Source organism: Mercenaria mercenaria, chromosome 7 (genome assembly GCF_021730395.1).
Source record: "Mercenaria mercenaria strain notata chromosome 7, MADL_Memer_1, whole genome shotgun sequence".
NCBI classification, from domain to species: Eukaryota; Metazoa; Mollusca; class Bivalvia; order Venerida; family Veneridae; genus Mercenaria; species Mercenaria mercenaria.
The window spans coordinates 55,355,220-55,427,308 of NC_069367.1; the positions used below are offsets into that span (position 1 = coordinate 55,355,220).

Sequence of the window (72,089 nt, forward strand, 5' to 3'; positions counted from 1 at the left end):
GGAAGTTCACTGGAAAAATGACCATCAACAGCGACTTTCTGGGAGCTTTTGAACTAAAAGAAACAAACTTGACTACACAGGCTGGTAACATTGCCCGATCGGGCTTATGACACAAAAAGTAATATTTCTTGACAAATAATGAAGATATTTCTTTCAAACTTGGTCCATTTATTAAGCATTACATATAATGCTTATCAAGATAGAAATAACTTTGTTGCCTTCAGTTTTGTTAGAATTACTTCCCTTTTTCAGATTTTTATGATGCATAATTTTTGAAGTCCAAAAATATTATGTTTTAATGCAATGTTTAAAACAGAAAAGGGTTCAATGGCTTTCTAGTGCTCCAAACTTGTGCGCCAATACCTTTATTCTATATATTTAGGGTAAATACTTTGTTTCTAGTGCTGATGTATGAGCAATTTTTTTTAGGACTAACATTTTTCTATAATGTTGTAAGTGAAAGCAGAGTAAAATGTTTACATTCATGTACTAGCGCAATAATTTAGAGCATAAGAAAGCCATTTAACCCTTTTTTGTTTTAAACTTAGCATTAGAACATTGTTTTTTTGGACTTCAAAGATTATGCGTCATAAAAATCTGAAAAGGGGAAGTAATTCTACCAAAACTGAAGGCAACCAAGTTATTTTTATTCTAATTTGTATCATTTGTTATGCTTAACAAATGGACTAAGTTTGAAAGAAATATCTTCATTATTTTTCAAGAAATATTACTTTTTGTGTCATAAGCCCGATCGGGCAATGTTACCAGCCTGCTACAGTAATTAAGCCAATTGTAATTTTCAGTTGACATTTACAGCACTGTACATAGCCTGTACTGTAGGTTCATTTATGCAGCATAGCATAAGTAAATGAATCAATTTCAGTCCAAGTATTATTTCAACAGTTTCAAACATTCAATCTGTAAATTTATATTTATAGGCTCTAATTATGGAAAAATATATAAATTTACATAAATTAAATATGTATAGATTATCGATATGTGCAGAAATTATGGAAAAATATATTTACTTAAATTAAAAATGTATAGTTATCGATATGTGTAGACAAGCTAATTGATACTATCGTATAGTCCAGTCTGAGTAAGGCTGTCTCCCTTGAGGCAGCCATACTGTAAATGTCGAAAAAAATGATTCGGAACTTTCTTTGGTCAGTTTTGTTCTCAATGAAACACTAGTTTGCTTTATATATTTGCAGAATCCTGTCTCTATATATTATCATGTAATGCTTCTTATGAAAAATTTTACATATTATGATGTTTGTGCACATCCGTATGTCCATCCATCCATCATTTGTGTCCAGAGCATAACTTCATCAGGTCGGAGATATCCCCTGGATTGAGAGACATTCTCGTTTTACATGATCTATAACCTTTAGCCTGCTAAATTTCTAAAATGGACAGGTGTATTATTCAATGCGGGCAGTACCATTTATTATTTGAAGGGGTGTTCAAGACTGAATGACAACAGTGCAGATCAACCTGCACGGATGATGATCTGCAGTGGTCGCAAAGGCTGAATCACTTGCCGACAGCAGGGTAAAGGTTAAAGTTCAAGGTTTCATCAAGAAAAGCACCAAGATACCTAATTGTGCTTTCATGTTGATATCATCACCAGCAATGTTAATCGAATTTGTATAACATTTGTTCAGTTTAGGGCTGCTACCATACCTAATAAATTCAGTTTTTAATTGTGCTTTCATGTTGATATCATCACCAGCAATGTTAACCAAATTTGTATAACATTTGTTCAGTTTAGGTCTGCTACCAAACCTAATAAATTCAGTTTTTGAAGTGTTCATTTTAACTTTTCTGTGATACAATATGGATGATTCGTAAATTTTTGAGGTGTATTTTGACCTATATCTGGTAAAGATTGCTTCCCTCAAATAACTTAGTTTGGGTCAAGATAATTGAAATTTTATGAAACATGTTTTAACTGGCTGAAATGTTAAGAGTCATTCAGGCTGTGTGTCAGCAAATAATGGGTTGGACATTGTTTCCCTTGGGCTTCAACATTCTAGTTGTTTGTATGACAACAGTATCTGTCTGTGCATCTGTCTGTTATATGTTGTCCTCGAGTATATATATATATATATGATAGACTGTCCACAAACAGATGATTTGTAATTTTTATAAAGAAACCTTCTTAGATCATGTTAACTTGTTATTCATTCTTCGGGAGATAATGTAATTTTTATAAAGAAACCTTCTTAGATCATGTTAACTTGTTATTCATTCTTCGGGAGATAATGTTTACGTGTATAAAAAAAGGGTTAAATGAACTCATTAGACTGCCTAAAATGAAAGTTTCAAACCAGTCTGTAATTATTAAAATTAACAAGTTTCTGTGAAAAAATACTATAGTACTTTATTATATTTGTATATTTCTAGTGCTGCAGCCTTATCCAGCCTTCCGCCTAAAAGTCAGTCTCATGCTCTGCCTCCAAAACCAAAACCTGTCAATCAGCCACCACAACAGAGGGCACAAAACAGCTTGGCGAGCGACCTTAGTGAAAGTCGAGACAGGTAAACATTTGAAAATAAATACAAGGATTTTTAATGCATCAGTGCTAATGAAGAAATAGGTTGGTTGTAAATGCTTCACATGAAATTTACCTGCAAGTTAATCTGTTCAGGATTCTTGAGTTTGTTCTCTCATTTAGGCAAATATTTTTTTTAATGCGAGATGGAGCAAGTTGTTACATTCAAATCCAGTGTTTTTTTTTCAAGCCAATTTTGGGCCCCGATCCCAAAGGCAAAAGTTTTTTTCCCTCACCCAATTTCAAAGTTGAAATTCTCAGTTAAAAAGAATTTTTTTTTAGCTCACCTGTCACAAAGTGACAAGGTGAGCTATTGTGACCGCTTGATGTCTGTCGTCAGTCGTCCATTGTGCGTAGTGCATCAACAATTTCTAAAAAAATCTTCTTCTTGAAAACCACTGGGCAGAATTACACCAAACTTCATAGGAATGATCCTTGGATGGCCCCTTTCAAAACTGTTCAAAAATTGAATTCCATGCAGAACTCTGGTTGCCATGGCAACCGAAAGGAAAAACTTAAAAAAAATTCTTGTCCAAAACCACAGGGTCTAGGGCATTGATATCTGGTGTGTAGTATCATCTAGTGGTCCTCTACCAAAATTTTTCAAATTATCCGCCTAGAGTCAAATATGGCCCCGCCCCAGGGGTCACATGGTTTATATAGACTTATATAGGGAAAACTTTGAAAATCTTCCTGTACAAAATCACATGGCCTAGGGCTTTGATATTTGGAATGAAGCATCATCTAGTGGTCCTCTCTCAAGATTGTTCAAATTACTCCCCTAGGGTCAAATATGGCCCCGCCCCAGGGGTCATATGGTTTATATAGACTTGCATATATATAGGGAAAACTTTGAAAATCTCCTTGTACAAAACCACATGGTCTAGGGCTTTGATATTTGGTATGTAGCATCATCTAGTGGTCCTCTACCAAGATTTTTCAAATTATCACCCTAGGGTCAAATCTGGCCCCGCCCCGGGGGTCCCAAGTTTTACATAGACTTATATGGGAAAAAAAGGTTAAAAATCTTCTTGTCTGAAACCACAACACTTAGACCTTTGATATTTTGTTTATAGCATTGTCTTATGGTCCTCAACCAAAATTGTTCAAATTGTACCCCTTGGGTGAAAAGAGGCCCTGCCCTGGGGGTCCCAAGTTTTACATAGACTTATATAGGAAAAAAGTTTAAAAATCTTCTTGCCTGAAACCACAACACTTAGACCTTTGATATATGGTTTGTAGCATTGTCTTATGGTCCTCTACCAAAACTGTTTAAATTGTACCCCTTGGGTGAAAAGAGGCCCTGCCCTGGGGGTCCCAAGTTTTATATAGACTTGTATAGGAAAAAGCTTTAAAATCTTCTTGTCTGAAACCATACGACCTAGGCTTTTGATATTTGGTATGATGCATTTTCTAGTAGTCCTCTACCAAAATTGTTCAAATTATGCCCCTGGGGTTAAAAAAGGGAGCCCTGGGGTCACTTAGTAGTTATTATGTGAGTTATATAGGAAAAATACTTAAAAAATCATCTGATCCTATTTCCAAGAATGTCTAATTATAATTACCTGATGACCCCAAGTAACATGATGTCACTTGACTGTTACCTTGACCTACTGACCTACTTTCTTGTTTTTTAAGATACAGCCTTGAAATTTTGATGACATACACAGTTTTGCACACAAATCGTAAAACTGAATTTCATTGACCATGAATGTGACCTACTGACTTTCTTAATATTTTATCATCAGTTTGACATTTGAAACATGTAACTCATAGTACTCAGGTGAGCGATCCAGAGTCATCATGACCCTCTTGTTACATAGAATTTCAGGTTTTGATGTACTTTCACTCTATCTTAATTATTATCCCCCTACAAAAGTTGGAGGGATATAGTTTTGGCGTTGTCCGTCTGTCTGTCCGGAGCCATATCTAGGAAGTGGTTGGGAATATTTATTAAAACATACATGTTCACCACTATGAGTTTATGCAGCCCGTCAAGTTTCAGTCAGATTGCCGAAGCAGGGTTTTTTTTCGGCTGTTTTTATAGCAGTTTTTCGGCTATATTCCCAATGACAAAAAGTATGTATTTTTCCCAAAATTAGTGCAAAAATTCCCAGTCTACATTCTGAAAAAAAAGTCCATCAAAATTGCACAAACATTGACCAAATTATAGACAATTTTGTAATGGAAGTATGTTAAAGAGGTTGCACAATGTGAAACAAGTGTATGAGGTAGTGCTTGAACAGTGAACACATCCTTACTATATCCTGTGGGACTAAATATTTCCCAATTTGGAACATTTATGCGTCAAAATTCCCAATTTTGGGGGTATAGGCTATGTTCCCAAATTAGCTAGAAAAAACCCTGCCAAGTAACACCAGAGTTTTGGCCCATAGAAGTTTCTAGTGTAAACTATATAGGGTACTACGAGGGCTCTTCAAAAATAATGTAGACTTTTTCTCTAGCTTTTATGTACTTTAATGAAGCAAAACAAGAAATATACCATCATGATTTGCAGTCTTTCTACTAACTGCACTGCAAATTTGACGTGATTATGATCATGCATTCAGGAGTTACCCTTCCTCAAACAGTCACTCATACGGACCCGGCGCACGGCGATCATATTTCAACGATGTTAACGACGTCGTGCCATCATTGTGATGCTTTCATTAAGTTTGCATTAATTCATATTTATAAAGTTATTTTATAAATTTTCATGAGCAATACTTAGGTCAACTTAAGTCAAAACAAGTTGTTTGGTTAAAATACTAAATATGTATGAACACTTATGACACGCATCTCAGACTGGGTACTCAACGTGAGTACTTGGTCTTTATCTACGGCGTCATACATTGGCGTTAACGTCCATTCGCAGTTTTTCCGTTTTCTCCCTCGATCTCCGCTGTTTTTAAGCAATTCTGGACCATTTGAGAATCGTTTATACCACAAAAGACACAGATGACTGAACATTGTTGTTGCGTGTTGCGTCTGCTTCATTGAATTATGATTTGCAGTTGCTGTTCGCCATAAATAAGCAACTGTCTTATCATCCATGTTAGTCGATGATGACATTACATGCATTATAAACAGTAATACTCACTTAGTTCAAACGCCATACTCGAAGTACATGTCGCCCTGACGTGTTGCTGCACTTTGGCGTATTTTTGGGCAAAAAGTATACTTTTCGCTGCGAACATTAGCGATCAAATTCAAATCGCGACAGATCAAAAAGCGACTGCGCCGGTTATGCGTAGCTATGTAAATAAAAACGTTTGACGCGCTTAGCCTATCAACAAAAATGTTACAAAAAATATATGACCAAATTACAGAGAGATTCCGAATTACAATGATATATTGCACATAATTATTTACACAATAAGCAACATTTGACAGCAAAAGTCTACGTTATTTTTGAACAGTCCTTGTATAAATATGGCAATTTCTGCATCATAACTTTTGATATATTTGACCTAGAAGCTGAACTGTGAAACTTAAACAGAATTTAGATCACCATAATGTGGTTGTGTACAGGTAATTTCGTTTGGATTTATTTTTAACTTCAGAGTTATTGCCCTATAATTGTATAAAAATCCACATATTTGTATATAACAAACTTACCGTATGGTAGAATTTCATTAAATTTCTTTCATTCTTTTCCATGAACATTTATTGTAAACATATGAAGTTGTGTAACCCACACCTGGTCATCCCCTTACCTTGGTCACACCCCCTCCCCCAAAAGAAAAAAAAAATCATTATTTTAGATTTTTCTAGTGTTAACTATTATAGGGTACTATAAATATGGCAATTTCTGCATCATAACTTTTGATATATTTGACCTTGAACTATGAAATTTAAACAGAATTTAGAGGATTTATTTTGTAACTTCAGAGTTATTGCCCTTTAATTGTGTAAAAATCCACATATTTGTACATAACAAACTTACCATTTGGTAGAATTTCATTAAATTTCTTTCATTCTTTTCCATGAACATTTATTAGAAACATGTGAAGTTGTGTACCCACACCTGGTCACCCACTTGCCTTGGTCACACACCCTCTCCCTCCCCCTCCCCCCACCCCACCCCCCTAAAAAAAAAAGATAATTTTTTTTTCATTCCTTATTTTAGATTTTTTTAACTTTCCATGCAAGTTGTACCATTCTCCCACCTCGCTCCTCCAACCAGTCATGCCCATCACCGATCATGCATCCTTTCTTTTTTTTCATTTAAAAATTTTCCATCAATATTTATAATCAACATGTGAAGTTTTGTTTCCTCACCCATTCAACCCCCCCCCCCCCCCCCTCCACCCCCCCACACACACCATTCCATTCCCTTTTTTTAAGCTCAGGGTGAGCTATTGTGATCACTCACCGTCCGGCGTCCGTAAACTTTTACTTTAAACGACATCTCCTCATAAACTGCTAGGCCGATTTCATCCAAACTTCACAGGAATGTTCCTTGGGTGAAGCTCTACGAAAATTGTTCAAAGAATTGAATTCCATGCAGAACTCTGGTTGCCATGGAAAAACCAAAAGGAAAAAACTTTAAAAATCTTTTTCTCAAAAACCAGAAGCCCTAGAACTTAGATATTTGGTGTGAAGCATTGCCACTTAATCAAGTTTTTTCAAATCATGACCCCGAGGTCAAAATTGACCCAGCCTGAGGGGTCATTTGATTTTACATAGGAAAATCTTAAAAATCTCCTTCTCAAAAACCAGAAGCCCTAGAGCTTAGATATTTGACATGTAGCATTGCCTCATGGACCTCTACTAAAATTGTTCAAATCATGACCCCGGGGTCAAAATTGACTCCGCCCCAGGGGTCACTTGATTTTACATAGATTTCTATAGGAAAATCTTCAAAATTTTTTAAAAAATATTAAACCAGAAGGCCTAGAGCTTAGATATTTGACATGTAGCATTGCCTAAGTGGACCTCTACAAAATTTTCCACTTTTGGCAATATAGTGAGTGGGGTTGACTTTGGGCTCTTGTATCATTTTAACAATCTGAAACTGTAATGTTCAGGAGTCTTTATTGATAAGAGATCTTTAAGAAACCCCACAGAATTATCTGTATTCTTTTGTTTCCATGATGGTGACCATACATAATTTGCATGGAAAAATTTGAGAAATATGGGTGTCTATAGTTACAAACTAACAGTGACATATATTAGGCCAATGTAACCTGTTTATAGTGTCTGAACATTTTATTGAATTTATCTGGCACAGCATTTGATGTATTAAGTTGAACTGAGACCACACTTTGTTTCTATATAGTAAGATAGTTATCTATGTTTTTAATGAAGTTGTAAAACGTATATAATTTAGGCCATCTTAAAAAATTGTTTGCAGTTACTGACCCAGGATTTTAACCTTGGGTAGATAGGTAGGTTATTAAAAAAAAGAATTCCTCAAAGGAAGTGATCCTTACCTATTAAGTGACATTTTCTTATTAGTTAGAATACACTATATACACCCTGGGGTGTAAGGTTGATTTTTCTAGCACTGGTAAAAACACTAGAAATCCACATCTGGTATGCATTGAAGAAACAAATATATTAATACATTACTGTTGCAGTATAAAATATAAATGTTTATTTTCGTCTTCCACTTGTAGTGGGACAGACATGGAGACATATCCATTCCTTAGGCCACACCAAATTGATGTCTTGTTCTTTGGAATTTTTTCAAAAATATTTGGGGTGAGCAAGCGAAAAAAAAAAAAAAAATTTTTTTTTTTCAAATCATCATTTATTGATGCGAGCGAAGAGCGATGAAATAAAAAAAAAAGTAATCATAGCTTGTGTCATGTTTAACACCAAATAAAGTGTATTTCCATCTATATTGTATGACAAGCCGAAACAATCTTAATTTTGGTTCAGCAAAAATGTGTACAAAATAACCTTATCGGCTGATGTTCAAACAACAGTTTCGGAGAAAAGACACTACACTGAAATGGGACTTGGACGTAGTAAGTTAGGATTCCGAAAATACATTTACTACTGGATATTTTATTGTGTTCCTTAGTGTAAAAGGCACATGTGGCAATTAGTGGCTGAATGTTTGTCCCATACATACTTTTAATGGGTCTTCTTTATTAGTATACTTAAGTGGACATGAGAATATTGCCAGGAGTTTCATGTTTGATAATTATCTTTTGAGTTAGGGTACCTGGTTAGAACTTTATTCAAAATAATTTGACTTGATCCTCGGAATATTGGTGTCGGTTAGGTTGCCGGACAGAAGTATAAAACAATCATTAATGTGACCGTCAAGGTATTTGGACTAGTTTGAATTTTTATCACATGTTTGCATTTGCAGGGGACATCAATCATTATGCATTGAAAATGCAGTTTGTTTTAAACATAATTACTAACAATTGTGATATTACTTATTTTTTTATTCTATGACCCCCTGGAATACTTCAAAGGAAAAGACTCAATACTTCAAAGAAAAAAATGTTTTTACAAGCTGATACTCACTTTTGCTCTTCCATTTCGCCATTTCTTTGGTGTCTTTCCTTTTTATTAATTGTGGTTTTTTTTTGCAGTCCCACATGAATTTGATCGTTGTCCAACTATAATATACAGACAACAAATCTCGTACATGTGATACGCCAGATTTTTCAACATCTGGACAGCGTTGTTAGTGAACATCATTTTTCGTAGTTTTACGTGATTATTCCCAATGTTGAGCTTTAGCTACTGTAATTTCTACTCAGCTCCAATTCATCTACAATACTTGTTATCACTACCAACTTATTCCAAAGATTATTGTCTGTTAACTAGTATATTTTTATGCCCCCGAAGGGAGGCATATAGTTTTTGAACTGTCTGTCGGTCTGTCCGCAATTTTCGTGTCCGGTCCATATCTTTGTCATCGATGGATGGATTTTCAAATAACTTGGCATGAATGTGTACCACAGTAAGACGACGTGCAGTGCGCAAGACCTAGGTCCGTAGCTCAAAGGTCAAGGTCACACTTAGACGTTAAAGGATAGTGCATTGATGGGCGTGTCCGGTCCATATCTTTGTCATCGATGGATGGATTTTCAAATAACTTGGCATTAATGTGTACCACAGTAAGACGACGTGTCCTGCGCAAGACCCAGGTTCGTAGCTCAAAGGTCAAGGTCACACTTAGATGTTAAAGGATAGTGCATTGATGGGCGTGTCCGGTCCATATCTTTGTCATCGATGGATGGATTTTCAAATAACTTGGCATGAATGTGTACCACAGTAAGACGACGTGTCACACACAAGACCCAGGTCCGTAGCTCAAAGGTCAAGGTCACACTTAGACGTTACAGATCATTTTTCATGATAGTGCATTGATGGGCATGTCCGGTCCATATCTTTGTCATTCATGCATGGATTTTAAAATAACTATGCATGAATGTGTGACACAGTAAGACGATGTGTCGCTCGCAAGACCCAGCTCCGTAGGTCAAAGGTCCTAAACTCTAACATCAGCCATAACTATTCATTCAAAGTGCCATCGGGGGCATGTGTCATCCTACAGAGACAGCTCTTGTTTCTAATTTGATTTTACACAATTTCCTGCAGGCTGCCATTTTTCATGCGTCTGCTCACTTTGATGAAACAAAACCACTACCATACAGTTAAACTTGTATTGACAGTAGCAAATATGGACGATCGGCGGGTAAAATGAAAATAAATGTACTGAAAAAGACTTATTTTTATTTCGTTTTGTCAAAAAATAGCGTCTGCGCTCCCGTAAACTAGAAAATTAAAAAATGCTGGCTTAAATTACAAGCAAGGTGCGTTTAAACTCCGGAATTTCCACCTTTTTTTTTTCGTTCCTACTGATTTCGACCCAGCGCAAAAATACGCCAGGTGTGGGCGGTCAAAAAAAAAAATTAAAATATTTTTTTTTCATTTCCCGTCAAATTGGTGCGGGAAATCTGACGAACAGGTAATCAATTTGGTGTGGCCTTATAGCATATTTTTCCAGTGTATCAGATACATAATCTCAGAAATTCGCTTTTACATGCTAAGAAAATTTTACATATATCTGAAGAAGGCAGAGCTTAAGGTTTACGAATACATTTTTATATCATCAAAACACAGAAATATTTGATAAACGGACAAAATCTTTACCAACAATCTACCTAACCATTACATGTTCTGCCATACTGTCCCGTATGATGGATATACTTAAAATATTAACAAAAAAAAGTTGTTCCGCTTTAAAATGAATGCCTTTTGTAATGAAATAAAAGTAAAGAATTGCTGGAAACTATGTTCCACCTAGTTACTGAAATTTCAACACTGGGACATTATTGCAAATGCATCGAAACAAACACGTAACAGTTATTTGAAAATGGTGAGTTTTTAAAGGTGTTTAACTGGCTGGAAGTGTACTCCTTTTGTGCAGTCTTTTTCTAAAGGGAATTCAGTATATATATTAAAATAAATAAATAACATTTGAAATTTGATTATTGTCTTTAGTTAGACTGAGGTAATCAGGGTAGATAGCTATGGACTGATTTTATGTCAAATTACCTCCCTTTGTTTCAAATTAAAATGGGTGTATCTCAGTAAAAAATGAAGATACTGATTTGAAATGTCATTTCATTCATTTGTGCCATCAGATGGACTCTGACAATCTGGGTAGATTACTTTTAACTGAATTTATGACAAAATACCTCCCTTTATTTTCTTTACTTAAACGAATATATCTCAGCAGCATCTAATAAGATTGGTTTTAAATGTTATTTAAGTCTTCCAGGGTAAGGAATAGTCATGTTAGTACAAAAATGCAGCATTTGAGCCTAGGACCCTCAAACTTGGTATGGAAATTGGTCCTGACTAGGTCAAAAGGGACTGTCACAAGAAAATATTTATCCTGATGATATTTAATGTGTATGCCTATGTGCTCTATGTCAAAACTTGATCATACCATTTTGAGCAACGGTACTCAGGTGAGCGATACAGGGCCATCATAGCCCTCTTGTTAGCTGATTTTGCAGTTTGTGTGTTTGACTAAAAATATTTTTCTTGCATTAAACATAACTCCTACTTTCTTTTGATTTTTATTCAGCACTGACAATATTTTTCAAGAAAATTTTAATTACTGACATATAACATGTATAAATGGACTGGCCTCCAGTTGAATTGACAACATATTTTTTTTTTTTTGATATCTCGAAATAAATGCTATATTAAGAAGCTTTGAAACTTAATTACTGACAAACTATATGTTACAGAAACACAACAATTTGCTGTTTTTACAACTTTTTACGATGAAAATTGAAAGTGTTTGTAATGCTCTGGATTATGAATATCCATATTTTGAAGTCATAATTCACTAATTCCGCTATAGCTCTATTGGTTACAACGACGAGAAAATGTCTTAATTGTTGCGGCGGTCCGGGATTCAATTCACGACGAGAGTATCTTTTTTTGGAATTTTTATAATATTTTAGAAACACTAACTCATATTCTAATGTTCATAATATGACCAAACTTAAATTTGAAAGAAAGATAATTTTTAGCCAAATCTGGAGGTCAGTGCCTTAAAAATGGGTCATAATGTGTGCTGCAGTCATTGGAAATATGTCACTTTTATATAGAATAAAGAAGAACAGCTATTTAGTGTGTTGTAACCTATAATTTTTGTGCATTCAGGTGTAATGACCCAAGGTCAGATATTTCCCTCTCATTTGCTTTAATTTCATTGGATTAGGCATTGCAGATTATCTGATCATTGCCTTTAGCCTTGTGTAACTGCAAACTTGTGATTTGTGCATTGATTATATTAAATTGATTTGAAAATTATTGGATTATAATACAGGTTAGATAATTTTACTATATGTTCCTTGGACTCATAAACTATCCAGTTTATTTTTTGTTAAACTTTTGGCGCATTGTATCTTGACAGTTTGATAATATTTTGAGCAAGTGTATGTTTTATAAATTCATAAATGTCTTTCCTTTACCACAGTCTCATGCATAATTTACACTGTAAGCCATTTAATCATTGGCAGACCGTCAACTGGATCAAAGAGATTGTGGTGTGTGTGCTGTGCTGAGATACCATTGTTGAGGAAGAGTTGCATTCCAAGTTGCACAACTTGGTAAGCATTATTATGTTTGTAATGTATATTTTTACCTATTATGCATTTCTTTTAGCAGTAATAATAATAATAATAATAATAATAAAGACTTTATTTAACGAGGCTACATATTCGCCAAAACGATCTTCCATATGTGCCTCAACATTTTTACAACATTTACATCAAATAACAGTAGCAATAATATTAAATACAGAATTAAACAATTACAAAATGAAATAAACACAAAATGTTAATCAGTAGTAAGAAAAATCACAGAAACAAAATTACAAACATAAAATTATATATAAGCATGGAATAATAATTTTGACTGAAGGAAAGTTAGCCAGAGTACTTCCACTTTAAATAAGCTTTTTTGAAATTTTCAGTATTTTCAGATTGGCGTACAAAGAGAGGTATATTATTCCAGATTTTAGTTCCAGAATAAGAAAGTGATTTTCGATAAAACTCAAGATTAGGCTTAGGAATATATAGATTAAGATTATTTGTTGATCTGAGATTTCGGTTATGTAGAGTTGAAGCAAATTGAAATTTTTCTTTCATGTAGCATGGCGAGTTTTCGTCATTTAATGATTTGTAAATTAAAACAGCTTTTTTGTACTCAACTCTGTCGTTAAATTTTATCCATTTTAATTCTTTGAAAAGAGGGTCAGATGGTGCATCTGCCTCTTTATCAAGAATAATGCGAGCTGCACGTTTCTGAAATTTTATCATTCTCTCAAGAAGTTCATTTGAGCAGTTTCCCCATATTGAACAGCAATAGTCTATATGGGGTAAGATGTAAGCATTGTAGAAAAGTTTCCTGGCATGTATATTAAGGAATTGTTTTATCCGTAAAAGAAGATAGAGATTACTGTTGCATTTCTTTATTGTTTGTACCACTTGTAATGTGCCACTGAACACACATATTTTAACCTACAATGTCATTACTTGGGGAATAAAAAGCTGATGTTACTTCAGTTTTTTTTTTTGAAAACAGCATGGTCTGAAACTCTGATTATTAATAATATAATATCATAGAAGAAAAACCTGGGCGATGAACTTTTGTGTTATTTAAATGAATCAGTATTCTAGGCTTAGGTTTTATAGAATAAATAAAATCAACATCAAAACTTCAGTTATTGATCATAAAATTGACATTTGTGATGTCATTTTTGGCTATTTGAAGAACTTAGAAATTATTCAGTGTTTCACCAGGCCATTTCAGCTGGAGCATCAACCAGCTAAAATATCTTAGTGCCTTGCAATAAATTTTAAATGCATATTGTCACGTACAATAAAATCGGTAAAAAGATCCTTTGGAAGCAAAGAATGCAACCATAAAGAATAATAGCAGACTTGGCTTGATCAAGTCTGTTCATGAAAAATCTTACCACCTGAAAACGTAAACTGCCATTCTTGCATAAAAACTTTTGCTGATTTCAGGCATGCACAAATGGGAGAAGATGTGTACAAAGTTCTTGTGAGCATCCGCTGTTGTTGAACATGTTGGATATGCCATTCCTGGTCCAACACGGACAAAAAATGGACACAGAATTGGTTAAAGGCAAAGCTGAAAGGTTTTAGACTTTAACAATCGTTTCATCTGCCTTAAATGTCATTAAATATCTATTTTTCAGCCTTATATTACTTTACTTTCAACTTGAAATAAGTGCTTCCTTTCTTGATAGACAACAGCATTGACGCTCAGTATTATTATATTACAGTCAAACCTCAATTATTCGAAGTACAAGGGACCAAAACCTTATTTCGAATAATGCATAGGTTCGAATAATCCAACTGCTAGCTCCGGCCGGTCTTTGTTTCATTCCAAATGTTGCAACTTACTCCAGACTTAGACAGATCTCCCCGATCTGACTATAACTTTACTTGATAAACCCTTTTTATTACTATATTCACGAGAACATTGAGACAAATAAGAAAAATATATTTTTATCAGTTTTATTTACAAACAAATCTTCATAAATCCACATAATAAACACATTATTTTAAAATACATGTACAGATAATTACACAGGAAGTACACAATGATATAAAACATTTACGAACATGTCGGTAACTCTGTTATCGTTGTCATCTCTCTCGTTTATTGTATTTCGCAGTCACTGTTTAAAAAATGAAGTTATTACTGTCTGTTTTGAGCACTTTTTACGAAGATCGTCTTTCACAATTTTGTCGGACATTGAGCAGAGAGATTTTAAAAAGTCACTACAATTGTCTTTCACACGGAAGTGGTTAGATAATGTCCTCACAGCATCTAATAAGTCCTGGGTAGAAGGAATCGGGATCTGTACATTTTCTTCTTCTTCTTCCTCGTCATTTTCGTCTATTTCGCCCGATGTTGTCTGGTTTCGTCTGGCCTGCACCTCTTCTATTATACACTCGTCGGACACATCTGCACTTCTCTGAATGTTATCGTCAACACTAATGAATTCAGACATTGTCTTTTCCGTCAGACCCAATGTTGCTAACTGTGCAAGTGGGATATCGTCCGGATCATCCTCAGTGAGGTCTTGATCAGTTTGTGTCTCGCTCACAATAAATCCGGCATGTCTGTAACAGTTTTGTATTGTGACCGCAGTCACACTTGACCATGCCTGCTCTAACATTTCAAGTGCTTGGAACACGTTTATTTTCAACTCTGTGTTTGCCTCAATATGGCGGAGAAGGGTATAAATTACTCGTTTCCTATAATGACATTTTAAAGACTGAATAACACCCTGATCCATGGGTTGTGTTTTTGATGTTGTATTTGGTGGAAGAAATATTAGTTCGATTGCCTGCAGACCTTTTACATTTGGATGTGCAGGGCAGTTGTCAATTATCATAGCAATTTTTCTGCCCTTTCGTGTCATTTTTCTATCAAGTTTTCTAAGCCATGACTCAAACATGTCTCCTGTCATCCATGCTTTCTTGTTTGCCTTGTATTCAGTTGGCAAGGATTTGACATTTTTAAAGCAACGTGGTTTCTGAGATTTGCCCAAGACTAAAAGAGGTAATTTTTCTCCACCGGACATATTGCTGCAGACAAGCACCGTGAGTCTTTCCTTACTTCTTTTACCACCATGGCACTGAACGTCTTTAAATTCTAGCGTTTTGTCTGGGGTAAGCTGGTAAAAGAGACCAGTTTCATCTGCATTGAAGATATCATCGGGTTTGTAATTTTCCAAAATAATTTTGAGCTTACTCTGCCATGCGGTCATGTCATCAGACGTAGAGTTTACAGAATTTGATTCACCACAGACTTTTTTAAAGGAAATGCCATGCCTATCCTTAAATCTGTCTAACCAGCCATTTGAAGCCTGAAATCCTTCAATAGACATTTTTTGTGCCAATTCATTTGCTTTAGCTTGAAGCATCGGTCCTGAAATAGGGATGTTGTTTGAGCGAGTGGCTTTGAACCAGGTCGTTAGAACTTCCTCCAATTCATCATAAGCCCCAACTTTCATAGATTTTCGTTTCGGACCAAATTTTTGATAGCCATCTTTAATTGAGTCTTTATTTTTAATCCACGTTGAAAGAGTGCTTGCTGGAATATTAAACTGTCGCGCTATCTCCGTTTTTGATCGAGTACCCTTCTCACATTCTAATATCGCTGCGTATTTTTCTTCAATAGATGTTCTCTCCTTTTTTCTTTTCAAACCCTTTCCGCCCGTCACTGATCTGGCTATCCCCCCGACGTTGCCGGGTCCTTCACCAGATTGCTCAGCTCGGACAGAAAGAAAAACATTGGCCGATCTGGGTATCCCCCCGTTACCGGGTCCTTCGCCAGATTGCTCTGCCAGAATTTGTTGTGCTAACGTTGTAGAAGTCATTTTTGATATGACAACTTCTAAAACACTCCTTCTTTATATAGAAGTGGCCAAGTTTATTGTTTGCAGGTTTGCAAATGTTTAACTTAAAAGTCACAATTTAATCCCTGAGGATGATAAAAAACATTTAGAAAAATACAGTTTCGTTTTTAGCTCATGTGATTTTTTGAAGAAAAAAAATTAGTTATTGTCATCACTTGATCTACGTTGGCATTGCCTGGTTAAGTTTTGTGTTTAGGTAAACTTTTCTCCTAAATCATCAATGCTATTGCTTTCAAACATGCAACACTTGTTCACCATCAAAAGCTGACTCTGTACAGCAAGAAACATAACTCCATCCTGCTTTTTGCGAGAATTATGGCCCCTTTAGAAAATATCACATTTCTCGGTTTTGTGTTTAGGTCAACTTTTCTCCTTTATAGTCAAAGCTGTTGCTTTAAAACTTGGAGCATTTAGTAGCTATTAAAAGCTGACACTGTGCATCAGATACTGTAACACTGCATTGCTTTTTGCAAGAATTATGGCCCCTTTTGGACCTAAAAATATCAGATTATTTGGTTAAGTTTGGCGTTTAGGTTTAAGTTTTCTCATTTACGGTCAAAGCCATTGCTTTAAATATTGGAGCATTAGTTGCCATTAAAAGCTGACACTACACAGCAAGAACCGTGACTCTGTTTTGCATCTGGCAAAAATAATTGCCCCTTTTGGACTTAGAAAATCATAGGTAGATAAATATTTCTATTATACAAAGACAAAAAAATCAGATGAGCGTCTGCACCCACAAGGCGGTGCTCTTGTTTAAATTAATTTGAATTGAGAACAACATTCTTACTTTAAATCTCACACTAAAACTTGTAAAAATGGCTTTTTCTACTTTAGGCCTACACTGGATCAAAAAGAGATTGTGGAGTGTGATGTGAGCTGTGTTGAGATACAATTGTTGAGGAAGAGTTGCAGTTAGTTCAACAACTTGGTAAGCATAATTATTTTTGCAGTGTATATTTTTATGCCCTGTTGTTTTTTCATCGCGTATTTCTATATTTATCATTAAGTAAGTATCTTGAAAACTATAATCTTGTTGTTTTATCTTGTTGTTTTTCCGATATTTTCGTTATGTATGTATCATCTTTAAAACTAATGCAGTTTTCTGTTGTTTTCGTGATTGCATATTTCTGTATTTTTATACCCCCACCAAACATGTTTGAGGGGGGTATATAGGAGTCAGTTTTGTCGCGTCCCGTCCAGTCCCATCCTGTCGCGTCCCGAAATCTATTATCTCAGTTATTACCAAATGGATTTGATTCAAACTTAAAATACATGTTCCACCTTATCACCCACATCATGTGACACAAGGTGCATAACTCTTGACACCAAGTTTTTGTGAATTATGTCCCCTTTTACTTAGAATTTAAGGTTAATTTTGTTGTATTTTCACTATATCTCAGTTAATACTAAATGGATTTGATTCAAACTTAAAATAGTTGTTCCACCTCATCACCCAGATGATGTGACATAAGGTGCTTAACTCTGACATAAATTTTTTATGAATTATGTCCCCTTTTACTTTAAATTTAAGGTTGATTTTGATGTATTTTCACTATATCTCAATTATTACAAAATGGATTTGATTCAAACTTAAAATAGATGTTCCACCTCATCACCCACATCATGTGACACAAGGTGCATAACTCTGACACCAATTTTTCATGAATTATGCCCCTTTTTACTTAGAATTTAAGGTTAATTTTGATGTATTTTCACTATATCTCAATTACTACTGAATGGATTTGATTCAGACTTAAAATAGATGTTCCACCTCATCACCCACATCATGTGACACAAGGTGCATAACTCTGACACTATTTTTCTTGAATTGTGTCCCCTTTTACCTAGAATTTAAGGTTAATTTTGATGTATTTTCACTATATCTCATTCTGATTGGCTTAGAGCCAAAGGGAAGTAACCTTTTTTAGCTCATCTGATTTTTTGAAAAAAAAATGATGAGTTATTGTCATCACTTGAGCGGTTGTCGGCGTCGGTGTCGGCTTTGCCTGGTTAAGTTTTATGTTTATGTTTAAGCTATTGCTTTGAAACTTGGAATACTTGTTCACCATCATAAGCTGACCCTGTATAGCAAGAAACATAACTCCATCTTGCTTTTTGCAAGATTTATGGCCCCTTTTGTACTTAGAAAATATCAGATTTCTTGGTTAAGTTTTATGTTTAGGTCAACTTTTCTCCTAAACTATCAAAGCTATTGCTTTGAAACTTGGAATACTTGTTCACCATCATAAGCAGACCCTGTACATCAAGAAACATAACTCCATCTTGCTTTTTGCAAGATTTATGGCCCCTTTTGGACTTAGAAAATCAGTTTTCTTGGTTAAGTTTTATGTTTAGGTCAGCTTTTATCCTAAACTATCAAAGCTATTGCTTTAAAACTTGCAACACTTGTTCACCATCATAAGTTGACCCTGTACAGCAAGAAACATAACTCCATCCTGCTTTTTGCAAGATTTATGGCCCCTTTTGGACTTAGAAAATATCAGATTTCTTGGTTAAGTTTTATGTTTAGGTCAACTTTTTCTCTTAAACTATCAAAGCTATTGCTTTGAAACTTGCAACACTTGTTGACCATCATAAGCTGACCCTGTACAGCAAGCAACATAACTCCATCCTGCTTTTTGCAATAATTATTGCCCTTTTTGGACTTAGAAAATAATTTTCTTGGTTGAGTATTATGTTTAAGTCAACTTTTCTCATAAACTATCAAAGCTATTGCTTTAAAACTTGCAACAGTTTTTCACCATCTTAAGTGGACACTGAACATCAAGAAACATAACTCTAACCTGCTTTTTGCAAGAATGATGGCCCTTTTTAGACTTAGAAAATCATGGGTAGGACAATATTTCTATTACACAAAAAAATCAGATGAGCGTCAGCACCCGCAAGGCGGTGCTCTTGTTTAACCTTTGTACTGAGTTTCTTCCCCTTAAATTCCAGGAATATGTCTATTTTTAGAAATCCTATTTTTAGATTTTCAATATTTTAGGTATTTTTCTAACTTTTTTATTATAAGTCCTATGTAAAAAGTAAAAACATTTTTCCGTGGTAACATGGGTCGGTAAGACACTTTCTTGTATTCACTTTTAGTGTATCTCTAATATTAGAGATTTAATATATTTACTAGTATTACTATACTAGTATTATACTAGTATTACTTATATGTGGAAGCCCAGGATGAAGTACTTAAAAGTATTTTTAAGATTCCTTATGGTTGCCATTCTTCTGTGACAAGACCGTATGGTGGGGGTATGAGTCACTCCTGTGACAGTTCTAGTTCATTTAGTAGCTATCATATTTAGAAGTAATGCTGTTGTTTTATCTTGTTGTTTTTCCGATATTTTCATTATGTATGCATGATCTTTAAAACTAATGCTGTTTTCTGTTGTTTTTTTGATCGCATATTTCTGTATTTTTCATTTAGTAACTATCATATTTAAAAGTAATGCTGTTGTTTTATCTTGTTGTTTTTCCGATATTTTCATTATGTATGCATGATCTTTAAAACTAATGTTGTTTTCTGTCGTTTTCCAGATCACATGTTGTTTTCTGTTGTTTTATTAGATCGCGCTTTTCAGTATTTTTTCATTAGATGCATACGTATTCGTATGTTCATCGTACTTATGACTTGTTTCCAAGGCTAAAGCAGTTTCTTCAAATTTGGCAAGTGAAACAATGATTATGTTGAGTTTGAATTTCAAAGTACTTAATATATCAACATTTTATATTGCAAGTTTTATTTCTCAAAAAAGGAGAAAAAAAATCCAGAAGAAACTGAAAGGGATTTGCGCCCCTTGCCTCTTGAGCTTTTTTATTATCCGGCAAGAAATAATTTTTTCAGATTGTTCATTTTTAAAACCAATGCTGTTGTTTTCTGATGTTTTTTAGATTTCGGTGTTCAATATTTTTCACTCTAAGTATCATCTTTAAAACTAATGCTGTTGTTTTTTAGATGGAGTTTGTTTTCTGTTTTTTTCAATGGTGTTGTTTTTGTTGTTTTTTTAGTCCTTTTTTTTTAATTTTCATTAGAAAGTTTCATCTTTTGAACTATTTTGTTTTTTTTTTGTTTTTTTTTCAATATTTTCATTTGTATGTATCATTTTAAAAAATTAATGCAGTTTTCTGTTGTTTTTCAGATTGCGTTTTGTTTTCTGTTGTTTTTTCGAACGCGTATTTCTATATTTGTAATTAAGTATCTTGAAAACTATAATCTTGTTGTTTTATCTTGTTGTTTTTCCGATATTTTCATTATGTATGTATCATCTTTAAAACTAATGCAGTTTTCTGTTGTTTTTGTGATGGCATATTTCGTATTTTTTTATTTAGTGCTATCATATTTAGAAGTAATGCTGTTGTTTTTATCTTGTTGTTTTCCGATTTTCTTAGATATTCTTTTAAACTAATGCTGTTTTCTGTTGTTGTTTTGATCGCATATTTCGTATTTTTCATTTTGTAACTTCTATTTAAAAATAATGCGTTGTTTTTCTTTTTGTTTTCCCATTTTTTCATTTTTTAGGGTGTCTTTAAAAATAATGTGTTTTCTGTTTTTTTTTTGATTGCGGTCCAATATTTTTCACTCTTAAGTATCGTCTTTAAAATTAATGCTGTTGTTTTCGTTGTTTTACAGATCTCGTGTTGTTTTTTGTTGTTTTTTTTTAAATCCTGGTTTTCTATATTTTTCATTAGATAAGTATCATCTTTAGAACTAATGTTGTTGTTTTTATCTTGTTTTTTTCCCAATATTTTCATTATATATGTATATCTTTAAATTAATGGATTTTTGTTGTTTTTCAGATTTTGTTTTTTTTTTTCTGTTGTTTTTTCATCGCGTTTTTTTTATTTTTTTTTTTTTTTATTAATTAAATATGTTTAAAACTATAATTTTTTGTTTTTTTTTGTTTTTCGTATTTTCTTATGTTGTATCATCTTTAAAACTAAAGCAGTTTTCGTTGCTTTCGTGATTTCATATTTCTGTATTTTTTAAATTTTGTAGTACATATTTAAAATAATGCTGTTTTTTTTTCTTGTTGTTTTTTCCAAAATTTTCATTTTGTATGCAGATCTTTAAAACTAATGCTGTTTTCTGTTGTTTTTTGATCGCATTTTCTGTATTTTTCATTTAGTTAAAATATAATTTTAAAGTAAAGCTTTGTTTTATCTTGTTGTTTTGATATTTTCATTAGTATGCATGATCTTTTTAAAATAAAGTTTTTCTGTCGTTTTTCCGATCGATGTTGTTTTTTTGTTTTTTAGATCGCGTTTTCAGTTTTTTTCATTGAGCTTCGTTTCGATGTTCATCGTACTTTTGACTGTTTCCAAAGGTAAAGCGTTTTTTCAAATTTGGAGTGAAACGATAGGAGTTTGAACAAAGACAATTATCCATTTAATTTCAAATTTTTTTCCCAAAAATGGGGAAAAAAATCCAAAAAACTGAAAGGGATTTTCCCCCCTTTCCTCTTTACTTTTTATTTTCCGGCAAAAAATAATTTTTTAGATTGTTCATTTTTTAAAACCAAAGCTGTTGTTTTTGATGTTTTTTAGTTTCGGGTTTTTATTATTTTCACTCTTGTATATTTTAAAACAAGCTGTTGTTTTTTTTTGGGGGTTGTTTTTCTGTTTTTTTTTCAGATCGCGTGTTGTTTTCTGTTGTTTTTTTTAGATCCTTTTTTTTCTAATTTTTTATTAGATGTATCACTTTAGAAACTTTTTTTTTTTACTTTTTTTTTTTCAATTTTTCCTTTTTTTATGTATCACTTTTTAAAATAATGCAGTTTTCTGTTGTTTTTTAATTTTCGTTTTGTTTTCTTTGTTTTTTCGAACGGTATTTCTATATTTGTAATTAAATATTTGAAAAAATATAATCTTTTTGTTTTACTTTTTCTTTTTCCCATTTTTTGTTATGTATGTTCATCTTTTTAAACTAAAGCAGTTTTTGTGTTTTTTGATCGCATATTTTGTATTTTTTATTTTGTAGCTATCATTTTAAAAAATAAAGTGTTGTTTTATCTTGTTGTTTTCCTATATTTTCATTGTATCTTGATCTGTAAAACTATGCGTTTTCTGTTGTTTTTTTTTTATGTATTTTTGTATTTTTATTTAGTAAAATACTATTTTAAAAGTAAGCTGTTGTTTTTTTTCTTTTTGTTTTTCCAATTTTTTCTTTTTGTATGCTGACTTTTTAAACTAATGCTGTTTTATGTTGTTTTTTTTGATTGCTGTTAATATTTTTCACCTTAAGTATATCTTAAAAAAAATGCTGTTTGGTTTTTGTTGGTTTTCAGATGGTGTTGTTTTTTTGTTTTTTTTTTAAATCCTGGTTTTCTAATTTTTCATTAGATAAGTATCACTTTTGAACATGTTGTTGTTTTTTTCTTTTTTTTTTCCCCAAAATTTTTTTTATTTATTTTGTATCACTTTAAAATTTGGGGTTTTCTGTTGTTTTTCAGTTGCGTTTTGTTTTTTGTTGTTTTTTTACGGATTTCTAAATTTTTATCATTAATATGTTTAAAATATAATTTGTGTTTTATCTTGTTTTTTTTTCTGAATTTTCGTTTTTTTGTACATCTTTTAAAAATAATGCAGTTTTCTGTTGTTTTCGTGATTGCATATTTCTGTATTTTTCATTTAGTAGCTATCATATTTAGAAGTAATGCTGTTGTTTTATCTTGTTGTTTTTCCGATATTTTCATTTTTGTATGCATTGCTTTAAAAAAAATGCGTTTTCTGTTGTTTTTTTTGATTTATTTTCTGTATTTTCATTTATAAATATCTTTCTTAAAAATAATGTGTTTTTTTATCTGTTGTTTTTCCCAAAATTTTCTTATGATGCTATCTTTTTAAAAAAAGTTGTTTTCTGTCTTTTCCCGATCAATGTTGTTTTCGTTTTATTTTATCGCGCTTTTCAAATTTTTTTTTAGATGCTATGATTCATTTTTCATGTACTTATGACTTGTTTCCAAAGGGTAAAGCATTTTTTTCAAAATTTTGGAAGTGAAACAATTTATGTTGGTTGAATTTCAAATCTTAAAATTCAGTTTTTTTTTGCAAGTTTTATTCCTCAAAAAAGGGAAAAAAAATCCAGAAGAAACTGAAAGGGATTTGGGCCCCCTTTCCTCTTGAGCTAATTTTTTCAGATTGTTCATTTTTAAAACCAATGCTGTTGTTTTCTGATGTTTTTTAGATTGTAGTCTTCAATATTTTTCACTCTAAATATCATCTTTAAAACTAATGCTGTTGTTTTTTAGATGGAGTGTTGTTTTCGTTGTTTTTTTAGATGCTGTTATTTTCTGTTGTTTTTTTTAGATCCTTGTTTTCTATATTTTTTATTTTAAAAAATTTAATTTTTGAACTTTGTTGTTTTTATTTGTTTTTTTCCAAAAATTTTCATTATTATGTATACTTTAAAAAAATGCGTTTTGGTTTGAATTTTTAAAAGTACTTAATTATCGATTTATATTTCAAATTTTATTCCCCAAAAATGGAGAAAAAAAATCCAGAAGAAACTGAAAGGGGTTTGCGCCCCCTTTCCTCTTGGCTTTATTTTTTCAAATTTTTCATTTTTAAAACCAATTTCTGTTTTTTCTGTTTTTTTTTAGTTGTAGCCCTTTAAAATTTTTCCTCTAAAAAATCTTTAAAAAAATGCTGTTGTTTTTTAGATGGGTGTTGTTTTCTGTTGTTTTTTCAGATCGCGTTTATTTTCTGTTGTTTTTTTTTAGATCCTTTTTTTCTATATTTTTTTTTGCTGTTGTTTTCTGATGTTTTTTAGATTGTAGTCTTCAATATTTTTCACTCTAAATATCATCTTTAAAACTAATGCTGTTGTTTTTTAGATGGGGTTGTTTTCTGTTGTTTTTCAGATCGCTTTATTTTTGTTGTTTTTTTTAGATCCTTGTTTTTATATTTTTTTATTAAATAAGTACTCTTTTGAACTATGTTTTTTTTTCTTGTTTTTTTCCAAAATTTTTATTTGTTGTATCATCTTTAAAATTTATGCAGTTTTGGTTTGAATTTCAAAGTTCTTATAATCAGCATTTTATAGCAAGTTTTTTTCCTCAAAAAAGGGGGAAAAAAAAATCCAAGAAATGAAGGGGTTTTCGCCCCTTTTCCTCTTAGCTAATTTTTTTAAATTTTCATTTTTAAAACCCAAAGCTGTTGTTTTCTGATGTTTTTTTAGATTTTGTCTTCAATATTTTTCCTCTAAATATCATCTTTAAAACTAATGCTGTTGTTTTTTAGATGGAGTGTTGTTTTCTGTTGTTTTTCAGATCGCGTGTTATTTTCTGTTGTTTTTTTTAGATCCTTGTTTTCTATATTTTTTATTAAATAAGTATCATCTTTTGAACTATTGTTGTTTTTATCTTGTTTTTTTCCAATATTTTCATTATGTATGTATCATCTTTAAAATTAATGCAGTTTTCTGTTGTTTTTCAGATTGCGTTTTGTTTTCTGTTGTTTTTTCGAACGCGTATTTCTATATTTGTAATTAAGTATCTTGAAAACTATAATCTTGTTGTTTTATCTTGTTGTTTTTCCGATATTTTCGTTATGTATGTATCATCTTTAAAAAATAAGCGTTTTCTGTTGTTTTTGGATTGTATTTTGTATTTTTCATTTAGATATCATATTTAAAAGTAATGCGTTGTTTTTTTTCTTGTTTTTTTTTCCCATATTTTTATTTGTAGCATGATCTTTAAAACAATGCTGTTTTTTTTTTTTTTTTTATCGATATTTCTGTATTTTTTATTTTTTGCTATTTATTTAGAAGAAAACTGTTTTTATCTTGTTTTTTCCAAAATTTTTATTATGTATGCATGATCTTTAAAACTAATTCTGTTTTCTGTTGTTTTTTAGATTGTGGTCCAATATTTTTCACTCTTAAGTATCATCTTTAAAACTAATGCAGTTGTTTTCTGTTGTTTTTCAGATCGCGTGTTGTTTTTTGTTGTTTTTTTAAATCCTGGTTTTCTATATTTTTCATAAGGTAAGTATCATCTTTGAATAAAATTGTTGTTTTTATCTTGTTTTTTTTTTCCCCAAAATTTTCATTATATATGTTCATCTTTAAAATTTTTGCAGTTTTCTGTTTGTTTTTCAGATTTGGGTTTTTTTTTTCTGTTGTTTTTTCATCGCGTATTTCATAAAAATTATCATTAATAATTACTTTTAAAAACTTAAAAAATCTTGTTGTTTTATCTTGTTGTTTTTTGATATTTTCGTTATGTATGTATTCTTTTAAAACTAATGCAGTTTTTTGTTGTTTTCGTATTTCATATTTCTGTTTTTTTTCATTTAGTAGCTATTATATTTAGAATAATGCGTTGTTTTATCTTGTTGTTTTTCCGATATTTTCTTAGTAGGGATGATCTTTTAAAAATGTGTTTTTTGGTTTTTTTGATTGCGGTCATAATTTTTACTTTTAAATATCATCTTTAAAACTAATGCGTTGTTTTCTGTTTTTTTCAGATGCGTGTTGTTTTTTTTTTTTTTTTAAAACCTGGTTTTCTATATTTTTCTTAGATAGGTATCATCTTTAGTAATGTGTTGTTTTTATTTGTTTTTTTTTTCCCATATTTTCATTATTATGTATATCTTTAAAATTAATGCTTTTTCGTTGTTTTTCAGATTGCGTTTTTTTTTCGTTTTTTTTTCATCGCGTATTTTTTTATTTATCATTAAGAATATCTTTAAAACTATAATTTTGTTGTTTTATCTTGTTGTTTTTCTGTTTTCTTTATGTATGTTTTATCTTTAAAAATAAGCAAGTTTTTGTTTTTTCGTGATTGATATTTCTTATTTTTTATTTTGTACTTCTATTTAAAAGTAAAGCTGTTGTTTTTTTTCTTTTGTTTTTCCCCATTTTTCATTATTTTTGCTGTTTTTTAAAAATAAGCGTTTTAGTTTTTTTTTTGATCGATATTTTTGTATTTTTTTTTAGAACTTCATATTTTAAAAATAAAGCTGTTTGTTTATCTTTTTTTTTCCCTATTTTTATTTATGCATGATCTTTAAAACTAATGTTGTTTTTTGTCGTTTTCCCCGATCACATGTTGTTTTCTGTTGTTTTTTTAGATGCGCTTTTTAGTTTTTTTTCATTAGATGCATACGATTTGTTGTTCATCGTACATGATTGTTTCCAAGGCTAAAAGGGATTTCTTCAAATTTGGAAGTAAAAAAAGTTATGTTTGGTTTGAATTTCAAAGTACTTAAAATATCAAAATTTTTTAAATTTCAAGTTTTTTTTCTCAAAAAAGGAGAAAAAAAAAACCAGAAGAAACGAAAAGGTTGCGCCCCTTTTCCCCTTGAGCTTTTTTTTTATCGGCAAGAAATAATTTTTTCGATTGTTCATTTTAAAAACCCTGCTGTTGTTTTCTGATGTTTTTTTGATTTCGGGTTCAAAATTTTTTACTCTAAGTATCATCTTTAAAATAATGCTGTTGTTTTTTTTAGATGGGGGTGTTGTTTTTGTTGTTTTTCAGTAGCTGTTGTTTTCGTTGTTTTTTTAGATCCTTGTTTTCTTTTTTTTTTAGTAAGTTATCTTTAGAACATTTTTGTTTTTATCTTGTTTTTTTCCAATATTTTATTATGTATGTATCTCTTTAAAAAATTTAAAGCAGGGGTTTTTGTTGTTTTTAGATTGGTTTGTTTTCTGTTGTTTTTTGAACGGTATTTCTTATTTGTAAAATTAAATATCTTGAAAATATAAACTGTTGTTTTATCTTGTTTTTTTTTTTGATTTTTCGTTTGTAGTATCATCTTTAAAACTATGCTTTTTCTGTTGTTTTTTGATTGAATTTCTGTATTTTTATTTAGTAGCATCATATTTTTAAGTAAGCTGTTGTTTTATCTTGTTGTTTTTCCGATTTTTTCATTTGTTGCATGCATGATCTTTAAACTAATGCGTTTTCTGTTGTTTTTTTTGATCGCATATTTTTTATTTTTCATTTAGTAACTGTCTATTTAAAAGTAATGCTGTTTTTTTATCTTTTTGTTTTTTCCGATATTTTCATTATGTATCATATCTTTAAACATGTTTTTTCTGTCGTTTTTTCGGATCACATGTTGTTTTCTGTTTTTTTATTAGACGCGCTTTTCAGTATTTTTTTTATTAGATGCTCGAATCGTATGTTTATCGTACTTATGATTTTTTCAAGGCTAAAGCAGTTTTTTTCAAATTGGCAAGTGAAACAATTTTTTATGTTTATTTGAATTTCAAAATCTTAATATACAAATTTTTTATTGCAAGTTTTATTCCTCAAAAAAAGGGGAAAAAAAATCCAGAAAAAGCTGAAAGGGATTTGCGCCCCCCGCTCTTTAGCTTTTTTATTTTCCGGCAAAAAATAAAATTTTTTGATTGTTCATTTTTAAAAACCCCTGCTGTTGTTTCTGATGTTTTTTAGATTTCGGTGTTCAATATTTTTTACTTAAGTTCATCTTTAAAACTAAGCTGTTGTTTTTTTAAAGGAGTGTTGTTTTTTTGTTTTTTTTCAGTGGTGTTGTTTTCGTTGTTTTTTTAGATCCTGTTTTCTAATTTTCATTTGAAAGTATCAGTTTAGAAATTGTTGTTTTTATCTTTTTTTTTTCCCGTATTTTTATTATTATTTACTCTTTAAAATTTATGCAGTTTTCGTTGTTTTTAGATTGCGTTTTTTTTCTGTTGTTTTTTTGAAGCGTATTTCATATTTGTAATTGATCTTTTAAAACTTAATCTTGTTGTTTTATTTGTTGTTTTTCCGATATTTTTGTTTTGTATGTATCATCTTTAAAACTAAAGCATTTTCTGTTGTTTTGTGATCGCTTTTTCTGTATTTTTATTTAGAGCATCATTTTAAAAAAAATGCTGTTTTTTATCTGTTGTTTTTCCTATATTTTCATTTTGTATGCATGATCTTTTTTAAATAACGCTGTTTTTTTTTTGTTTTTTTTTATTGCATATTTCTGCATTTTTCATTTAGTAAAAATCTATTAAAAATAAGCGTTGTTTTTTTCTTGTTGTTTTTTTGTATTTTCATTATGTATCTGTCTTTAAAACTAAAGCTGTTTTCTGTTTTTTTTTAGATTGCGGCCAATATTTTTCACTCTTTGTACACTTTAAAACTATGCTGTTGTTTTCTGTTTTTTTTTCAGATCGCGTGTTGTTTTTTGTTGTTTTTTAAATCCTGGTTTTCTATATTTTTTTATTAGATGTATCATCTTTTGAACTAAGTTGTTGTTTTTATCTTTTTTTTTCACAATATTTTCATTTATATGTTTTATATAAATTTAAAGCGTTTTCTGTTTTTTTTCAGATTGCTTTTGTTTTCTGTTGTTTTTTCATCGCGTATTTCTATATTTAATATTAAGTAAGATCTTGAAAACTATAATTTTTTGTTTTTTTTCCTTTTTTTCTGATTTTTTCCCTTTGTTGTACATCTTTTAAAAAATAATGCGTTTTTTGTTGTTTTTGATTGTATTTCTGTATTTTTCATTAGTAAAACAAATTTTTTAAAAATAATGCGTGTTTTATCTTGTTGTTTTTCCCCTATTTTTTTTTGTATGCTGATCTTTAAAACTAAGCGTTTTTTTGTTGTTTTTTGATCGCATATTTTTGTATTTTTCATTTTGTAACTATCATTTTAAAGAAGCGTTGTTTTATCTTTTTGTTTTTCCGTTTTTATTATGTTTTCATGTTTTAAAACTAATGTTTTTTCTGTCGTTTTTTCCCGATCACATGTTGTTTTCTTTGTTTTATTTGATCGCGCTTTTTATTTTTTTCATTGATGCATACTTTCGATGTTTTCGTATTTTGATTTTTCCCAAGGCTAAAGCAGTTTCCCAAATTTTGGGAAGTGAAACAATGAAGTTGAGTTTGAATTTCGAAGTATTAATTATCAACATTTTTTTGCAAGTTTTTTTTTTCTCAAAAAAAAAGAAAAAAAATCCCGAAGAAACGAAAGGGTTTTTCGCCCCTTGCCTTTTTTTTTTTTATTATCCCGGGAAGAAATAATTTTTTTAGATTGTTCTTTTTTAAAAACCCAAACTGTTGTTTTTGATTTTTTTTAGATTGCGTCTTAATATTTTTCCTCTAAGTATCATCTTTAAATAATGCTTTGTTTTTTAGATGGAGTGTTGTTTTCTGTTGATTTTCAGATCGCGTGTTTTCTGTTGTTTTTTTAGATCCTTGTTTCCTATATTTTTCATTAGATAAGTTTTCATCTTTAGAAATATTGTTGTTTTTTTTCTTGTTTTTTTGCAAAATTTCATTATGTATGTTCATCTTTAAAATTAAAGCAGTTTTCTGTTTTTTTTTCAATTGCGTTTTGTTTTCGTTGTTTTTTCGAACGCGATTTCTATTTTGTAAATTAAGATCTTGAAAAATATAATCTTGTTGTTTTTCTTGTTGTTTTTTTGATATTTTTTTTTATGATGTTTAAAATTTTTAAAAAAATGCAGTTTTTTTGTTGTTTTTTTGATCGCATATTTCTGTATTTTTCATTTAGACTACATATTTAAAAAATAATGCTGTTGTTTTATCTTGTTGTTTTTTTTTATATTTTCATTATTATGCAGATCTTTAAAAATAAGCTGTTTTTTTTTTTTTTTTTTTTTGCATTTTCTGTTTTTTTCATTTAGTAACTATCAATTTAAAAGTAAAGGTTGTTTTACTTGTTGTTTTTCCGAATTTTCATTTTTTAGCATGAACTTTTTAAAATAAATTTTGTTTTTTGTTGTTTTTTAGATTGTGGTCCAATATTTTTCACTCTTAAGTATCATCTTTAAAACTAATGCAGTTGTTTTCTGTTGTTTTTCAGATCGCGTGTTGTTTTTTGTTGTTTTTTTAAATCCTGGTTTTCTATATTTTTTATAAGGGAAGTATATCTTTTGAACTAATGTTGTTGTTTTTTTTCTTTTTTTTTTCCCCAAAATTTTCATTATATATGTATCATCTTTTTAAAATTAAAGGCAGTTTTCTGTTGTTTTTAGATTGCGTTTTTTTTTTCTTTGTTTTTTTATGCGTATTTCTTATTTATCATTAAAAGATGTTGAAAACATAACTTGTTGTTTTTTTCTTTTGTTTTTTTATATTTTCGTTATGTATGATATCTTTAAAACTAATGCAGTTTTCGTTGTTTCGTGATTGCATATTTCTGTATTTTCCCTTTTTTGGCTATTATTTTGAAAAATGCTGTTGTTTTATCTTTTTGTTTTTCCGTATTTTCATTGTATGCTGACTTTTAAAAATTTTATGTGTTTATTTTTTTTTCCAATCACTGTTGTTTTCTGTTTTTTTTAGATCGCGCTTTTCAGTATTTTTTTATTTTAAAGCAACGTATTCGTAGTTCATCGTACTTATTTACTTGTTTTCCAAGGCAAGCAGTTTCTTTAAAATTTTGGGAAGTGAAAACAATGATTATGTTTTGGTTTAACGAAGTACTTAATATATCAAATTTTATTTGCGTTTTTTTCCAAAAAGGAGAAAAAAATCCAGAAAAAAACTGAAGGGATTTGGCCCCTTGCCTCTTTAGTTTTTTTTTTTATCCCGGCAAGAAAAAATTTTTTCAGATTGTTTATTTTTAAAACCCAATGCTGTTGTTTTCTATGTTTTTTAGATTGCAGTCTTTCAAAAATTTTTTACTTAAGTATCATCTTTAAAAATAATGCTGTTTTTTTTAGATGGGTGTTGTTTTCTGGTTTTTTTTCGATCGGTGTTTTTTGTTGTTTTTTTTGATCCTTGTTTCAATTTTTCATTAGTAAGTTCATCTTTAAAAACTATTTTTGTTTTTATCTTGTTTTTTTGCAATTTTTTCATTAAGTATGTTCTCTTTAAATTAATGCAGTTTTTTTGTTGTTTTTCAGATTGCGTTTTTTTTTCTGTTTTTTTTTTTCGAACGCAAAATTTTTATTTGTAATTAAGTATCTTGAAAACTTTCTTTTTGTTTTATCTTGTTGTTTTTTTTGATATTTTTTTTATGATGATCTCTTTAAAACCAATGCAGTTTTTGTTGTTTTTGTGATGCTATTTTTTGTTTTTTTCATTTAGTAGCTATCATATTTAAAAATAAAGCTGTTTTTTTATCTTGTTGTTTTTTCCCATATTTTATTTTTGTTGCTGATCTTTAAAACTTGTGTTTTTTTTTTTTTTTTATGCATATTTTCTGTATTTTTCATTTTGTAACTAATATTTAAAAATAAAGTGTTGTTTTTTCTTGTTGTTTTTCCCAAAATTTTCTTTTTGTATGCAATCTTTAAAAATAATTCTGTTTTCTGTTTGTTTTTTGTTGTGGGGCCAATTTTTCACTCTTAAGTATCATCTTTAAAAATAATGCAGTTTTTTTCTTTGTTTTTCGATCGCGTGTTGTTTTTTGTTGTTTTTTTAAAACCCGGGTTTTTTATTTTTTATAAGGGAAGTTTACGGGGGTTTAAGGTTGTTTTTTTCTTGTTTTTTTTTCCAAAAATTTTTTATTATATATGTATCATCTTTTAAAAATTTAAAGCAGTTTTCTGTTGTTTTTCAGATTGCGTTTTGTTTTCTGTTGTTTTTTCATCGCGTATTTCTATATTTATCATTAAGTAAGTATGTTAAAACTTAAACTTTTTGTTTTATCTTGTTGTTTTTCTGAATTTTCGTTATGTTGTTTTTCATCTTTAAAACAATGCAGTTTTCTGTTTTTTTCGTGATTGCTATTTCTGATTTTTTTTTAGTAGTATTATTTTAGAAGTAAAGTTTTTTATCTTGTTGTTTTTCCGTATTTTCATTATGATGCATGATCTTTTAAAACTGATGCTGGGGTTTTCTGTTGTTTTTTAGATTTCGGTCATATATTTTCACCTTTTAAATATCATCTTTAAAACTAATGCTGTTGTTTTCTGTTGTTTTTCAGATCGCGTGTTGTTTTTTTTTTTTTTTTTTAAATCCTGGTTTTCTATATTTTTCATTGATAGGTACATCTTTTGAACTAAAAGTTGTTGTTTTTTTCTTGTTTTTTTTCCCAATATTTTCATTATAAAAGTTCATCTTTAAATTTTTGCGTTTTCTGTTGTTTTTCAGATTGGTTTTGTTTTCTTTTGTTTTTTTACGCGTTTTTTTATTTTATCATTAAGTAATATCTTGAAAACTATAACTTGTTTTTTTTATCTTTTGTTTTTCTGATATTTCTTTAGTATGATCTCTTTAAAACTAAAGCAGTTTTCTGTTTTTTTCGTGATTGCATATTTCTGTATTTTCATTGTAGCTATATTTTAGAAGTAAAGCTGTTTTTTTATCTTTTTGTTTTTCCCTATTTTCTTTTGTAGCATGTCTTTAAAACTAATGCTGTTTTCTGTTTTTTTTTTGGGTCGCATATTTCTGTATTTTTTATTAGTAACTTCATATTTAAAAGTAAAGTGTTGTTTTACTTGTTGTTTTCCGTTTTTTTCTTGTATGCATGGTCTTTAAAATAAGTTGTTTTTTGTCGTTTTCCAGATCACAAGTGTTTTTCGGGTTTTTTTATTTTGATCGCGCTTTTTATATTTTTCATTTAAAGCATACGTATTGTATGTTCAAGTATTTTAATTTTTTTAATAAGCAGTTTTTTCAAAATTGGGAATAAACAAATTTATTTATTTCAAAAACAAATAATTTTAATTCCAATTTTTTTTCCAAAAAAAAAAAAATCCAAAAAACAAAATTTTTCCCCCCCCTTACTTTTTTATTATCCCAAAAAAAATTTTTCAAAATTTTTATTTTTAAAAAAAAACTTTTTTTCTATTTTTTTTTAACCCCAAATTTTACCCAATAAATTTTTTAAAAACTAATCTTTTTTTTAGATGGGTGTTTTTTCTTTTTTTTCAAAGCGTGTTTTTTTCTGTTTTTTTAGATCCTTTTTTCTATAAATTTTTTTATTTAAAAATTCTCTTTTTAAAATATGTTTTTTTATTTGTTTTTTTTCCCCAATTTTCATTATTTGTACATCTTTAAAATTAATGCAGTTTTTCGTTGTTTTTCAGATTGCGTTCTGTTTTCTGTTGTTTTTTCGAACGCGTATTACTATATTTGTAATTAAGTATGTTGAAAACTATAATCTTGTTGTTTTATCTTTTTGTTTTTTTTGATATTTTCGTTATGTATGTTCATCTTTCAAACTAATGCAGTTTTCTGTTGTTTTTGTGATCGATATTTTTGTATTTTTTTTTTATAGTACTATTTAAAAGTAAAGCTGTTGTTTTATCTTTTTGTTTTTCTATATTTTTATTAGTATGCATGATCTTTAAACTAATGCTGTTTTCTGTTTTTTTTTTTATCGCATATTTTTGTATTTTTTTTTTTAGTAATATCAATTTTTTAAAAGTAATTTTTTGTTTTTTTATCTTGTTGTTTTTCCGATATTTTCATTAGTATGCTGACTTTTAAAAAATGCTGTTTTCTTTTTTTTTTTAGATTGCTTCCCAAAATTTTTTTACCTTAAGTATCATCTTTAAAACTTGTTGTTTTTTTTGTTGTTTTTCAGATCTTTGTTGTTTTTTGGTTTTTTTTTAAAACCTGGTTTTCTATATTTTTTTTTAGAAAGTTCATCTTTTGAACTAAAAGTTGTTGTTTTTTTCTTGTTCTTTTTCCCCTATTTTCAGTATATATGTATCATCTTTAAATTAATGCAGTTTTTTGTTGTTTTTCAGATTGCGTTTTTTTTTCTGTTTTTTTTTCATCGGTATTTTTATATTTTTTAAGTAAGTTCTTGAAAACTATAAACTTTTTTTTTTATTTGTTTTTTTTTCTGTTTTTTTCTTAGTATGTATTCTTTAAAACAATGCATTTTCTGTTGTTTTCGGATTGCATATTTCTGTATTTTTCATTTGTAGCTTCTATTTTGAAGTAATGCGTTTTTTATCTTGTTGTTTTCCCATTTTTCTTTTTGTAGATCATTTTTAAAACAATGCTGTTTTTGTGTTTTTTTTTATGCAATTTTTTTGTATTTTTCATTTAGAACTTGTTTTTTGAAGTAAGCGTTTTATTTGTTGTTTTTCCGATATTTTCATTGTATGCAGATCTTTTTAAAAATTGTTTTTTGTCGTTTTCCAGATCACATGTTGTTTTTGTTGTTTTTTTGATCGGGCTTTTCAGTATTTTTTTCATTAGTTTCATACGTATTTCGTAGTTCAGCTTTTGTTTTTTTGCAAGGCTAAAGCAGTTTCTTTAAATTTGGCAAGTGAAAAATGTTATGTTGAGTTTGAAATTTAAAGTCTTTTTTTCAAAAGTTATATTTTTCAAGTTTTTTTTTCTCAAAAAAAAGGGGAAAAAAAAAAAAGAAGAAAAATGAAAGGATTTGCGCCCCTTGCCCCTTTAGCTTTTTTATTATCCGGCAAGAAATAATTTTTCAGTTGTTCATTTTTTAAAAACCCAAAGCGTTTTTTTTGATGTTTTTTAGATTGCGGTTTTTTCAAAATTTTTCATTAAGTTCATCTTTTAAACAATGCTTTGTTTTTAGATGGAGTGTTTTTTCTCTTGATTTTCGTAGCGTGTTTTTTTTCTGTTGTTTTTTTAGTCCTTGTTTTTTATATTTTTTATTAGATGTATCATTTTTAAACTTTGGGTTTTTTTTTTTCTTGTTTTTTTTTCCCAAATTTTTCATTATGTATGTATCATCTGTAAAAAATTTAAAGCAGTTTTTTGGTTTTTTTTTCAATTGCGTTTTTTTTTTCTGTTGTTTTTTTTGAAGCGTTTTCTATTTTGTAAAATTTTCTTGAAAAAATATAATCTTGTTGTTTTATCTTGTTTTTTTTCGATATTTTCGTTATGTATGTATCCTTTAAAACTAATGCAGTTTTCTGTTGTTTTTGTGATCGCTTTTTCTGTATTTTTTATTTAGGCTATCAAAATTTAAAAATAATGCTGTTGTTTTATTTTTGTTTTTCTTATTTTCTTTTTTATGCTTTTTTTAAAAAAAAAATCTGTTTTTGTTTTTTTTTTTGACGCATATTTCTGTATTTTTTATTTAGTAACTATCATATTTAAAAATAAGCTGTTGTTTTATCTTGTTGTTTTTCCGATATTTTTCATTTGTATGCATGTCTTTAAAACAATGCTGTTTTCTGTTGTTCTTTTTATCGCATATTTCTGTATTTTCATTTTGTAACTTTTTTTTAAAAAATAATGCTGTTGTTTTATCTTGTTTTTTTTCCCAAAATTTTCTTTGTAAAGCATGATCTTTAAAACTAATGCTGTTTCTGTCTTTTTCCCGTCGCAGTTTTTTCTTTGTTTTTTAGATCGGGGATTTAGTATTTTTGCTACCTGTCCAAAGTGACAAGGGGGACTTTTGTGTCGCGCGGTGTCCGTGCCCTCGTCCGCCGTGGTGCGTCCCTGCGTGCGTGCGTTCCCCTCCGAAACTTTTGCTTGTGACCACCCAGAGGTAACATTTTTTTATGGGATCTTTTTGAAAGTTTGGTCGAATTTCATCTTGATGATACTAGGTCAAGTTCGAACTGGGTCACTGCCCTTTAAAAATAGGTCAAAGGGGCTAAAAATAGAAAAAACCTTGTGACCCCTCTAGAGGCCATATATTTCACAAGATCTTCATGAAACATGGTCAGAATGTTCACCTTGATGATATCTAGGTCAAGTTCGAAACTGGGTCACGTGCCATCAAAAACTAGGTCAGTAGGTCTAAAAATAGAAAAACCTTGTGACCTCTCTAGAGGCCATATATTTCACAAGATCTTCATGAAAATTAGTGAGAACGTTCACCTTGATAATATCTAGGTCAAGTTCGAAACTGGGTCACGTGCCATCAAAAACTAGGTCAGTAGGCCAAATAATAGAAAAACCTTGTGACCTCTCTAGAGGCCATATTTTTCATGGGATATGTATGAAAGTTGGTCTGAATGTTCATCTTGATGATATCTAGGTCAAGTTCGAAACTGGGTCATGTGCGGACAAAAACTAGGTCAGTAGGTCTAAAAATAGAAAAACCTTGTGACCTCTCTAAAGGCCATATATTTCATAAGATCTTCATGAAAATTGTTCAGAATGTTCACCTTGATGATATCTAGGCCAAGTTCGAAAGTGGGTCATGTGCGGTCAAAAACTAGGTCAGTAGGTCAAATAATAGAAAAACCTTGTGACCTCTCTAGAGGCCATATTTTTCATGGGATCTGTATGAAAATTGGTCTGAATGTTCATCTTGATGATATCTAGGTCAAGTTTGAAAGTGGGTCATGTGCCATCAAAAACTAGGTCAGTAGGTCAAATAATAGAAAAACCTTGTGACCTCTCTAAAGGCCATATTTTTCATGGGATCTGTATGAAAATTGGTCTGAATGTTCATCTTGATGATATCTAGGTCCAGTTCGAAACAGGGTCATGTGCGGTCAAAACTAGGTCATTAGGTCTAAAAATAGAAAAACCTTGTGACCTCTCTAGAGACCATACTTGTGAATGGATCTCCATAAAAATTGGTCAGAATGTTCATCTTGATGATATCTAGGTCAAGTTTGAAACTGGGTCACATGCCATAAAAAACTAGGTCAGTAGGTCAAATAATAAAAAAACCTTGTGACCTCTCTAGAGGCCATACTTTTCATGGGATCTGTATGAAAGTTGGTCTGAATGTTCATCTTGATGATATCTAAGTCAAATTTGAAACTGGGTCAACTGCGGTCAAAAACTAGGTCAGTAGGTCTAAAATTATTAAAATCTTTTGACCTCTCTAGAGACCATATTTTTCAATGGATCTTCATGAAAATTGGTCAGAATTTTTATCTTGATAATATCTAGGTCAAGTTCAAAACTGGGTCACATGAGCTCAAAAACTAGGTCACTATGTCAGATAATAGAAAAAATGACGTCATACTCAAAACTGGGTCATATGGGAAGAGGTGAGCGATTCAGGACCATCATGGTCCTCTTGTTTCATTAGATACATATGTATCCGTATGTTCATCGTACTAATGACTTGTTTCCAAGGCTATAGCAGTTTCTTCAAATTTGGCAATGTTAAACAATGATTGTGTCGAGTTTTAATTTCAACATACTTAATATATCGACATGATATATGACAAGTTTTATTTCTCAAAAAAAAGGAGAAAAAATCCAGAAGAAACTGAAACGGATTTGCACTCTTTGCCTCTTGAGCTTTTTTTTAATTATCGGGCGAAAATACAGTTTTTTCAGCCTGTTCATTTTTAAAACCAGTTGTGTTGTTTTGTGTTGTTTTTAAGATCACGGTCTTCGATATTTTTCATTCGGTAAGTATCGTCTTTAAAACTAATGCTGTTGTTTTATCTTGTTGTTTTTCTGATATTTTCATTATGTATGTATCATCTTTAAAACTAATACAGTTTCTGTTGTTTTTCAGATCACGTTTTGTTTTCTGTTGTTTTTTCGGTCTCGTATTTCTGTATTTTTCATTAAGTAATTATCACCTCTAAAACTAATGCTGTTGTTTTATCTTGTTGTTTTTTCGATATTTTCATTATGTATGTATCATCTTTAAAACTAATGCAGTTTTCTGTTGTTTTTCAGATCGCGTGTTGTTTTCTGTTGTGTTTTGATCGTGTATTTCTGTATTTTATATTTAGTAACTATCTTATTTAAAACTAATGCTATTGTTTTATCTTATTGTTTATCTGATATTTTCATTATGTATGTATCATCTTTAAAACTAAATCAGTTTTCTGTTGTATTTCAGACTGTGTGTTGTTTTCTGTTGTTTTTCGATCGCATATTTCTGTATTTTTTATTTAGTAACTATCATCCTTAAAACAAAAGCTGTTTTTTTTATCTTGTTGTTTATCTGATATTTTCATTATGTATGTATTACCTTTAAAATTAATGCAGTTTTCTTTTGGTTTTCAAAGCATGTGTTGTTTTCTGTTGTTTTTTTAGATTGCGCTTTTCAGTATTTTTCATTTCATACATATGTATCCATATGTTCATCGTACTTATGACTAGTTTCCGAGGCTAAAGCAGTTTCTTCAAATTTGGCAAGTGAAACAATGATTGTGTCGAGTTTGAATTTCAACGTACTTAATATATCGACCTTATATTTGACAAGTTTTATTTCTCAAAAAAGGAGAAAAAATCCAGAAGAAACTGAAAGGGATTTGCACCCCTTGCCTCTTGAGCTGTTTTATTATCGGGCAAGAAACAATTTTTTCAGCTTGTTCATTTTAAAAACCAGTGCTGTTGTTTTCTGTTGTTTTAAGATCGTGGTCTTAGATATTTTTCATTCGGTAAGTAACCCGCCCGCTTAGCTCAGTAGGTAAGAGTGTTGGTCTATGGATCACGGGGTCGTGAGTTCAATCCTCGGGCATATGTTCTCCGTGACTATTTGATAAATGACATTGTGTCTGCAATCATTAGTCCTCCACCTCTGATTCATGTGGAGAAGTTGGCAGTTACTTGCGGAGAACAGGTTTGTACTGGTACAGAATCCAGGAACACTCGTTAGGTTAACTGCCCGCCGTTACATGACTGAAATACTGTTGAAAAACAGCGTTCAACCTAAAACAAACAAACAAACATTCGGTAAGTATCAGCTTTAAAACTAATGCTGTTGTTTTATCTTGTTGTTTTTCCAATATTTTCATTATGTATGTATTTCTTTTAAAACTAATGCAGTTTTCTGTTGTTTTTGAGATTACATGTTTTCTGTTGTTTTTTCGACCGTGTATTTCTGTATTTTTCATTAAGTAACTATAACCTCTAAAACTTATGCTGTTGTCTTGTCTTGTTGTTTTTCCGATAGTTTCATTATGTATGTATCATCTTTAAAACTAATGCAGTTTTCTGTTGTTTTTCAGATCGTGTGTTGTTTTCTGTCGTTTTTTCAATCATGTATTTCTGTATTTTCCATTCAGTAACTATCATATTCAAAACAAATGCTGTTGTTTTTTCTTGTTGTTTTTCCTATATTTTCAATATGTCTATATCATCTTTAGAATTAATGCAGTTTTCTATTGTTTTTCAGACTGCATGTTGTTTTCTATTGTTTTTCCAATCGTGTATTTATGTATTTTTTCTTTTAGTAAAAATCATATTTAAAACTAATGCTGTTGTTTTATCTTGTTGTTTTTCACATATTTTCATTATGTATGTATCACCTTTAAAACTTACGCAGTTTTATGTTGTTTTTAAAATCGCATGTTTTCTGTTGTTTTTTCGATCGCGTATTTCTGTTCTTTTCATTTAGTAACTATCATCTTTAAAACTAATGCTGTTGTTTTATCTTGTTGTTTTCCAATATTTTCATTATATTTGTATCATCTTTAAAATGAATGCAGTTTTCTGTTGTTTTTCAGACCACGTGTTCTTTTCTGTTGTTTTTCCTATATTTTCATTATGTATGAATCATCTTTAAAATTAATGCAGTTTTCTTTTCTTTTTCAGCCTGTGTGTTGTTTTCTATTGTTTTTTCTATCGTATGTATTTTTGATTTAGTAACTATCATATTTAAAACTAATGCTGTTGTTTTATCTTGTTGTTTTTCTAATATTTTCATTAAGTATGTATCATCTTTAAAACTTAGGCAGTTTTATGTTGTTTTTCAGATCGCTTGTTTTGTGTTGTTTTTTGATCCCGTATTTCTGTATTTTTCATTTAGTAACTATCATATTTAAAACTAGTCTTATGGTTTTGTCTTCTTGTTCTTCCAATATTTTTATTATGTATGTATCCTCTTTAAAACTAGTGCAGTTTTGTGTTGGTTTTCAAAGCAGGTGTTGTTTCTGTTGTTTTTCGATCGCGTATTTCTGTATTTTTCATTTAGTAACTATCATCTTTAAAATCAATGCTGTTGTTTTATCTTGTTGTTTTTCCAATATTTTCATTATGTATGCATGATCTTTAAAACTAATGTTGTTTTCTGTTGTTTTTCAGATCACGTGTTGTTTTTTGTAGTTTTTTCAATCACGTATATTTCTGTATATTTCATTCAGTAACTATCATATTTAAAACTAATGCTGTTGTTCTATCTTGTTGTTTTTCCCATATTTTCATTATGTCTATATCATCTTTAAAATTAATGCAGTTTTCTGTTGTTTCTCAGACTGCGTGTTGTTTTCTATTGTTTTTTCGATCGTGTATTTATGTATTTTTCATTTAGTAACTATCATATTTAAAACTAATGCTGTTGTTTTATCTTGTTGTTTTTCAGATATTTTCATTATGTATGTATCATCTTTAAAACTTGTGCAGTTTTATGTTGTTTTTCAGATCGCGTGTTTTCAGTTGTTTTTTGATCGTGTATGTCCATATTTTTCATTAAGTAACTACCATATTTAAAACTAATGCTGTTGTTTTATCTTGTTGTTTTTCCAATATTTTCATTATGTATGTATCACCTTTAAAAGTTATGCAGTTTTCTGTAGTTTTTCAGATCGTGTGTTGTTTTTTGATCGTGTCTTTCTCTATTTTTCATTTAGTAACTATCATATTTAAAACTAATGTTCTTGTTTTATCTTGTTGTTTTACGATATGTTCATTATGTATGTATCATCTTTAAAACTAATGCAGTTTTTTATTGTTTTTCAGATCGCGTGTTCTTTTCTGTCGTTTTTTTCAATGGCGCATTTCTGTTTTTTTCATTAAGTATCTATCATATTTAAAAGTAATGCTGTTGTTTTATCTTGTTGTTTTTCCAATATTTTCATTATGTATGTATCATCTTTTTTAAAATTTAATGCAGTTTTCTGTTGTTTTTTAAACTGTGTGTTGTTTTCTATCATTTTTTCGATCGTTTATATTTTTCGTTTAGTAACTATCGTATTTAAAACTGATGCTGTTGTTTTATCTTGTTGTTTTTCCGATATTTTCATTATGTATGTATCCTCTTTAAAACTAGTGCAGTTTTGTGTTGGTTTTCAAAGCAGGTGTTGTTTCTGTTGTTTTTCGATCGCGTATTTCTGTATTTTTCATTTAGTAACTATCATCTTTAAAATCAATGCTGTTGTTTTATCTTGTTGTTTTTCCAATATTTTCATTATGTATGCATGATCTTTAAAACTAATGTTGTTTTCTGTTGTTTTTCAGATCACGTGTTGTTTTTTGTAGTTTTTTCAATCACGTATATTTCTGTATATTTCATTCAGTAACTATCATATTTAAAACTAATGCTGTTGTTCTATCTTGTTGTTTTTCCCATATTTTCATTATGTCTATATCATCTTTAAAATTAATGCAGTTTTCTGTTGTTTCTCAGACTGCGTGTTGTTTTCTGTTGTTTTTTCGATCGTGTATTTATGTATTTTTCATTTAGTAACTATCATATTTAAAACTAATGCTGTTGTTTTATCTTGTTGTTTTTCAGATATTTTCATTATGTATGTATCATCTTTAAAACTTGTGCAGTTTTATGTTGTTTTTCAGATCGCGTGTTTTCAGTTGTTTTTTGATCGTGTATGTCCGTATTTTTCATTAAGTAACTACCATATTTAAAACTAATGCTGTTGTTTTATCTTGTTGTTTTTGCAATATTTTCATTATGTATGTATTACCTTTAAAACTTATGCAGTTTTCTGTAGTTTTTCAGATCGCGTGTTGTTTTTTGATCCTGTCTTTCTCTATTTTTCATTTAGTAACTATCATATTTAAAACTAATGTTCTTGTTTTATCTTGTTGCTTTATCTTGATATGTTCATTATGTATGTATCATCTTTAAAACTAATGCAGTTGTTTTATTGTTTTTCAGATCGCGTGTTCTTTTCTGTCGTTTTTTTCAATGGCGCATTTCTGTTTTTTTCATTAAGTATCTATCATATTTAAAAGTAATGCTGTTGTTTTATCTTGTTGTTTTTCCAATATTTTCATTATGTATGTATCATCTTTTAAATTAATGCAGTTTTCTGTTGTTTTTTAAACTGTGTGTTGTTTTCTATCATTTTTTCGATCGTTTATATTTTTCGTTTAGTAACTATCGTATTTAAAACTGATGCTCTTGTTTTACCTTGTTGTTTTTCCGATATTTTCATTATGTATGTATCATCTTTAAAACTTAGGCAGTTTTATGTTGTTTTCCAGGTCGCTTGTTTTGTGTTGTTTTTTGATCCCGTTTTTCTGTTTTTTTCATTTAGTAACTATCATATTTAAAAGTAATTCTATAGTTTTATCTTCTTGTTTTTCCAATATTTTCATTATGTATGTATCCTCTTTAAAACTAATGCTAATTTATGTTGGTTTTCAGATCGTGTGTTGTTTTCTATTGTTTTTTCGATCATGTATATATGTATTTTTAAAGTAACTATCATCATTTTAACTAATTTTGGTGTTTTATGTTGTTGTTTTTCGCATATTTCCATTGTGTATGTATCATCTTTAAAATTAATTCAGTTTTCTGTTGTTTTTCAGATCGCGTGTTGTTTTTTGTTTTTTCAATCGCGTATTTCTTTATTTTTCATTTAGTAACTATCATCTTTAAAACTAATGCTGTTGTTTGATCTTGTTGTTTTTCCAATATTTTTTATTATGTATATGTCATTTTTTTTCAGATCACGTGTTGTTTTCTGTTGTTTTTTTGATCGCGTATTTTGTATTTTTCATGAAGTAACTAACATCTTTAAAACTAATGCTGTTGTTTTATCTTGTTGTTTTTCCTACATTTTTATTATGTATGTATCATCTTTTAATCTAATGCAGTTTTCTGTTATTTTTCAGATCGCCAGTTGTTTTGTGTTGTTTTTTGATTGTGTATTTCTCTATTTTTCATTTAGCAACTATCATATTTGAAACTAATGTTGTTGTTTTATCTGTTGTTTTTCCGATATGTTCATTATGTATGTATCATTTTAATATTAAAGCAGTTTTCTGTTGTTTTTCAGTCTGTGTGTTGTTTTCTATTGTTTTTTCTATCGTATGTATTTTTCATTTAGTAACTATCATATTTAAAACTGATGCTGTTGTTGTTATCTTGTTTTTTTTTCCCATATTGCTCATTATATATGTATCATCTTTTAAACTAATGCAGTTTTTCTGTTGTTTTTTCAACCGTGTTTTTTTTCTTCGTTTTTTCAATGCGCATTTCTGTATTTTTCATTAGTAATATCTATTTAAAACTGATGCTGTTGTTTTATCTTGTTGTTTTTCCTATATTTTCATTATGTTTGTATCATCTTTAAAATTATGCAGATTTTAGTGTTTTTTCCATCGGTGTTGTTTCTATTGTTGTTTTTTATCGTTTTGTATTTTTCATTTAGTAACTATCATATTTAAAACTGATCTATTGTTTTATCTTTTGTTTTTCCGATATTTTCATTATGTATGTATCCTTTATAAAACTAAGGCTGTATTTATGTTGTTTTCAGATCGGTTGTTTTTGTTGTTTTTGATCGATATTTTTGATTTTTCATTAAGTAACTATCATTTTTAAATCAATGCTGTGTTTTATGTTGATTGTTTTTCCATATTTTCATTGATGTATGTATCAATTTTAAAACTTAATTGCAGTTTTCTGTTGTTTTTCAGATCGCGTGTTGTTTTTTTGTTTTTTCAATCAAGTATTTCTGTTTTTTTTCATTTAGTAACTATCATCTTTAAAACTAATGCTGTTGTTTTGATCTTGTTGTTTTTCCATATTTTTTATTATGTATATTTAGTTCATTTTTTTTTCAACCTGTTGTTTTCTTTGTTTTTTTGATCGCGTATTTTGTATTTTTCATGAAGTAACTACATCTTTAAAACTAATGCTGTTGTTTTATCTTGTTGTTTTTCCTACATTTTTATTATGTATGTATCATCTTTAATCTAATGCAGTTTTCTGTTATTTTTCAGATCGCAGTTTTTTTGTGTTGTTTTTTTGATTGTGTATTTCTCTATTTTTCATTTAGCAACTATCATATTTGAAACTAATGTTGTTGTTTTATCTTGTTGTTTTTCCGATATGTTCATTATGTATGTATCAGTTTTAATATTCATGCAGTTTTCTGTTGTTTTTCAGTCTGTGTGTTGTTTTCTATTGTTTTTTCTATCGTATGTATTTTTCATTTAGTAACTATCATATTTAAAACTGATGCTGTTTGTTATCTTGTTGTTTTTTCCGATATGCTCATTATATATGTATCATCTTTAAACTAATGCATTTTTTTGTTGTTTTTCAGATCGCGTGTTTTTTTCTGTCGTTTTTTTCAATGGCGCATTTCTGTATTTTTCATTAAGTAAGTATCATATTTGAAACTAATGTTGTTGTTTTATCTTGTTGTTTTTCCTATATTTTCATTATGTTTGTATCATCTTTAAAATTAATGCAGATTTCTGTTGTTTTTCAGATCGTGTGTTGTTTTCTATTGTTTTTTTCTATCGTATGTATTTTTCATTTAGTAACTATTATATTTAAAACTGATGCTATTGTTTTATCTTGTTGTTTTTCCGATATTTTCATTATGTATGTACATATATAAAACTTAGGCTGTTTTATGTTATTTTTCAGATCGCTTGTTTTGTGTGTTTTTGATCGCGTATTTCTCTATTTTTCATTAAGTAACTCATTTTTAAAATCAATGCTGTTGTTTTATCTTGATGTTTTTCCTATATTTTCATTATGTATGTATCAACGTTAATACTTATGCAGTTTTCTGTTGTTTTTCAGATCGCGTGTTGTTTTCTGTCGTTTTTTTAATCAAGTATTTCTGTATTTTTCATTCAGTAACTATCGTCTTTAAAACTAATGCTGTTGTTTTATCTGGTTGTTTTTCCTATATTTTCATTATGTCTGTATCATCTTTAAAATTAATGCAGTTTTCTGTTGTTTTTCACACTGCATGTTGTTTTCTATTGTTTTTTCGATCGTGTATTTATGTATTTTTCATTTAGTAACTATCATCTTTAAAACTACTGCTGTTGTTTTATCTTGTTGTTTTTCCAATATTTTCATTATGTATGTATCATCTTAGGAATTTGTGCAGTTTTATGTTGTTTTTCAGATCGCGTGTTTTCTGTTGTTTTTTTGATCGTGAATGTCCGTATTTTTCATTTAGCAACTATCATATTTAAAACTGATGTTTTATTTTGTTGTCCCAATATTTTCATTATGTATGTATCATCTTAGGAATTTGTGCAGTTTTTATGTTGTTTTTCAGATCGCGTGTTTTCTGTTGTTTTTTTGATCGTGAATGTCCGTATTTTTCATTTAGCAACTATCATATTTAAAACTGATGTTTTATTTTGTTGTCCCAATATTTTCATTATGTATGTATCATCTTAGGAATTTGTGCAGTTTTATGTTGTTTTTCAGATCGCGTGTTTTCTGTTGTTTTTTTGATCGTGAATGTCCGTATTTTTCATTTAGCAACTATCATATTTAAAACTGATGTTTTATTTTGTTGTCCCAATATTTTCATTATGTATGTATCATATTTAAAACTTATGCAGTTTTATGTTGTTTTTCAGATCGCGTGTTGTTTTCTAATGTTTTTCCGATCGTGTGTTTATCTTTTTACATTAAGTTACTTTCATCTTTAAAACTAATGATGTTGTTTTATCTTGTTGTTTTCCTCATATTTTCGTTAAGTTGTATCAACTTTACAATTAATGCATTTTTTTGTTGTTTTTGAGATCGCATGTCTTTTTCTGTTTGTTCAATCGCATATTTTTGTTTTTTTCATTTAGTAACTATCATCTTTAAAACTAATGCTATTGTTTTATCTTTTTGTTTTTCCAGTATTTTCATTATGTATATATTAAAACGAATGCAGGTTTCTGTTGTTTTTCAGATCATGTGTTGTTTTCTGTTGTTATCTTATCGCCTATTTCTGTATTTTTCGTTTAGTAACTAACGTATTTAAAACTGATGCTGTTGTGTTATCTTGTTGTTTTTCCGATATTTTCATTATGTATGTATCATCTTTAAAACTTAGGCAGTTTTATGTTGTTTTCCAGGTCGCTTGTTTTGTGTTGTTTTTTGATCGCATTGTTCTGTATTTTTCATTTAGTAACTATCATATTTAAAAGTAATTCTATAGTTTTATCTTCTTGTTTTTCCAATATTTTCATTATGTATGTATCCTTTTTAAAACTAATGCTAATTTATGTTGGTTTTCAGATCGCGTGTTGTTTTCTATTGTTTTTTTCGATCATGTATATATGTATTTTTAAAGTGACTATCATCATTTAAACTAATTTTGTTGTTTTATCTTGTTGTTTTTCGCATATTTCCATTGTGTATGTATCATCTTTAAAATTAATGCAGTTTTCTGTTGTTTTTCAGATCGCGTGTTGTTTTTTGTTTTTTCAATCACGTATTTCTGTATTTTTCATTTAGTAACTATCATCTTTAAAACTAATGCTGTTGTTTGATCTGGTTGTTTTTCCAATATTTTTTATTATGTATATGTCGTTTTTTTTCAGATCACGTGTTGTTTTCTGTTGTTTTTTTGATCGCGTATTTTTGTATTTTTCATGAAGTAACTAACATCTTTAAAACTAATGCTGTTGTTTTATCTTGTTGTTTTTCCTACATTTTTATTATGTATGTATCATCTTTTAATCTAATGCAGTTTTCTGTTATTTTTCAGATCGCCTGTTGTTTTGTGTTGTTTTTTGATCATGTATTTCTCTATTTTTCATTTAGCAATTATCATATTTGAAACTAATGTTGTTGTTTTATCTTGTTGTTTTTCCGATATGTTCATTATGTATGTATCAATTTTAATATTCATGCAGTTTTCTGTTGTTTTTCAGTCTGTGTGTTGTTTTCTATTGTTTTTTCTATCATATGTATTTTTCATTTAGTAACGATCATATTTAAAACTGATGCTGTTTGTTATTTTGTTTTTTTTCCGATATGCTCATTATATATGTATCATCTTTAAAACTAATGCAGTTTTTTTGTTGTTTTTCAGATCGCATGTTTTTTTTCTGAAGTTTTTTTCAATGGCGCATTTCTGTATTTTTAATTAAGTAAGTATCATATTTAAAACTAATGTTGTTGTTTTATCTTGTTGTTTTTCCTATATTTTCATTATGTTTGTATCATCTTTAAAATTAATACAGATTTCTGTTGTTTTTCAGATCGTGTGTTGTTTTCTATTGTTTTTTTCTATCGTATGTATTTTTCATTTAGTAACTATTATATTTAAAACTGATGCTATTGTTTTATCTTGTTTTTCTGATATTTTCATTATGTATGTATCATATATAAAACTTAGGCTGTTTTATGTTATTTTTCAGATCGCTTGTTTTGTGTTGTTTTTTGATCGCGTATTTCTCTATTTTTCATTAAGTAACTATCATTTTTAAAATCAATGCTGTTGTTTTATCTTGATGTTTTTCCTATATTTTCATTATGTATGTATCAACGTTAATACTAATGCAGTTTTCTGTTGTTTTTCAGATCGCGTGTTGTTTTCTGTCGTTTTTTTAATCAAGTATTTCTGTATTTTTCATTCAGTAACTATCGTCTTTAAAACTAATGCTGTTGTTTTATCTGGTTGTTTTTCCTATATTTTCATTATGTCTGTATCATCTTTAAAATTAATGCAGTTTTCTGTTATTTCTCACACTGCATGTTGTTTTCTATTGTTTTTTCAATCGTGTATTTATGTATTTTTCATTTAGTGACTATCATCTTTAAAACTACTGCTGTTGTTTTATCTTGTTGTTTTTCCAATATTTTCATTATGTATGTATCATCTTAGGAATTTGTGCAGTTTTTTGTTGTTTTTCAGATCACGTGTTTTCTGTTGTTTTTTGATCGTGTATGTCCGTATTTTTCATTTAGCAACTATCATATTTAAAACTGATGTTTTATTTTGTTGTTTTTCCAATATTTTCATTATGTATGTATCATATTTAAAAATTATGCAGTTTTATGTTGTTTTTCAGATCACGTGTTGTTTTCTATTGTTTTTCCGATCGTGTGTTTATCTTTTTACATTAAGTTACTTTCATCTTTAAAACTAATGATGTTGTTTTATCTTGTTGTTTTGCTCATATTTTCGTTAAGTTGTATCAACTTTACAATTAATGCAGTTTTTTGTTGTTTTTGAGATCGCGTGTCGTTTTTTGTTGTTTGTTCGATGGCATATTTCTGTATTTTTCATTTAGTTACTATCATCTTTAAAACTAATGCTGTTGTTTTATCTTTTTGTTTTTCCAGTATTTTCATTATGTATATATTAAAACGAATGCAGGTTTCTGTTGTTTTTCAGATCACGTGTTGTTTTCTGTTGTTATCTTATCGCCTATTTCTGTGTTTTTCGTTTAGTAACTATCGTATTTAAAACTTATGCTGTTGTGTTATCATGTTGTTTTTCCGATATTTTCATTATGTATGTATCATCTTTAAAACTTAGGCAGTTTTATGTTGTTTTCCAGGTCGCTTGTTTTGTGTTGTTTTTTGATCGTGTTGTTCTGTATTTTTCATTTAGTAACTATCATATTTAAAACTAATTCTATAGTTTTATCTTCTTGTTTTTCCAATATTTTCATTATGTATGTATCCTCTTTACAACTAATGCTAATTTATTTTGGTTTTCAGATCGCGTGTTGTTTTCTATTGTTTTTTCGATCATGTATATATGTATTTTTAAAGTAACTATCATCTTTTAAACTAATTTTGTTGTTTTATCTTGTTGTTTTTCGCATATTTCCATTGTGTATGTATCATCTTTAAAATTAATGCAGTTTTCTGTTGTTTTTCAGATCGCGTGTTGTTTTTTGTTTTTTCAATCGCGTATTTCTGTATTTTTCATTTAGTAACTATCATCTTTAAAACTTATGCTGTTGTTTGATCTTGTTGTTTTTCCAATATTTTTTATTATGTATATGTCGTTTTTTTTTTCAGATCACGTGTTGTTTTCTGTTGTTTTTTTGATCGCGTATTTTTCATGAAGTAAATAACATCTTTAAAACTAATGCTGTGGTTTTATCTTGTTGTTTTTCCTACATTTTTATTATGTATGTATCATCTTTTAATCTAATGCAGTTTTCTGTTAGTTTTCAGATCGCCTGTTGTTTTGTGTTGTTTTTTGATCGTGTATTTCTCTATTTTTCATTTAGCAACTATCATATTTGAAACTAATGTTGTTGTTTTATCTTGTTGTTTCTCCGATATGTTCATTATGTATGTATCAATTTTAATATTCATGCAGTTTTCTGTTGTTTTTCAGTCTGTGTGTTGTTTTCTATTGTTTTTTCTATCGTATGTATTTTTCATTTAGTAACTATCATATTTAAAACTGATGCTGTTTGTTATCTTGTTGTTTTTTCCGATATGCTCATTATATATGTATCATCTTTAAAACTAATGCAGTTTTTTGTTGTTTTTCAGATCGCGTGTTTTTTTTTCTGTTGTTTTTTTCAATGGCGCATTTCTGTATTTTTCATTAAGTAAGTATCATATTTAAAACTAATGTTGTTTTATCTTGTTGTTTTTCCTATATTTTCATTTGTGTTTGTATCATCTTTAAAATTAATGCAGATTTCTGTTGTTTTTCAGATCGTGTGTTGTTTTCTATTGTTTTTTTCTATCGTATGTATTTTTCATTTAGTAACTATCATATTTAAAACTGATGCTATTGTTTTGTCTTGTTGTTTTTCCGATATTTTCATTATGTATATTATGTATGTATCATATATAAAACTTAGGCTGTTTTATGTTATTTTTCAGATCGCTTGTTTTGTGTTGTTTTTTGATCGCATATTTCTGTATTTTTCATTACGTAACTATCATTTTCAAAATTAATGCTGTTGTTTTATCTTGATGTTTTTCCTATATTTTCATTGTGTATTTATCAACGTTAATACTAATGCAGTTTTCTGTTGTTTTTCAGATCGCGTGTTGTTTTCTGTCGTTTTTTCAATCAAGTATTTCTGTATTTTTCATTCAGTAACTATCGTCTTTAAAACTAATGCTGTTGTTTTATCTGGTTGTTTTTCCTATATTTTCATTATGTCTGTATCATCTTTAAAATTAATGCAGTTTTCTGTTATTTTTCACACTGCATGTTGTTTTCTATTGTTTTTTCGATCGTGTATTTATGTATTTTTCATTTAGTAACTATCATCTTTAAAACTACTGCTGTTGTTTTATCTTGTTGTTTCTCCAACATTTTCATTATGTATGTATCGTCTTAGGAATTTGTGCAGTTTTATGTTGTTTTCCAGATCGCGTGTTTTCTGTTGTTTTTTGATCATGTATGTCCGTATTTTTTATTTAGCAACTATCATATTTAAAACTGATGTTTTTTTTTGTTGTTTTTCCAATATTTTCATTATGTATGTATCATATTTAAAACTTATGCAGTTTTATGTTGTTTTTCAGATCGCGTGTTGTTTTCTATTGTTTTTCCGATCGTGTGTTTATCTTTTTACATTAAGTTACTTTCATCTTGAAAACTAATGATGTTGTTTTATCTTGTTGTTTTCCTCATATTTTCGTTATGTATGTATCAACTTTACAATTAAAGCAGTTTTTTGTTGTTTTTGAGATCGCATGTCATTTTCTGTTGTTTGTTCGATCGCATATTTCTGTATTTTTCATTTAGTAACTATCATCTTTAAAACTAATGCTGTTGTTTTATCTTTTTGTTTTTCCAGTATTTTCATTATGTATATATTAAAACGAATGCAGGTTTCTGTTGTTTTTCAGATCACGTGTTGTTTTCTGTTGTTATCTTATCGCCTATTTCTGTATTTTTCATTTAGTAACTATCATATTGAAAACTTATGCTGTTGTTTTATTTTGTTCTTTTTCCAGTATTTTCATTATGTTTGCATCATCTTTTAAACTAATGCAGTTTTGTGTTGTTTTTCAGATTGCATGTTGTTTTCTGATGTTTTTTCAATTTGCGTATTTCTGTATTTCTCACTTAGTAACTATCATATTTAAAACTAATGCTGTTGTTTTATCTTGTTGTTTTTCCAATATTTCATTTTGTATGTATCACCTTTAAAACTAATGCAGTTTTCTGTTGTTTTCTGATCCATGTGTTGTTTTCTTTATTTTTTCGATCATGTATTTGTATTTTTAATTAACTATCATTTTTAAAACTAATGCTGTTGTTTTATCTTGTGTGTTTTCTGATATTTCATTTGTATGTATCATCTTTAAAATTAATGCAGTTTTTCTGTTGTTTTTCAGATCGCGTGTTGTTTTCTTGTTTTCTCGATTTGTATTTTTTATAGTAACTATCATCTTTAACTAATGCTGTTGTTTTGATCTTGTTGTTTTTCCATGTTGTCATTTTTTATTATGCTTTAAATTTTAAGTAGTTTCTTTGTTTTTCAGATCCTGTTGTTTCTGTTGTTTTTATCGCGATATCGGTATTTTTCATTAGTAACTATACATCTTTAAAACTAATGCTGTTGTTTTATCTTGTTGTTTTTCCAATTTTTCATTCTTTATGTTCATCTTTAAAACGAATGCAGCTTTTTTGTTGTTTTCAGATCGCTGTTGTTTTCTGTTGTTTTTTTTGAATTCGCTGTTTTTCTCTGTTTTTTTCCATATTTCAATTATGTATATTTTAAAACTAATAGTTTTCTGTTTTTGTCAGATCGCGTGTTGTTTTCTGTGTTTTTTTTCAGTGGATATTTCTCGTATTTTCATGTATAATATCAATTTAAAATATGTTTTGTTGTTTTTCTTGTTGTTTTTTCGTATTTCATTATGTATGTATCATCTTTAAAACTATGCAGTTTTGTTGTTTTAGATCGGATGTTCTTTTCTGTCATTTTTTTTTCATGGCCGATATTGTATTTTTCATAAGTAACATCATATTTAAAACTAATGCGTTGTTTTTTTGTTGTTTTTCGCAATTTCATATGTGTATCATCTTTAATTAATGCAGTTTTCTGTTGTTTTTTTCAGATGTGTGTTGTTTTCATTGTTTTCTATCGTATTATTTTTCATTTAGTAATTTCATATTTAAAACTAATGTGTTGTTTTATCTTGTTTGTTTTTTCCATATTTTCATTATGTTATGTATCACCTTTAAAACTTATGCAGTTTTTGTTGTTTTTCAGATTGTTGTTTTCTAGTTGTTTTTTTTATCGTTATGTCTGTATTTTTCATTTAGTAACTATCATATTTAACACTATTGCTGTTGTTTTACTTTGTGTTTTTTTTCTGATATTTTCATTATGTATATATCATCTTTAAAACTTATGCAGTTTTATTTTGTTATTGAGATTGCGTGTTTTATGTTGTTTTTCAGATCGCATGTTTTCTGTTGTTTTTTGATCGCGTAATTCTGTATTTTTCATTTAGTAAGTATCATATTTAAAACTAATGCTGTTGTTTTATCTTGTTCTTTTTCTGATATTTTCATTATGTATTTATTATCTTTAAATCTAATGCAGTTTTCTATTGCTTTTCAGATCGCGTGTTGTTTTCTGTTGTTTTTTGATCGCGTATTTCTGTATTTTTTATTTGGCAACTATTATATTTAAAACTAATACTATTGTTTTATCTTGTTGTTTTTCTGATATTTTCATAATGTATGTATCATCTTTTAAACTAATGCAGTTTTCTGTTGTTTTTCAGATCGCGTTTTGTTTTCTGTTGATTTTTCGATCACGTATTTCTGTATTTTTCATTAAGTAACTATCATCTTTAAAACATATGCTGTTGTTTTTTCTTGTTGTTTTTCCTATATTTTCATTATGTATGTATCATCTTTAAAACTAATGCAGTTTTCTGTTGTTTTTCAGATCGCATGTTGTTTTCTGTTGTTTTCTTGACCGCGTATTTCTGTATTTTTCATTAAGTAACTACCATCTTTAAAACTAATGCATTTGCTTTATCTTGTTGATTTTCCAATATTTTCATCATCTATGTATCATCTTTAAAACTTAGGCAGTTTTCTGTTGTTTTTCAGATCTTTTGTTTTTTTCTGTTGTTTTTTGATTGCGTCTTTCTGTTGTTTTTATTATGTAACTATCATATTTAAAACTAATGCAGTTTTCTGTTGTTTTTCAGATCGCGTGTTGTTTTCTGTTGTTTTTTCGATCACGTATTTCTGTATTTTTCATTAAGTAACTATCATCTTTAAGACATATGCTGTTGTTTTTTCTTGTTGTTTTTCCTATATTTTCATAATGTATGTTTCATCTTTAAAACTTATGCCGTTTTCTGTTGTTTTTCAGATCGCATGTTGTTTTCTGTTGTTTTTTGATCGCGTCTTTCTGTTTTTTTTTCATTATGTAACTATCATATTTAAAACTAATGCTGTTGTTTTATCTTGTTATTTTTCTGATATTTTATTATGTATGCATCATCTTTAAAACTAATGCAGTTTTCTGTTGTTTTCCCGATCGCGTGTTGTTTTCTGTTGTTTTTTAGATCGCGGTCTTCAATATTTTTCTTTCGGTAAGTATCATCTTTAAAACTAATGCTGTTGTTTTCTGTTGTTTTTCAGATCGCATGTTGTTTTCTGTTGTTTTTAAGATCGTGGTTTTCTGTATTTTTCATTAGACAAGTATCATCTTTTGAACTAATGCTGTTGTTTTATCTTGTTGTTTTTCTGATATTTTCATTTGGTAAGTATTATCTTTGAAACTAATGCTGTTGTTTTCTGTTGTTTTTCAGATCGCGTGTTCTTTTCTGTTGTTTTCAGATCATGGATTTCTGTATTTTTCATGAAATAAGTATCATATTTAAAACTAATGCTGTTGTTTTATCTTGTTGTATTTTAGATATTTTCATTAGGTAAGTGTCATCTTTAAAACTAATGCTGTTGTTTTTCAGATCATATGTTGTTTTCTGTTGTTTTTCAGATCACGGTTTTCTGTATTTTTCATGAAATAAGTATCATCTTTAAAACTAATATGGTATTGTTTTATCTTGTTGTTTTTCAGATATTTTTATTTGGTAAATGTCATTTTTAAATCTAATGCTGTTGTTTTCTGTTTTTTTTCATATCGCGTGTTGTTTTCTGTTGTTTTCCAGATCGTTAGCTTTTTTTGCTAATGGGGAGTCAATTTTCTGCATTTTCTAATGATTTGAAAATACCTTTGCTTTAGCATGACATGTCAGCTTTTCATCTTTGAACTCAGAATAAACAGAAATCCCAATCCCACATGGGTCCCTAACGGAGCAAGGGTACATAGAGTTTTTTTGAACTTTGTCAAATTGCTCCAAAGGTTCTTTTTGATGCTGTCTGAAATTGTCAGTATAAGGATAGGGTGTAAGATATTTCCGTATTTGAGAGCTGCAGACATTGGACACTAGCCTTAATGGTTAAACATCTAGTCATCAGAAAGATAAACCATAGCGAATCAGAAGATTGATTACAATATTCATTCTTACATGCTCATTAAATAATGATGATACATTATGATGGATTTCTATACGCCCGAAGGGACGTATTATGTTATGACGCTGGTGTCCGTCTGTCCGTTAGCAATTTTGTGTCCGCTCTGTAACTCTTGAACCCCTTGAAGGATTTCAAGGAAACTTGACACAAATGTTCATCACACCAAGACGATGTGCGGAGCATATGTTTTGGATGTCTCTCTTTAAGGTCAAGGTCACACTTAGGAGTCAAATGTCATATCAGTTTGTTTCGTGTCCGCTCTGTAACTCTTGAACCCCTTGAAGGATTTCAAAGAAACTTGACACAAATGTTCACCACACCAAGACGACGTGCAGAGCCGATGACTCGCTTCAAGGTCAAGGTCACACTTATGGGTCAAAAGTCATATCAATTTGTTTCGTGTTCGCTCTGTAACTCTTGAACTGCTGGAAGGATTTCAAAGAAACTTGGCACAAATGTTTGCCGCTGAGACGACGTGCAGAGCACATGTTCTGGATGACTCGCTTCAAGATCAAGGTCACACTTAAGGGTCAAAGGTCATATATGACTTTGCTTTGTGTATATTGCTCTGCATTGCAGTGCTCTTGTTTTTATTTGGCAGATCTCTTTTTTGTTCACTTATTTTTTTTTAATTAATTCCCTTTTATGTTACTATGAATAGCTCATTTTGAAACTTTTTATTATTGGCCGTAGGGAAAAGCCGAGACCACTTTTTTTATGGTACAACATGGATGGTACCTCCAATTTTTAGGTGTATTTTTTTACATACCTGTACCTGATAAGGATTTTATTTGTGGACTTTGAATATTTTTTTTGTGGACTTAGATTTTTTTGAAGTATACCTTTTGTTGTTCCAGTCCTTTGGGCTACAACAGTCAAGTTCTTTTACTCCCATCCTATGATATAACCCTTCGGGCGTATATTGTCCCGCTTGGCGGCGCTCTTGTTTATCCGAGTTCAGGCCTCCCTGCAGGGTATGATGAAACTAAATGTTTTTGGATCCACCATTCGGAGAATAGGGTTGTTATTCTATTCGCCCCGGCATGGTGGTGGTTGCAAATGGTGTGTCCTTTCTTGGTTAAAGTTTTTCGGCAATCTTTGTTTTGTTGTCATATCTTTGTTACTATTGCTAATATCTTACTGTAACTTCACATAAACATTGTCCAGCATACAAACAAAACATGTGAAGGGACTGGGCCCATAATACTCAAGGTCAAGGTCGCCAAGTTGTTATACCTTGAATGTTTTTCATGTTAATTTTTTTCGAAAGCTTCGTTTATAGACATATTATTATTATTATCTTTGGTACTTTAAAAGATAACGACTTGAGAATAAAAAAAAATCTTTACAATTCCCATTTTTGACAATATTATGCCTCTTTCATACCACCCAAGGGACTGCTAAGGCGTGGTTTCTAATGTAATGGTCTCTTAATGAATTTCAGTCAGATTAAAAGAAAAGTTGCTTTTAACTGTTAACGTAACTGTATCTATTATGAACATTTATGTATGGTTTAAAAATCTGTTTTTTCATCGTGAACACTTTTCCAAGTCCACAAACCTTGAAAATTATATCTAGATTGTTTGTCAGTTCGGCTGATACAGAGGTTCAGTCACATGCAAAACCTGCTCCCAAATTCCACAGATAAAGAAATGCCCGGTAGAATTTTGGTACCCGGTCGCTTTTGTCGAATATTTTACCTGTCGGGACTACATTAATGTGGTCGCTAGTCGTTAGATAAAAAATCGTTTAATGGAATAAATTTATGTACTAAAAACGTTCGAGAGGGATTTTGACCGGTCGTTTCATACAAAAATCGCTTAACAGAGGTGGTCGCAAGTACGATGTTGACTGTATATAATATTTTTCAAAAGTAAGGGTATTCAGACAATTCTGGGCTAAACTAAAGGTGAAATTTCGGACATTTTCTGCATTTTCTGTCAATCTGACCCTTTTGTCTTCAACAGCATAGAGACATAAAAAACACTTATGCTTGTTTATAGAAAGTAAACTGGTAAGTAAACACTGTCCATCAACCTAAACCCTATCCAAGGTATTTCAATGCAATGGAAAAGTAATCTATCTATGTTACCTGCAACCAAGGTCAATAACACAGTTATGCGTCTAACAGTCTTTAAAAAGAATTCTCCAAGGCCATAAAACATAAATTTTATGGTAGGTCGGGATACCAGAAACAATTTATTTTAGGCCTTATTACCATTTTTGGATCTTCCGAATAATCATCCACAACATATGACATAAGGTGCCTTACTCTTGCAGACATATTCCATGAACTAGAGAGGCTTTTGAGAAAAAACGAATGTCTCCCACAACTGCCTATTCATCTAAATAGCAAGTCAGTCTTTATATACTGTTTACTCACTACAAATATACCTTTGAAGAGTAAAATGGTTGATTTTGGGTAATTCAAGTTATCGAACTTGACCGAGGACTTATGGTCAAACACATTTTGTTCAAGTTTGGTGATGATTGGATGAGAAATGTTCAACTAAGAGTGCGGACAAGAGTAAAAAGACCGATTTTTCTGTAATTCAAGGGCCAGAACTCCAAAATGCCTGGACCGATTTGGCTATAGTTATCAACCTTGGCCGAGGTCTAATGGTCAAACACATTTTGTTAAAGTTTGGTGAAGATTGGATGAGAAATGTTTGATTTAGAGTGCGGACACGAGTAAGAAGGCCGGTTTTTCGGTAATTCAAGGGCAGTAACTTCAAAATGCCTATACCTATTTGGCTCGTTATCAAACTTAGCCGAGGTGTTATGGTCAAACACATTTTGTTCAAGTTTGGTAAAGATCAGTTGAGATATGTTCGGCTTAGAGTGCGGACAGGAGTAAATTTTTCTGAAATGCAAGAGTCGTAACTCCAAAATGCCTGGATCGATTTGGCTGGTTATCAAACTTGGACGAGGTCTTATGGTCAAAGACATTTTGTTTAAGTTTGGTGAAGATCGGATGAGAAATGTTCAACTTAGTGCGGACAAGAGTAAAATGGCCGATTTTTGGTAATTTGGTAATCCAATATGCCTGGACTGATTTGGCTAGTTATCAAACTTGGCCAAAGACTTACTAACAAACCCATTTTGTTCAAGTTGGTGAAGTCTGCACTTAGAGCACACATAAAGTGCCCTAAAAGAAGTCATACACATCTAATGATTAGTAGTGTGCCTGGTCATTTTAGGTCACAAGATCTGAGAGCTTTTCTGTAATTCAAGGGCCATAATTCCGAAGTGCCTTGGCCGATTTGGCTAGTTATCGAACTTGGCCGAGGACTTATGGTCAAACACATTTTATTCCAATTTGGTGAAGATCGGATGAGAAATATTCGACTTAAGAGTGCGGACAAGCTTTGTGACAGACACACAGACTGGAGAAAATCAATATGTCTTTTTAGACAGCACAGTTGGTGAATTTAAGGAATTTTTACAATAATTTATTTATTTATTTGGGCGCATCAACACAGTATAGAGTTACACTAAACCTCTCAAAAAGCATCACTGACCATGTTTAAAAAATGCAGTTTGGCAACTTTTGTCAAAAAGTTGAAAAAAAAATTCTCCAAGGCCATAAAAACATTAAGGGTCGGGCCAAAATTTAGGGAAGGTCGGGATAGATCTACCAGTTGTTAATATGAAACAATGCGTTGTTAACACTATTTTTCAAGTAATAACAATCATTCTTTGCATACCGCCCCGGCCACTGCATGCATGTATTTCCAAGATTGACACTCTATAACCTTTTCTAAAATAATTTCCATTCAACCATGCATCTGCTTTGAAAACACACTGGTCATGCTTATTCTTCTATCGCAACCGATTTGAAAGTGACATCATAAATGACATAATTTTGAATGACGTAACAGGGGGCTAGTTGACGTAACAGTACGGTAGCCCTTGTTTACTATGGTAGTCCAACAAAAATGATGCGATCCTAGCCACACCCTAGTACCGGCGCTCCCACGTACAGGCGGCACTCGCACATATGTAGCGCTCGATAAGCGATTTTTGAGGAGCGGTGGTGTAAGTATTTCTTATTGTATCTCCGGTAATTCAAAACTTTTTGTAAAATGAAAGATATCTGCGGCCTGATGAATAATTGGTGACTATGTTCTGTCAGTGTCACAACATTTTATCTTGAAATAAACAAAATACGGCGTGTTAAACGTGAAAGTTTGACTCAAAAATGTCAAATGTCAAAAAAACAAAACAAAAAAAAAACACGTAAAATACTCTGTAAATACTCCAAATGTATTATTTCTGATACAGTATCGTATAGTCATGTCTTCCTACAATAACCAGTTCCGATTCCAAGACTTAATTTGTTATATTTAAAGAATGACTCGTTTTTAAAGATGGTAAGGGGTTTCAAAACGGCACTCACATGGCACAGGTGTGTATATTTTTGACGCTCAACAAGTACAGCTAGAGAAAAGTCTTCAGAAATGTAAACCTTGTTTTTGTTTACTCTCAGTGTGGTGCCTGTATGATCATAAATCTTTATACCGTTAAAAAGCTGACTCCTAGAAGTCGATCTTTTTATGTTAAAACTTACGGCGACAATATTTTAACATTATTTTTTATTAAAAAGGTTCTTGAAAACTGATCAATGCTAAAATTTAATATGTCCTGGGATTTCGTTGAAAAATGAAAAGCGTGCTTCAAAACAGTCATAGCTAGGGACTCAGAAGGATCAGTGGACGGTAAGGTTTGCAAGATATGTGTGTGCTTGCGTGCGTTTGTGCGTTCGTATGCGTTTGGTTAAACGCCGTTATTAAACAATAATTCAGGTCAATCTCAACGTTTTTGAGTACCAGTATAATGCTATGAGCATCCGTACGAAATATATATATAGAGCCAGGTCGATACTGAAATCTTAACAACAAGAATACGGGGCGGTCTTGCAAGAAACATATTAAAGTTCACCACACTGCATAAATGCCAATCATTTTGTAAAGTTAAGCAAAATCTAACTTTCTGTAGCTGGATTTAAATATCTGAACAGTATAAGCAGTTAAAGTCCTTGATTAAGCATATAATGTTTTCACTTTAGCAAGTTTTTGCATGCGCTATTTTTTTCTTCTTTTTTTTGTGGTGGTGTGAAATAAATGTTTGATTATAGGGTTAGTAAAACTCATTTATAACAGACTGACAAGTTTTCTATTCTTTTCTTTGTTTTAATTTTAACAACTTACCATACGTCTACATTGAATGTAGCCTATAATAAATGTTGAATTAAATCGAACTTCTTACGAACAATATTTTACTTCTTATATTAGATATAAGATTCAGTAAACACTCATAACAGAGAAATGGAAGATTTTTACGGTGGCTGATTTATACCATTTCGTCAATTCGCCACTCGACCCCGTCGAGCGAAAACACGAGAATTAAAAAAGTTTAACGCGGAGTGGTTAGCGAGCAAAAATGCGATAACATGTGGCGACGCGGAGCGAAAACACGATTATTAGCGGTGAGGGGGGGGGGGGGGGGGGGGGGGGGGGGGGGGGGGGGGAGTGAAAGCTGGCGTTGAGCCAGATTCAGGACGTAAAGCGGCTGGGTGCCCGGGGGCTGTGCCGATAATTAAGAAGGCTAATTATCGTCGTTTCGTTCGGCGAACCCACCAATGTTATGCCTTTCAAACCTTAACTTCTTGCTCGGCGCCCGCTGATCAGCCAGTTTTCGCTCGGCTCTTCCGACGAGTTACATATTAAATCTAAAACTTTTTGTCTGTGGTTCTCCGTAGAGAAAATGCTAGGAATAAGAAAGGGCGGGAGCGGGGATTGAAAACATGATAATTAGTGGGGCGCTGAGCGAAAAGCCGATATTTACGTTGTAAATCGGCGCCCAAAATTGGCGGAAAGACGGAATGGCATATATCAGTCACCAGAGAATTTTGTTAAAATGTCTGTTAGGTTCGAAAGACGCTCATATTTTAATATCTTATTAATTCAATGTATTTATCAATTAATCAGTTCTTGTTTGGCTCTCTCAGGAATTGATGTGAGTCATTCCGATTTAAGAGCAGACATGAGACGTAATGACTAGTTCCATTAACTACTGTTTAATCCAACATCAGACTATTTTTGATGGTGTTATCTCTACCACACATAACTAACCAGTCCGATTCATAACTCTTTTCCGTTGTAGTTGCCTTAGAGCTGACGATTACTCCACATTTCTGAAGACTTTTCTCTAGCTGTACTTGTTGAGCGTCAAAAAAATACACACCTGTGCCATGTGAGTGCCGTTTTGAAACCCCTTATCATCTTTAAAAACGAGTCATTCTTTAAATATAACAAATTAAGTATTGGAATTGGAACTGGTTATTGTAGGAAGACATGATTATACGATACTGTATCAAAAATGAATACATTTGGAGTATTTACTGAGTATTTTACGTGTTTTTTTTTGTTGACATTTGACATTTTGAGTCAAACGTTCATGTTTAACACGCCGTATTTTGTTTATTACAAGATGGAATGTTGTGACACTCACAGAACGTAGTCGTCAATTATTCATCAGGCCGCAGATATCTTTCATTTTACAAAAGGTTTTGAATTACCGGAGATACAATAAGAAATACTTACACCACCGCTCCTCCAAAATCGCTTATCGAGCGCTGTATGTGCGAGTGCCACCTGTACTTGGGAGCGCCGGTACCAGGGTGTGCTAGCATGCCTAGGAAATACTGAGATTTTTTTCAGATGGGCAATATCCTCACTCCATAAGTGCACCTTCAAACCGTTTAAAATCGCTTCTCAGTGACGCCTGTGAAGGGAGGCTGTATGTGTTATATACATATCTAATTATTAAGTGATCTCTACACGAAAAAAAAAAAAAATTCTAGTAACTTTAACTATATTTTCAGCTTCTGAAAGTTTGTTATGCACAGCATCATTAGCTCTTTCTGTATTCCAAATGCACCACAGACGTTCTTGATAATGTTACGCGCATATAGCCAATCTGCGCATTTGGTAAATCGCGGAGCGCAAATAACCAATTTGTTTTTTGCTTTCTTTTTAACGTCGTAGCTTGTGCGGAATGTCGACCCAGCACTATTAGCAAACCCTGAAAGGACGCCGATATTCCAAATATATATATACCATTTCTTGCAGATCAGATCGATTTTGATATTTCTAAATGTTTTATAGTACAAAAGAGTAATTTTCGCCAGAACGTGAACGCATTTCTGTTGCTGCGCAAGATGTGTGTCCTGCGCTAATAGAAGATCTGGAAATTACTCTGATAACTTGAATATCTGCCATAAACAATGTTAATTTTCACATTGTTTAACAATTACGGACTAAAATTGTAAATCTTGGTTTTAAAAATATGTATCATAAATTTGTTTCAACATCAGTAAATTCATAGCAGTCGGTCACCAGGTTTGACTATTTACAATATGACACAACATGCAATAAAACACAAACATGCGTGAAGGTGTGATTTCCTTCGGATAGCACACATCGTCCTCTATTTTTTATAACTAAAGTATTTTTACTTCATTCGATTACACAGAGTCATTTTATACCGGATATTGAACATAAAGAAGACGTTCATGAAAGATGGAATTGCCACACACTTAGCACGTTTCACCATATCACTTTTGTCACATTGAAAAAGCGCACTTCTTTTTTTACCAACGTGAGCATATCTCTTGACATGGCTAAGATTAAAAATAAAATAAAAATAAGCAGAATTAAAAGACGAGTCTTACAGACTTTTGATACTTATATCAATTTTTAATGTTTTATAGTGAGATAGATAGAATAAGTAGTAATTTTCGTTAAAATGTGAACGAAATTTTACATTTTGTAGCTGCGCAAGATGTGCGTCCTGCGCTAATAGAAAATCTGAAAATTACTCCAATAACTTGAATATCTTTTATAAACCATGTTAACTTTTACTTTGTTTTCCGATTACAATCTAAATTTAAGCTTTGCAAATCTGAATATAATGTTACATCTGTAGCCAGCGCGGGATGTTATTCCTGCGCTAATAGCAAATCCTGAACCGACGCCGATATTTCAAACATATTTCAATTCCAAAAGATACTATTTATGTAACTTCTTAAAAAATGTTTTCAGAGTAGAAAATAATTAAAAAGAAAAGTGATTTTCGTCATAACGAGAACGAAATATTACATTTGTTATCTGCGCAAGATGTGTGTCCTGCGCTAATAAATCAAAGACCTGAAGGGCCTGAGAGTCGGCTAATGATTGATGTACTGATAGTAAAGTTTACCAGTTTCAGTTTGTTTTTAGTTTTTCCCCTAACAGAACAGAGATTTTGTTACAATAGATGAAATGGACATTCAATCGATGTCTAGTAAAACTTTGATTGACATTATACAAGTATTTAAACCCAATATATTTCTCTAAAATTGAAGAGTGGTTCGCAAAAATAAAAATGTTGAAAGTACAAACTACAATTTGACAGCTGACACTAAGATACTGCCCATGACTATATATATTTTTCCAGTAAACATTTGCCTCCGGCATTACCAAAAGAGGCAATTATCGGCTTGTATATATTCGCACATGATAAAATTTGAATATGACAATTTATATATTGAAATTTTACAGCGCGGATTGCCACATACAATTTGTAACGGATGGACGGAAGAACTGTTCAGATATTGTACAGATAACGGGCCTAGTGATAACTGTGTCATACATTAGGTATTGTTCAATCATATTATAAATGATGTGAATTTAATGTATACTTACTTTTGCATTTAGATATATGTAAATGTTGCCGAGTGTCAATATATAGTGTCATGAATGTTTACACTGACAGGAAAATTGCGCATTCGAAACTAAGAGAAGTTACTCGGACTAGCTACCAATTTTGGAAAAGATAACCGATATTAATAAATGCAGCTCTTTTTTTAGTTAAAACCATCATTTATTCTATTTCAGACCTGTTAACCCCTTCAAAACCATGTCAGTAATCCCCAAGTCCCTGCACTTTCAATTATCCATTTTGATTCATGTAGACAGACAGGCCCAGACTGGGCTGAAAAAATGTTTGAGCCAGTTTTACGTGGTCGGTAGCATGGTGGGTGTTGGGAGGGGTGTTCCTTCCCGCTTTGAATTGCAGTCAGATTTTGAAATGGGCATTGTGGAAGGTGGTAAAAGGGTAAATGTACCAAACTGTAAAGTGGCAATATAGGGGAGGGTGTGGGAGGATACCCACTCTTTCAAGTAGGGTTTGGGGTATCACCACAAGAAACTTTTGAAAATGTAGACCCTTGATACAGCCTTTGGTGCAATTTCTAACTGAAAATTTTATGTTTCAATTTCTAAATATTACCTAGATTCTTTTTAGTATTACAATATCCAAAGTATGAATGACTGTCACTTCATATTTTTACTTTCAGATCATGCCTCAGGACTAGAATATAAGTCTGATGTAGATTCTATGTATGTGTTATAAATATAAATTCTAGAATCATTTCTGTTAAAATAATAATATCTATCATGTCTGTTTCTTGAATGTTAAAATTTCATTACACAGCTATTTACCCAAGATATTATATCTGGATACGATTACACTTTTCTAAATACGGCAAAATCTCCAGTTTTAACAGTATGTTTTACAAATTGTGATGATACGAAGACAGTTTAGCAGCAATTGGCAGTATCTGACATTGAAGTTTATTGTGAAATTACCTTTCATTTAAATCATTTCATAAAAAAATATGATTCATTTCGCCAAAGCAGTCTTACATAGACGATCTACTTTCGATTTCAAAAACTACAAGAAAATACAATTAAATGTTTCGCCGATTTGTTTATTTCTAGAAATATAAGAAATAAAATCATTTTTAAAATCAGTAGTAATTAAACAAACCAGTTAGAGCTTCTTCTCCCGATAATTTATCCGCTTACTGACTGTAAAATTCAACCCATGTGTCATCATGAAACGCAGAATGGGTGACGGTTTCATTTTTTTTTGCGACCTGAATCGTAAGCAAATTATCTGAACCAGTCAAAATTCCAGAAAGGTTACGATTTAGAACAAAGTTGTATTTAAACGTTTGCATTTTCGCCACTCGCGATTGTGCATCATTTTTATATGGCCGATCTTCGTAGTAATTTTTTTTCTTCAGTAAACCGAAGTCCGTATTTTCAAACGCAAAGTCGTAGAAGCGTTGTTATAAACAGGTCACGTGTGTTCGCCGACAAGTGTCCAGAATGCAATTAGGATTCATCCGCGAAGTCTCGCGGAAGAATTAACGTACTGCACATATCTTATTCGGGTCATTTAAAATGAAGCTGTCATAATTTAATTTCATCGATGTAGTAAACTCTTTGATAAGAGACATTCCAATGCTTTCAGAGGTACCCGACTCAATAAAATACTAGCAGTATCTTCTGGAACTATATTTTGTCTTTCGCTGGATGTTACGCAAGCTTGGTAAGCCTGCGCAATTCATAAAATGCATAGCGCAATAAATTTGTTATTTGCGCAATGATTTTAAAGATTATTTTTTGAAACGGACAGGGTAACAAATGGATAATTTGGCAAATAAGTCAATATGCAGTTTTTATTTGAATTTATCAACATCATATTTGCTATTCTGTGACAAAAGGGCATAAAATTAGTCACCATAATCATATGCGCAAATGTATTGCCAAATCTCGCAGAATCGTTATGCGTGTTTATGCTTAATGAGTTACCGCGGAAGAAAATACGTGGCTTTATTCGAGTATTGCACAATTACACTCAATAAATTTGACAGATTACATCGTATATTGGTCATAGCAAATGGGATTGACATAACAGAACTTCATACGATCAATGAACTCTTTGAAATTAGAGACAATCTAATGGAACTACATCAGTTCGCTGTGTTGTGAGGCCATTTAATGAGAATGAAAAATCGGGCGATAGAAAGGACACGTCAAACGCTTTCAGCGTTTAGCCGACTCAAAAATCTGGAAATAATCCTGATAACTAAAATATCTTTCATAAACCATGTTAGCTTTACCATTTATTTACGACTACAGGCTGAAATATTGGCTTTTGCAAAAATGAATATTTTGTAACATCTGTATCCTGCGCGGGATGTCGGTCCTGCGCTTATAGCAAATCCTGAAATAAAGTGATTTTCATCAGAACGAGAATGAAATATTACATTTAAACTTTGTTATCTGCTTAAGATGGGTGCCCTGCGCTAATAAAATATCTTGAAATAATCCTTATTACTTGAATATCTTTCATAAACCATGCTAACTTTAACTTTGTTTATGGTTACAGACTAAAGTTGTAGCTTTTGCAAAGACGAATGTAATTCTAAATCTGTAACCCGCGTGGGATGTCAGTTCTGCGCTAATAGCAAATCCTGAATTCAAATATATTTCATTGATAAAACATTTATGTACCTTTTAAAAATGTAGTAGAAAATGAATAGAAAACAAGTGACTTCCGTCATAACGAGAACGAAATATTATATGTTTTATCTGTGCAAGATGTATTTCCTGCGCTAATAGAAAATTTTAACATTACTCCGATAATTTCATACGCTATGTCAACTTTAATTTTGTAATACCATTACAGACTAAAATTGTAGCTCGAATGTAAAGTTACTGTGGGATGACGGTCCTGCACTAATTGCAATTCCTTAAATGACAACGATATTTCAAATATATGTCATTTCTTACAAATCTAATTGATATTATGTGTTCATGCTTTTATAGTTCAAAATTAGTAGCAGATTTGTAATACCTCTACATTCGATTAAACGATCAATCTTGCTATTTTAGGTAAGTATAAAACCATGCCACAACATTTTTTTTTATTTAAGTCGTATTTTACTTATTTATTATTAAATTGTATTGTACTGATATATATAAACTGTTAGCCTAAAATGACAAGTATAATATTTTGTTATTGTTTAAAGATAGTGGGGAGGGGGTGGGGGAGGGGATATCGTGTGAATTAATAGATATTAAAGAGAAATACCTAAAATATCAGCGTAATTTTGCTTTTAGCGCAGGCCAGGTAATCCTAAGAAATAACCAGCGAAATTAGATAAATATATACGAGATTCATGTTATTAAAAGTTTGGTGAGGATTTCTTAAGTTATTTATTGATATTGCTTGCAAAATAAAGGCCTATTGCAATAACAAAATATAATATCATATCGATTCTGTGCTAATGTCAATATATATTCCTGTAATGAAGACGGTCAGTTACGGATCATTTTGGTCTGTCTTAGATCATTTTAGAATAAAATTAAAATGCACTGGGACACCTGTGAAATAATAATAGTTTTCTCCCATCCGACCAAATCATTACATATTGGCAAGCTGGAAAGATAGAAATATTTTCTTGCTTGATTGTGTTATGTCCCTGTTGAGTGAGTTCCGGACCACATGGATTGACAAAATACGAACTTCTCTTCATATTTCAGCGATTTGCAAAACTTATGTTTTGGTATTGTTATTTCCTTATTGAAGCAAATATTCATGCTAAGAATTAAATGATTATCTCCATCATGTAAGTGTAAACAGTGCTTTGATCCGGAACCCCCATGATCCGGAACTGACTAATCAACTGTAATAAAGATAGTACCAGTCAATTTAAAGAAACTTTCAATAAATATACGAAATCATATACAGAAATATCAAACAAACCATGATATCTTACTTGGGGGCGACATTAATGAAAATTTAAATGAAGATTGTAAACAAACTGAAAGAGTCAATTGCATTAAAGATATAATGAAAGAATGTAGTCTCACGTATGACTGTGTCGAGACAACCTTTATCCATCCAAATGGTGGTGACTGTAGTGAAATAGACTTCTTTATTTATAATCAACACTTTAGAAAGAAAATGTGATGGAAATATGTTAATAAAGGCATAGACCCTAATTAATGTTTCAGATCACTATCCTATAAATACAACTGTCGAAATCCTCATAGAAAAGAAGAGTGAAAGTAAGTTAGTAAGGTCAGATGCAAACAGTTATTGCAAAGTTAATTGGGAGAAGGTAGACAAGGACTTATACAGTGCAATGATTAATGATGGTATAACAAGGTTAAAATTGTAGTGATAAAAATAAAATAAATACTGAAGAACTTGTAAAAAATACCTGTCAAATTTTCAAGGAAGCTGCCATTAAAAGTGCGCCAAAGAAAAATTCTTTTTCTGCTAAACCAAAATTTAAAGTTTGGAACGGAGATATTGCATCAGCAATGAAAGATGTAAGGAAGGCTTATAAAGCTCTAGAAATGTATGGACCACCTAACGATCCGCTTATCATAAATAGAAAAGATTGTAAAAAGAAATAGAGAAGCAAAATAAAAACTGAAATAGCTGTGCGCCAAAAAGCAGAACAACTAGAACAACTAGAAATTCTCGAAAGTAGAACATATGATGGAAAATTATTTCACAAACTGATCAGAAAACAAAGAAAACCGCTAACAGTTTTATTACTTAAATGTATCGGGGAAAAATATTCTGGGAAAGGCATTGAGTTGGGTTTTCAAAATCATTTTGAAGAGTTAGCAGCTATAAAAGATGATTCAGAGTTTGACTCTAGCTTTCATGACACAATTAAGTATGAATATTTGCAAATAAAGCAGTTAGTAAAAGACAAAAATGTACCAACCGTTTCTAGAGATGAAATAAACCGTGCTTCTAACTCAATAAACAAAGGAAAATCTGCTGATATTCATGGATTAGTAATTGAAAACAAAATACACGTGGGAAAAGTTACATTAGTTTCTAGAATCACTCATAAATATTCACTGAGGGCAATTCTTAAAACGGGGTTGCTTAAGCATATATTCAAAAAAAAAGGTACCAGAAATGATTCCCAGTTTTATCGAGGTATTACAGTTCTGCCAGAGCTATGTAAAATTATAGATAGTATTTTGAAACAAAGAATCCAACCAAACACTGACAATACTCAAAGCCATTTACAAAGAGGGTTTACTTCGGGTACTTCTCCTTTGAACACTGTGCACTGATTCTGGAGGAATGTACGTTACCGTGAATGTGCGGATGAGAAAGTTAAGATAACAACAGTATACATATAATGCTAGATGCAAAGTCGGCCTTTGATGTAGTGGATCACAGTAATCTTATGAGATGGCTTTATATTATTGGTATAGAAGATCGTCACTGGACTCTCATTGATAGTATGCTCTACAATGCAACAACATTTATGAAATGGATGAAATTTATATCCGACCCATTTAGGATACCACAAGGTATACGACAAGGAGGCATAATGAGTGCTGATCTCTATAAAATCTACATCGATCCTCTGTTACGTAGAATTGAAGATTCCAATATGGGTATGAAAATCGGTAATATTAGATGTCCTTTTACAGCATGTGCAGATGATGTTACTATTAACTGTGTTAAACAAGACGAAGCACATTTCCTTACAAATACAGCACATGACTTCAGTAAAAAGCAAAGATTTAAGTTACAGCCAGGCAAAAGTCTTATTATTGATTCAAATAAACAAAATTATGACTATTTCATGAATAACATTAAAATGAAAACTGTAGAAATATCAACATACTTGTGGATAGAAAGAGGTGAGACTATGAATTTAACAATGACAAAATTCGTAGAAAATAATCTGAAAAAAGCTCGCAGAAATTCTTACAGTTTAATGTCAGCAGGACTACATGGTGAAACAGGTCTAGATCCAAAAACAGCATTACATATAATAAACATATACGTTATTCCAGTGTTGATATATGGTCTTGAAGTAATCTTACCAACACAGAAGCACATTCGTAAGCTGGAAATTTACCAAAACAACTATTGAAGCAAGCATTATCATTACCACAGACAACTGCTGATCCTGCACCGTATATATTATCTGGGTCTCTACCGGTTGAAGGTCAAATTCACTGTACAGCTTTAGGGCTTTGTTTGGTAATGGTAATTTGGCTGTTTTGCTATTTGTCGCATGGGCGAGGACAGTGTTGAGAAAAGATAAGTCAGAAGACAGATAGCAGTAAAGACAAGAGTTGGTTTATAGAAATATGCAAACGTTTTATGAAATATGATATTGGAGATATAAATGAAGCTTTGGACTATCCCATGTCAAAAATGCATAGAAAAGACTGATAAATAACAAAATACTACGAAGAATATGTTTCAAGTACAACTTTTACCTACAAAATCCTTCAGTATATGGATGTTGAATACACTCCAGGAATATCACACCCAATAATATACTCTAGTCATTCAGTATGAATATTAAATACACTCCAGGAATATCACACCCAATGATACACTCTAGTAATTCAGTGAAAGAAAACACAAGAATACCAGTCAAAATGAAAATATTATCTGGCACCTATATTCTACAAACTACAAGAGTTACATTCAATCAAAATGAAATTGATCCCATATGTAAAATTTGTAATGAAGCTCCTGAAACTTTGAATCACTTCTTATTGGAATGTAGAGACTACAGAAAATACCAGGAATGGCATTCTGTCTGATATTGTATTAGCTGTTCAAAAATATTTGAACATAGACTTTAGTGCTCTAAATAAAAACCGAAAACTGTCTGTGTTAATTGACTGCTCAAATGTCAAGGACATTACAGAAGACGCCATCAGGAACATTGATTATCATTGTTGTCGTCTCATCTACTCATTGCATGTTGCAAGATATAAGTTATTGGGAAATGTACCCAAACGAAATAAATAAGCATTGGCATAGCTCTCAGTGCTGGTGCTGTTAGCAAAATCCCTCTTTTCTATAGAGTATCAGTGCAATTGACTGTATATAACGTGCTGTGTTTGGATATTGCGGAAATATAGATTATCTGTACAGTATTCGTGATGAAGGATTTTTATTGTGTACTGTAAATACAAATCTACAAGTTTTATTACTCCAAACATCGGAGGCTGGACTTCAGGAGGCTGTAAAGATCTACAGCAAAAACAACAATGGCGGATTCAAATAGTCCTCAGTTGTTTGTTTTTGCTCTCTACTTGCTCTGTACAGTAGAGCTATTTTCCGTATTTACTTTGCATGTTTTGATGAAATTACATGACAGATCTATGCTTGACATGTAGGTAGTAGTTTCATAATAAAATTACAACATGACAGATTTTGTTATGGAAACTTAGATCATACACCACCACTAAATTTGGGGTCTCATTTTAAGCTGATTTTGCAGTTTGTGTGTTTGACTGAAACTATTTTTCTTGCATCAAACATGACCCCACTTTTCTTTTAATTTTTATTCAGCACTGACAATATCCTTCAAGAAAATGTAAGTTACAGACATTAAAGATGGGCCCAGATGTGTGCTGCGGCCAGTATTCTAACTTTATTTTAGGTATCTGCGTATTATGTTACTTCCTTTCTGCCCTATTTCCCTAAACACAAAACCTACGCATGTATGAGAAGAACTCACTGGATATAATTATGTATGTTTGCTTTCAGATCACCGGCACCAGAACAGATAGAAAATGCCATTGTACATGTTATACTGTGAGAACTATGGTCATGAACGGGAAAATATACTTTCCCATTTCAGAACAGTAAATGTGTACTATGCAAATTATTGAAATTTAACCGTAAACCAGTCACATTGTCTCAATATTTCTTATTGCAGAAACACACTGCGTAATTTATGTTTTCGTCATCGTTACTGAAAAAAACTTGTATAACTTCCCTCTTGACCTTCCGGTCCAAAGGACACATATATTCTCACTGGCTGATGTGAAAATGTATGCCAATCGTCCTTTCAACTACACGTGTACGCTAAAATGTGTATATACAACGTGAATGTGCAATTAGAATTGTTTACATTAAGTAAACAATACACAAAATGTTCCGCTGTATGATTTCACATACAGACTCATTTCTAAGATGACTTTCATTCATTCTTTCAAATTTTACTGTTTAACTGTCAATGATATACATTCTGTTATTGTTTGTACACGTTTCAAGTAGCACGTTACTTTTTAGAGTGATATCAGTAGGGGAAACTTCCCGTTCGGGAAATCATTTACGGTTTTTCCCTACTTCCCGAACAGGAAACTTGTTACTTATTATAGTAACATGCTTCCCGTTCGGGAAGTAAAACCACTATATTTTGTTTAAGTTCATTAAAAATGTCCGGTGCAAAAAACTATACATGAGACCTCGCAATTGAATATGTCATATTGAACTTAAAAGACGTATCTAGATTTCTACCGTTCAGATTTTTAGCTCGACTATTTAAAGAATAGTAGAGCTGTTGGACTCACCCATGCGTCGGCGTCGGCGTCGGCGTCGGCGTCGGCGTCGGCGTCCCGATTTGGTTAAGGTTTTGTATGTAAGCTGGTATCTCAGTAACCACTTGTGGGAAT

At 30.7% G+C, this 72,089-nt stretch overlaps 1 long non-coding RNA gene across 1 annotated transcript; it reads left to right on the forward strand.

The window, feature by feature from the left end:
• Positions 1–2,413: 2,413 nt before the first annotated feature.
• LOC128558610 (uncharacterized) lies at positions 2,414–17,426 on the forward strand. The gene is made up of 4 exons (XR_008371756.1): positions 2,414–2,544; positions 12,572–12,661; positions 14,084–14,217; positions 17,350–17,426. It is a non-coding gene; the product is annotated as an uncharacterized LOC128558610 (long non-coding RNA).
• Positions 17,427–72,089: the final 54,663 nt, after the last annotated feature.